Raw genomic sequence first — 72,089 nt, forward strand, 5'->3', positions numbered from 1 at the left:
GTTTGTGCCGGTTTTCCCCTGAGGCCCGCCCCCTGCGCACCCATTCGCTGCCCCGCTTCCGCCTCCCTGCTGCTCCTCCCTCCCACCTCTCTTTATATGGCATCCGGGGCACCGCCGCGCCAAAGGTGCGCCTAAGGCAAGCCCGTCTGCACCCGTCCGTGCCCGGACCGCCCCCAGCGCCAGAACCCCTGGTCCACGCGAACACCATTTTATTTTATTTATATATTTGAAAGGTTTTATATAGCGCTGGCTAGACCCGGAGGTATCAGAGCGCTTTATATGAGCATCAGATCATAGTTACAGGTTACATCGTTACAAAGGTTACACAGTTATTAGAGCATGGCAACATAGTTACTTGTCAGGTCAAGACAAACAATAAGCACAAATACGTAAGGGGAAAAGCAGGCAAGGGGAAAGATTCAGGGGAGGGGGAAGGAGCTGGGGAAGTAGACAGGTAATGAAGGCGGGAAAGAGGAGGGGAGGGTGAAGGGCATTGCATTGTAAGAGGAGGGGAAGGGTGATGGGGACACAAACCGGTAGACGAGTCAAAGCAACGTACAAAGTCCAGTTAGCTGTGATCCCAGGGTAAGTGGTTTCACTTCCCTATCTCTGTTGCGGGAGGATCCCTTTACGCAGTGGACTCCCTCAGAGGGGTCCCTGAGACTCCAAGGCCTTCATACTAGATCCTTCCCCAAAAAGGAGAGAGGGAGTGCTTTGGCAAGGGGTGCCATACCATACCTCAACTGTGAGTGGCTCCCTAGGTGCTGTGGACTCTCTCAGCGGGTACGCTGAGACTCCAGGTTATAAATATTGGATCTCTCCCCAGCAAGGGGAGAAGGAGTGCTTAGTCAAAGGGCACAAAGGACAGGGGGCTAGGCAGAATAGCAGGCAAGGTGAGAGATTCAGGGGAGGGTGGATAGGAGCTAGGAGCTAAGGAGGTAGACAAAGAGAGAAAGAGTAATAAATGGGAACACATTTAATTAATGAGTTATTATATGGTGCTGGCTAGACCCGATGGAATCAGAGCTCTTTATATGAGGGATAATAATGTTGCAAATAACATCAATTAAAAGTTACATATGTATCAAGAAAAGCATTTTAAGAACATAGGGGACAAGGTGAATGGAGTAGGAAGGGTAAGGGGATAGGATAAAGGGGTAGGAGGAAGACAGGATGTAGAGACGAGGGGACAATCTGCCAAAAGTCCGGCTGGGTAGGTGACGGCAGAAGGAGGGAGTCCACAACCCATCTCCTCTTTAGCTGTTTGATAGCTCCACCGGGCATCAGCGAAATCGCTAGGTCTCCACAGTCTAGGGTAAGTTCCGCAGGTTCCAAGTCCTGATGTGTAGGCAGTTTAGGGGATAGGTTCAAGGTCTGGTCAATGTCCAATTGTTGTCCCAGGGAAGTAAAACAAAGTGTAGGGGACCACTGTGAAAGCCATCTTGCAGATGAGGAGCTCGTGGACTTCTAGTAGCGGCGGATGTCGTGGAGAGCCACAGTGGGGGGCCGGTAGCAGTGAGGCTTCTTGACTCCGCCGGTGGCAAGCGCGCTCCTGAGGGCAGCCTTGACACCCGACGCCGCTACAATGCCAGCACCCGCCACGCACTCAATATCGGACGATCACACACCTGCTTCCTGGCCACCCCGAAAAGCAAACAAGGACCATTTTCCTGCTGCAACTGCAGCTTCAGCAGAATCCATCCCACTAATTTACCCACCAGGAAAGAAGCCAACTACCTCAGTTGCATTCTTCTCAACACCCGCTTCACCCGCAAACACGCCGTTGAACTCTGGGACCTACCCGACTCAACCTTCCCTGATGTCGCCTTTCTGACGTAGACCTGGCTGAACTTCTCCTCGGCTCCTGACATTGCCATAGAGACGGCTACAAGATCATCTGCAGGGATCGCCCCAACGGAACAATAGGAGGAATTGCCATCGTCCACAGGAACACCCTCAGAGTCTCGACCAACACCGACAACACCCTCAGCACAGTCGAACAACTGCACTTCCAGATCCACACCGATCCCAAAGCCACCCTCAGAGGAACCCTCGTCTACAGACCCCCTGGACCCTGGCCACAGTTCAGTGACTCCGTCGCCGACTTCATCAGCACATACGTCCTCGCCTGCACAGACTACATCCTTCTCAGGGACCTTAACTTCCACCTCAAGAACAACAACGACTACAACTCTACCAACCTGATCAACAACATCACCAACCTCGGACTCCCACAACTCGTCAAATCACCAACCCACTCCGCTGGCCACAAGCTTGACCCCATCTTCTCTGCAAGCGCCGATGTCTCCTTCAACCACACCACTGAACTCCACTGGACCGACCATCGCTGCATCCACTTCACCTTGCGGAAACCCACCACGCACCACCGCACCTAACAGATCCCCTGCCACTGCGGGAGCAAAGTCACCGAAGACCAGCTAACCACCACCCTCGCCCAGAACCTACCAGCCGACCCCACCAACCCCAACACCGCCGCCCGCAACCTCAGACAATGGATCGACGACTGCGCCAACACCCTTGCCCCGAACAAGATACAATCCAACAGACGCGCCAACAAAAAAGACAGCTGGTACACTGATGACCTCGAGGATTCAAAGCAAACCTACGGAAAGCTAGAGAAGAAATGGCACTGTGAGCAGACACCGGACAGCTACGCAGCCCACAAAAACACCACCCGCAGGCCCCACCACCTCATCAGAGCCGCCAAGAGGGCCTCCTTCAAGGTCTGCTTAGAAAACAACACACACAACAGCAAAGAGCTCTTTAACATCGTGAAGGAACTCTCCAACCCCAGCTCCAACACTAACGACATCTCACATTCGCAAGATCTGAGCGACTCCCTTGCCACTTTTTTCCACCGCAAGATCGCTGACATCCATGACAGCTTCAACATCACGACCACCCCGACAACCACCGAAACATCCTTCCCCGCAGCCACCTTCCGCACCAACCCCCTGCTCGCCTGGACCAATTGAAACGACGAAGACACCATCAAAGTCATGAACACCATCCACTCCGCATCTACGTCAGACCCATGCCCACACCACATCTTCAACAAAGCCTGCACCACCATCACACCCCATCTCCATAAATCCATCAACATCTCCTTCGAGACAGCGACCTTCCAGGAGAGCTGGAAGCATGCCGAGATTAACGCCTTACTCAAGAAACCCAAGGCTGACCCCAAGGACCTCAAGAACTTCCAACCCATGTCCCTGCTCCCGTTTCTGTCATCAAGAAGACCGTCAACAGGCAACTGACCCACTACCTTGAGGAGAACAGCATCCTGGACCCATCCCAGTCCGGGATCCCAGCAACCACAGCACCAAAACTGCCCTCATCGCCACCACCGATGACATCAGGGCCCTGCTGGACAATAGAGAAACTGTGGCCCTCATCCTCCTGGATCTGTCAGCTGCCTTCAACACCGTCTGCCACCACACCCTAAGCACAGGCCTCAATGACGCTGGAATCCAAGACAAGGCTCTGGACTGGACCACCTCCTTCCTCTCCTGCAGAACCCAGAGCGTTCACCTCCCCCCTCTCCGCTCCGACGCCACCAAGATCATCAGCGGCGTACCCCAGGTCTCATCCCTTAGCTCAACATTGTTCAACATCTACATGGCACTGCTAGCCCATGTCGCCCGACTGCATGACCTCAACATCATCTCCTTTGCCGACGACACCCAGCTGATCTTATCCCTCACCAAGGTCTCCCTCATCACCAAAACAAACCTCCACAAAGGAATGAAAGCCGCCGCTGAGTGGATGAAGAACAGCCGACTGAAACTAAATTCGGACAAGACGAAAGTCCTCATTCTCGGCTCCACCCCATCGGCCTGGGACAACTCCTGGTGGCCCACTGCACTGGGAACAGCTCCAACACCCACCAACCGCGCACGCAACCTAGGGTTCATCCTCGACTCTAGTATCTCCATCACAAAGCAGGTCAATGCCATCTCATCCTCCTGCATCAACACCCTCCGCATGCTCCGCAATATCTACAGGTGGATCCCCACCGAAACAAAAATAAACGGTCATCCAGGCCCTCGTCACTAGCAGTTTGGACTTCAGAAATGCCCTCTACGCAGGCGCCTCGGCCAAATGTCTAAAACGACTCCAGCACATTCAAAACGCCTCCGCTAGCCTGATCCTCGACAGACCTCACTGCAACCACATCACACCCCACCTGAGAGACCTGCTCTGGCTCACCATCAACAAGAGGATCACCTTCAAGCTGCACACAAGGCACTCCAAAACACCAGACCAGCATACCTCATCAGATGACTCAGCTTCTTCGCCCCCAACCGCCAGCTCCGCTCCACCGACCTCGCCCTCGCCACAGTCCCCCCATCGGAAGAGCGACCTCTGGCGGCAGATCATTCTCCCACCTCGCTGCCAAGACCTGGAACACCCTCCCCTGCTAACCTTCACAAAACTCCTAAAGACCTGGCTATTCCAGCAGTAGCAGCATCCCCCCCAGCGCCTTGAGACCCTCATGGGTAATTAGTGCACTTTACAAATGTCCTGATTGATTGATTGATTGATTGTGTTATTGTGAGTAAATTTCATTACAAGATAAGGAGGCTACATTATGCATTAATCATTTAATGCAACTCACAAACAGCCGCTTACATCATACAGATAAGAACTAGAATGTGGTGACAACATAGCAACAATATAAGGCATGACCATAGCAGAGCTGCCTCTTTTAAATGCGGCTCGCAAGAAGATAAATTGCTCTCCTTTCTCTTCCTACTTAATACTATTTAGATATAGATATCAACATTATGGATACTGATTGTTATTTGCTGTTACGTTACTTGCTACCACTGTGCTTTTTAACCAGATTGTTGCTTCATTCTGACTTCTCTCTGTCTGCTTGGTTCTCTTGGTTAACATTCCTGTAACCTTTCTCTTCCCTGACTTCCAATTTATGGTCGTCGTCCCCCACCCCCGCCCTCCCTTCCGTACCGATGTGTGGGCTTCTCCTTTCTTTCCGGACTCCCCCTGTCCTCGAGGCACTCCCTCCTCTTTTTCCTTAGGGTGACACTCCTAATTTTAAAATGGGGCCGCGCGAGGCTGCAAGTATCAACCGCGCTACATAAGAGAAAAACCCCCTTCTTAAAATTACCGGTGCGCTACTTCGGCACCGTTAACATGCTTGCTTTTCAATCGCGGGCGCTTTTCTACATGTGTAATGGACCTCAGCAGCGGCGGCGCTATGCCCCCTGCCTCCTAAGGGCCATTTCTCTAGTCTTCCGAGAGCGACTGCCTCGAACGCGTCAGTTGCGCTTGCCAGCCGCTCCCGGATTAACAATCAGCTGTTCTCACTTCTTTGGCGTCCTCACTTAAATTTTTTGCCCTATTAATCAAACTTGCTTGTTTTCTTTGCCACATACCTTTTCTCTTACCTGCCACAACTCATTAACTTGACGTTTTTAGGTACCTGGATCATTTCTAGACCCCATAATCTTATGCTTAGATAAAAAATAAGGGGGGAATTTGATTGGATTTATATATATATATATATATATATATATATATATATATATATATATATATATCGAACAAGTGCAACCTCCCAGGCTCCGACCGCAGCGACCCAGGAAATCACGCGGATCCAGTAGTTTACTTAAAGCACAGATTTTATTTAGAAGCTGAACCAAGCAATCTGACGCGTTTCGGGCATCCGCCCTTGCTCACAGACACTATATATATATATGTATATATTTTTTTTTTTAAAGTGATAATAATAATTGATAAATTCTCTTAATCTATCCTGAATATACTTTCCTGTCATGTCTGAAATGGAGTCAGATGACGCTGTCGCTAGCTCCCCTAACCATACCAATGATTCTTTTAAAATATTCCTACAGAAAGAGATGAGATCCTGCATGCTGGACACGCTGAAGGAGATCATGTCGCATAAGAGATCCTTCCTACAAGATGACGACACTCCTCGTGATCCTGAAGCTGTATGCTCAAAATCTTTCAAAAAAGTCAAACACTGTGAAGGCACTATAAGAGGTCGCTGTACCTCATTTGACCTGGGAGGGCCTAGCACCTCTCGCTCTATGGGAGGCCCCTGCACCTCAAAAGGTATATGTGCCCCTTGCGGCACAATTAGGATGAGTGACCCTAGCGGCACAAATTTGGCGGGTGTCCCCAGCAGCACAATTGTTGATAGTGCATGTGTTGACGCAGGCTCTGACTCCGATGAAGACGAAATCTTCAATGACCCTTACAACGAGTTTGTTATTGACCTGGATGAACAGGATTTGGACGACTTAGATTTTAATGTCCATTCCGAGGCTGACTCTTCCCCCTCTTCTAAGGACTCCATATTTGACCCTCTGGGTGGCGAAATGTTTTCCCCTAATAACATCTCCCACCCCAATAGGTCTAAATGGTTCCCACATGATCATGTTGCCAAATTTATTATCAGGTGGCTGAGAAATTCTCTAGAGAGAGAAACACGCAATACTCTGAGATCGGGAGGCCCGAGGCCATGCATCGAGGACAAGGTCTGCCAGACCTCCAACCTCGATCCTGACCTCATTACATTTTTGTTCAAGCTCAGTAAAGAACTCCCAACAACAACCCACCAAGTAAGTCCTCCTCTCTCCTCTCCCCCTTTCAGGGTTGGGGGAAGGCTCAAACACTTCTATCATGTCTGGAGATCCTTAACACAAGACCCGTGGATTCTCGAGACAATTGGGGGGTTCAGAATAGATTTTGTGGATATTCCATGTCAAACTATTGCACCCAATCCTTTGGTTCTTCCATTAGAATACCTAGAAATTGTCAAAGAGGAAATTTCCTCTATGCTCCAGAAAGGCGCTATTATTAAGGTTCCTTGGTCGCAAAGAAGAATTTATGAGCACGCTTTTCTTAGCCCAGAAGAAGGACAAAGGGTGGAGACTAGTTATAAATCTTCGGGAGGTAAACAAATACCTTGTGTACGGGCATTTCAAGATGGAGGGCATCCACCTCCTCAGAGACCTTCTTCTTCAGGGAGATTGGCTGGTCAAACTGGATCTAAAAGACGCATATTTTACCATTCCTATGGCAGAGGAACATCAGCCCTTTCTTCAATTTATATGGGACAATCACCTCTTTCAATTTCAAGCGCTTCCATTTGGGCTTTCATCCGCTCCTTGGTGTTTCACCAAGGTCATGAGGACAATTGTCTCTATCCTAAGAGCGAAAGGTATCTGCCTCATTATCTATCTATACGATATTCTCATCATGTCACAGACTCACTCTCAACTCTTGGAAGACCTCAAGATCGCCATGATTCTCATAGAGGATCTTGGCTTCATTATAAACCAGGAAAAGTCCATTCTTACCCCCTCAAATTCTCTAGAGTTCCTAGGTTTCACTCTGGAGACCTTGAAATGTCTCCTCCTGCTTCCCAACAAGAAGATCACCAAGATTCGGAAGGAAATCAGGTTTGCTCTAAGACAGCAATCCCTCACTCTTCGAGAACTGGCCAGACTCCTGGGGTTGCTTTCTTCTTCAATTCAGGCCATCTTTCCCGGACCCCTCAACTATCGTGCCCTTCAGAGAGTGAAAGCCAATGCTCTCAGATCCGGCCTGTGGTACGAGGACCTCGTATCCTTGGTTCAACAAGCGAGGTTGGAACTCTCTTGGTGGCTGGACAATTTGGATGCATGGAACGGAAGAGCTATCTTCGGTTCGACTCCGGACTTTGTCTTGGAGTTAGATGCCAGCCTTCATGGCTGGGGTGCACGCCTCCTCGACAAGGACACTGGTGGTATTTGGTCTCTGGCAGAGTCCTCCTACCATATAAACTTTTTAGAGTTGACTGCCGGTCTTTATGCCCTAATGAGTTTCAGACACTCTCTTCAGGGCAGATCCGTTGTTTTGAAGATGGACAACGTCTCCGCAGTCTCCTAGATCAACCGCCTTGGTGGGACAAGGGCAGCAGACCTCTCCGATTTGGCCAAGAAACTCTGGATGTTCTGTTTAGAACACAAAATTTCTCTGAGGGCAGAATATCTCCCCGGGAAATTAAATTTTTCTGCAGATTGGAACTTGAGATTCCTTCAAGATTTCAGCAATTGGAAACTCGACGTGAACGTGTTCAATTCTCTCTCACTTTTTTGGGGCCCTTTCGATGTGGACCTTTTTGCAAGCAAATTGACTTTCCAACTTCCCCAATATTTCAGCTGGATGCCAGACCCGGGCGCTCTTGCAGTGAACACCTTCCTCCAACCATGGTCCCTTCTTCGACCTTACGCCTTTCCTCCGTTCGCCATGGTTCAGAGGGTTCTTCAAAAAGTTAGACGGGATCAGTGTTCCCTAGTCCTGATAACTCCTTTCTGGCCCTCTCAGGCGTGGTTCGCCACAGCTCTAGAACTTTCATGCGACATTCCCTTCCTGATTCCTGCAATGAAAGGTCTGGTTCTAAACGCAAACGGAGAAGATCACCACCTAGTTCTTATAGAGAGTTTGAACCTTCTTGCCTGGAAAGTGTCAGGCAATCTAACGAATTGTCTGGACTTTCGCCATCTGCTCTCACTCTCCTTGGAGAATCCTGGGCACCAGGAACTCACTACAGATATAATAACATCTGGAAAAAATGGTTTCGTTGGTGCATGGAGAGGAACTTGGATCCCGTGGAGGCTCCTATCGTAAATATAATTAATTTTCTTGTTGAACTATTTGACAATGGCCTCTCCTATAGATCGATTAATTGTTATAGATCTGCTATTTCCGCCGGACATTCTCTTGTCAACGGTAAGACGGTAGGTAAGAATGTTAATATTTGTGGAGTTTTAAAGGGTATTAGACTAGAACGACCTCCTATGCCTAAATACCAATCTGTGTGGGACGTTAAACTTATGCTTGACCTTTTTTGCTCTTGGCCTGATAATTCTCTTCGTAACAGGAAATGTCTTTCCATTAAACTTGCTTCTCTTTTATGTTTAATTTCTTGTCGTAGAGTTTCCGATGTGAAAGCTCTAGGTATTTCTAATAGATACTATGACAAGTTTGGTGTTAAGTTTGAAATCCTTAGGAGAACTAAAACCATGTCAGATTCTATTTTTTACCCTCGCTTTGACTACTGCAAAAAACGTTGTGTTGTTGATTGTATGAAGGAGTACGATTCCAGAATAAAAGACCTTCACCCTCCTGATGCCAATCAATTTCTCATTTCTTTTGTCAAACATTTTAAACCTATCTCATCCTGTTCTATTGCCGGATGGGTTAAATTAGCTATGAATTTTGCTGGTATTGACCTTTCCAAATTTCAAGCTCATTCTCTCAGAGGTGCTATGGCTAGCAATTCCTTCTGGTCTGGTGGTAAGTTGGATGTTATCCTTAAAGCTGCTGATTGGTCCAATGCCAATACTTTTGCTCATCATTATTGTAAACCTATTGAACATTTGTCTGACGTTGTTCTTCTAGGCTACCAACATGCATAATGTAGCTTTGTTGTCTTGTAAAAAAATTGTGATTCTCCTATTAACATGACCAGAGAATCTGGATTTCATTAAAGACACGGAGGCTAATATTATCCCACCCATCCCTCCCTTGGACAGAGTATCTATTCTTATGCTTGTTTGACTATTTGCTCTTCATATGATGTTGTTATTTGGTCATGTTCATGTTTTCAATTTGATTTTTTCTTTGCTAGGTTTTTTCAACCTTTTAAGTTTTTTTACTCAGATAATTCGACATAACAGATCTTCATGGATTTGCCTTCACTTCCTTCCTTGGAATTCACCTTCTTCATCGCTTTCTGTTCCAAATTGCACCTTGATTTTGCTGACTTTCTCCTTGCTTCATTGCATTTAAAAGAGGCAGCTCTGCTCTTGTTCATGCTCTTGTTCATGCCTTATATTGTTGCTATGTTGTCACCACATTCTAGTTCTTATCTTTATGATGTAAGCGGCTGTTTGTGAGTTGCATTAAAGGATGAATGCATAATGTTAGCCTCCGTGTCTTTAATGAAATCCAGATTCTCTGGTCATGTTAATAGGAGAATCGCAATTCCCCTGAATATATTTCAGCAATATTGTTCAAAAACTCAAATATATGAAATGACAAACACCTCTGGGCTTGAAGATTTTCAATCATCATCTAGACCAAATCTCCTTCAGAGTAAAGATATAGTGAAACTGTTGTAAAAGTTATTCATGCTAGTATCAGTTTGAAATATACATTTTATAATAAGAGCCAAATATGGATTATAGTAGTGAACTGAGCTTTGGTTTACAAGATGACTCTTCTGTGTTTCTCTAAGTTCTTCCTTGCAATTTAAAGAAGAGTAACTATGAGAAAACCTGACAACTGGCAAAACAAAGAGTATTTCTAAACTTGAGATGCATGTCTCTTAGTGACTTGCAAAGAAGTGTGCCTTTGGAACTAGTTCAGTTTTAAGACATCTACATTTTTAAGCACACTCTCTTGCAAATTGTAGTCTTTTAGTTTACCTCAAATTGCTTCATTTAACACAATCCTAATTTTCATTCCTTTACTAACGTCAATTTTTAGAAACCTGTTATCATTTATCATTTTTGTGAGATTTGTGTAAAATCCACAATCTTGTCTTTTAAAAATACAGCCACTGTTGGGTAATCTTAAATTGAGGGATAATATTGTCCCACCATCTGGAGAACCAGTTCCTTCGATCACTCAGTAGCCAGGTTACTTTAATAGTTCATCTGATATTCACTTTTGTCCTATTCAATATCTTATTTGTCTAAGAACGTGTAAACTGTTTACAGCCATACAATCTGAGCCTAATTTGAACGGGTGGTTGCAGATATGCCCCACAGCACTAATATTCAGAACAGGTACTATATTGTTTTCTTATCGACTCTTACCAACTGAAAGAGAGAGAAAAACACTCTAGGGGGGAAAAGGAAGAAGAGAAAGACTAAAAAACCGTCTTAAAGGGAGCGAGCACGCATGAAAAGGAACCTGAAAGAGTGAGATAAAGTGGCAGGGCGTGCCTGCTGGGGGATTAAAAAGATTTGAGATGGAATCAAGACTATGCAACCTTTGATATTCACCACCGCCCCCTCTCCCCGATATTCGGGCTTCTGTGCAAAACCTTGGGCACAGGCACTTAATATTTTACAAATTAAGCAGTGCAAAAAATAATAAACTGGGGGGCATATTATCAAGAACGGCGTTAAAGATTATCGCCGGTTCAGCAGCAGAATACATTCGCTAAAGCGGCGATAATATGCCCTTGAGAATTCCAATAGACGTCCATGTTCTGGTCGAACATGGGCTTCTATTGGAATTCTCCAGGGCATATTCTCAAGCCCATTATCGCCGCTTTAGATGCAGTTTTCTGCTGCTAAACTGGCGATAATTTTAACGCCGTTCTTGATAATATGCCCCCCAGTGTTTTTTACAGGACAGCGAAACTAGTTTGTAATTATGAAATATACATGCCTGTCCTCAAATCGCCTTGTTTTACAATGTGATGGCGATTTGAAAGGATAAACTTTCCAACCCATCTCTTAATTGACATCTGATTGAATATTGCCCGATAGATGGATAAAACAGACTTTGTTGTAAAAAAATTCAAATGTTTAGCCTTCTCACTATCTGAATCATAAACTCTAACCTTGTTAGCATCTGGACTTATTTCCATAATAACAACCCCTTCAGAACCTACAAAGTGATGAATAATTGACAACAAATGAAATGTTTTGATAGTTGTCTGCACAAAGCATGTTTAATGTTTTGTGTTGCTTCCTAGCTAATTATGTAGATGCCACATTTGTCAGACCTTGACTGCCATTAGAAACGTGTTTCCAGAGGGGAGAAAAACAGGCTATTCATGGAGTAATTAACTAGAATGCTCAATGACCTGTGAGAGATTCAAATGGCTGCCAGTTCAGGCATTGTTTTGCTACAGAAGCAGAGGGGTAATTAAAATTCTGAATTACAGTGCTATGATGAAGCATTTGTTTGTTGACAGTGTACTCTTAGTTTAGTTTGTTAATTCTTTTTTCAAATTACTTCTAATCCATTTTTATAGCTTTAGGAGGTTTGCGTTCGAAATTCCTGACAAGTAATATTATGTCTAATTGTTCTGCAATGGAGACTGACATGGCTGGCAGTTTCACAGACACGCAAGGTGAGTGGGATGGAACATTTGCTGCAGCCTGACAACTATGAGTTCACATTTCACCCCTGCTAACTCGCCTTGTCTTGTAAAACAATATGCTCATAATTCAGTGTGAGAAAGTTAATGCATGTCATGGTTTTTGATCAAAACTGCCGCTGCGCCGGGAACACTAGTGGGAGCGACAATTAATTCCCTAGAGTATACTGCAAAACGTAAATAAATGCAAATTAATACATTTTAATTTGGCTTTTCAGGGTGTATTTTTTTTTAGAATCAATTAATTTATCTAGAAAACACCACGATATTTGTATGCCCACATTTCAAAGCAATACACACAAAATGAATTAACAGGAACGGAACATTGGTGTGCTCGTTTTGATAGCGGTGCTTGTGTTTTCGTGAGCATTATTGTATTTTACAAAACAAGAGCAAATCAATCGGTAGCATTAACGTGCATTGCAAAGCGGGGTGTCCTTTGTATTAAATTAAATAATGACAGGGCTGGCATAGTTCTCCATTCAGGTTAGAGGACGGCGGCATGGACTGAGCTCTGGTCGCCCTGAAGGCACTGTCGGTCGGGATTGATTTCCATGTTCTCCATTTACAACAGCTCCTGTAACACAGCTGACCCTAAACACGTTACCTTGTCTTTTCTCGGCATGGCTAAAGAAGAGACAAGCTGAAAATAACCGGCTCTGACCTTGAACCTGCAGAAAACGCGGGAAGGGGGCACGCACGGACTTGTAAATGGAAAGTTGAATTGGCTGTCCAGTTCCTGGAAAATTCACAAGAGGGCAGGGCAGCACCACACAACACAGGAAGGCAAAAGAAATGATGAAAGAAAAACAGTTGCAAATACATTTCAGAGTAGCAACCTTTTTCGTACTGTTGTGTCTATGTTTTTCGATTGAATCAGAGTTTATAATAAATATGGCATACTATACTAAACCCAATATCAATATATATCGGATAGTTCAAATATAATGTCACACATTCATATAGTTAGTACAATGCGACCAATGCGCATGCCCGCATATTTGTTGTAGCAAGTAGATTAAACCAACGGAAGCTATTTTGTGTGATTACGATACCTTATTTCGACATTTCTCTACAATACTTTAGAATCATTCATGCTCCAAAGCGGAGCATTGGTGTTAGAGTACTTAGAGCTGAGTGTATGATGGGGATGGGACTAAGATAATTCACCGCATTGGTGGGTTGAATTCAGGTCACAAGTCGGGGGGTACATGCGCGTGGACCGCGTCCACCCCGTATTTGCATAGGGAGTACCTCGCTTCCCCTGCCTGGAAGCTGGGCCCCAATCAAATATGCTGAAGTTGTTCAGGTTTGAATTTCCAACACCATGACACATTCAACTACACCTGCATGTTGTCTACTTTCCTACCAATTCAAAACCCAAGTAAATTACTGTATTCATGCCAACTCTCCCGCATCTTGCGGAGTTTAAAAACGAGAGCGATAATTATCGCTATTGCTTGGTTAGAGACAAAAATTTACCGCAGCGCTGCGGCGATATTTACCGCAAATAAACCATGGTATTACCAAGGTTTAACGCAAATGCGGTAAAAATCGCCGCAAAGCATGAATATAGCTGAAAAGTCAGCGATATTCCTGCATTAGCGAGCTAATGCTCTTAGCCATGTTATCCACCTCCCATTGGATAACATGGCTAAGAACTGCTCAGGGCAGGTGTTAGCTTTTGGAGATATTCCCGCTTAGCGCGAATATCTCCAAAAGTTGGTAATAGGAGATAGCGATGTTAGCGACTGTTTTCAGTCTCTAACATCTTGGCACACCCACTTTGCATCTCATTAGTGATAAATATCACTGACATGCAAAGTGGGGCCCAAGATGGTCGCTATCTCCTACTAGCTGTCGCTAACTGGTGTTAGCGGCAGCTAGGTAATAGGGAGATAATTTCATCTCTGCTTTCTTGGCTTTTAAAGCCAAAAAAGCGGAGATAAACCCCCTTGATAATATGCCCCGAGGTACTTTCACAACACAAGGCAAGATTACGCCAGACAGATTTCTGATGTTTTTGAGTGAAAATTAAGATCCACCATTGTGGGAACCAGGCCCTGAGACTAAAGCAGGGTACAAATACCAGACACAGTACAACTCAGTTGAGGGTGTAACTGTGCACTGTCCAGGACCGGTGCTGTCACCTTTTTATTATCTAGTGGAAGAGGTGTGGCGCAGCAGATGGGGTTCCTGTAGAGTTGCGCTATAGTCTTTGCTGTGTCGCGAGATGAGGCAACACGCAAAGACGCGCTATCGGGCGATGTGCGCAGGCGCGAGCTCAGCGCTCTTCTTGCGAGCAGATATTTATAATAAAGCGTCCTTTCCCCTAAAGCCAGCGGAGTCTGCTTCATTATTAAAATAGCGTGGGGGAGCAACCTCACAGTGGCGACGAGGAGTGGGATTTCTCACACGGAGGATACAACTATCCACAACAAGAAAAATAAAAAATAAAACACAAAAAAATGGAGGAGTAGCAGACAGACAAGGGGAACACTCCATTGCACAAGCCATCCTGAAGGGGGACGATGAAGAAAGGCGGCAGTAGATCGCAAGAAGATCGTGGCAGAAGCGCAAAGAGGCGAGCAGCATCCACCACGTGCACCAGAGCCGGAAGCTGTGGCAACCAAGGAGGAGAAGCACAGTAGGGGATTGGTAGTACCCCACAGAGGCCCTGGCAGAACGGGGAGACCGCAGAAAAGGGGGAGCAGGAGAACCCCGACCCAACCCGACGCAAGGCGGGAATGCAAGCGCGCCAGGCAGCCCTAGAAGCCAGGGAGTGGAACCGGAAGAGCAGGCCAGAATGAGCACCCAGGCGTCTTTGTTTACAGCACCGATCCCGTTCTTGCCCAAACCAGGAGAACCCCAGATGAAAAGGGAAGACTGGAGGGAATACTTCAAAAATTACCTCGAGGCCCTGGAGGATGAAAACGGAGAAGTCTTTCCCAGCGCAAGGACAAGAAGGATCCTCTTGCACAACTTAGGCCCAGAGGGGATAAGAGTGTTCACAAACCTAGTGCCCAAGCCCAGACCACAAGCGGACGTCGACGTCTTCAAACATGCCATAGAGGATCTGGACAATCACTACCGTCCAGCGGTGTGTGTCTCCATTGATCGTTTCAACTTCCAGCAGAGAAAGCAAGAAGCTGGCAAATCCATAGATGACTATGTCGCAGCTTTGAGAAGATTGGCAATAACTTGCAAGTATGGGGCCCTCCAGGATGAATTCATAAATGACCAAATTGTTATGCACACCACCAACAAGACAGTACAAGATTAATTGTGGGCACACGGAGAAGCGACACTGAAGGAGGTCATAGCGATGGTAAAGAAAGCAGAGTTATCGAAACAATGTTCCGAAGCAGCGAAGAGGGAGACCGCCCAGAGGACCATGGTGAACAGAGTGGAAGATTCAGAACCTTCAGGAAGGCACAGAACGGCGCCTGGAGAAAGTAAAGGAGCAACCAGAAGGGTGGGAAAACCCGGACAGACAGGAAAACAGGGAACGGAAAGCAAGACCGCGTGCTACAGGTGCGGAAATTCAGCACACTCAGCCCAAGATAGACACTGCCCGACATTCAGGGCGAAATGCATGTTCTGTGGCCTAATAGGTCACTATGAAAAGATGTGTCGCAGGAAAGTTAAGAGACCCGTGGTGAAGTATGTAGCACAAGATCAACCAGAAGGAGAAGAAGATGAGCTGGAAGAAGATGACCTTGTGTTGTGCATAGAGGAGCAAGTGTTAGCAATAGACAACAAGCGTTTCCGCAAACCACAATGCGACATGCTGATAGGAGAAGTGAAAATCTAGATTGTGATAGACTCAGGATCCCCATACACCATAGTCCAAAAATCAGTGTGGGAGGAAGAGTTCGAGCCCAGCCTAGGACCCAAATTGGAACCACCAGATATACGCCGGTGACATACCTCAGCACACCCATCCCCTTGGTAGGATACAGGACTCTAACGTTTGAATTCAGGGGAAGGTCAGCGGAGTGCAAATTGTACATGGCAGAGAAAGGTCCATCAGTCTTAGGTTGGATGGATCAAGGTGACCTAGGGATAAAACTGGACCCGGGTGGAGACATTCAAGTATTGATGACAGCCCCTGAGAGCTGGCCGGACCTGGAGAAAATGAGAAGGGACTTCCCAAAAGTGTTCGGAGGGAAGGTCGGCAAACTAGAAAAATTCACACACAAAATCATGCTCAAGGAGAACTCCAATCCAGTGTCCCACAAGGTGAGGAATGTCCCCCTAGCTGTAAGGGAATCGGTCCAACAGGAACTGCTTAGACTGGAAGAGCAGGGAATAATTGAACCCATAGACAGTGCGGAGTGGCTGGCGCCTTTGGTCGTGGCGAGAAAACCAAATGGCAAGGTGCGCTTGTGTGTGGACCTTCGAGAACTGAATAAGTGCCTGATCGTGGAGAAATTCACCCTGCCTCGGATAGAGGAAATGCTAGCCAGGGGTAAAGTGGTTCTCCACCATCGACCTCACATCCGCATATCACCAAATAGACCTGCACCCTATGAGCTGGAAGCTAACATCCTTCATAACGCCGTTTGGATGCTATCAATTCCGCAGGATGCCCTTTGGTCTCGCCTCGGCCGCAGCGGTGTTCCAAAAGTTAATGCACCGACTGTTAAAGGACATCGAGGGCATCCAGTACTTTTAGGATGACATTTTGGTGATGGGGATGGACCAGAAAGATCATGACAGGAAATTGAATAAGGTGCTGAGTGTACTACAAAAGAATGGTTTGACTGCAGAATGGGAGAAATGAGATAGGAGGACACAGGATCACACCGAAAAGAGAGAACGTGAAGGCGATTTGCGATGCCAGGGCTCCCAAAAGCAAAGATGACGTGAGATCCTTCCTGGGGATTGCCGAGTATTACAGTAAGTTTGTCAAGCACTTTGCCACCAAAACTCATCAACTGAGACAGCTAATAAGAGACAAGACAGCGTTCAAGTGGAATGAAGAAGCACAGAAGGAGTTTGACGAATTAAAAAAGGACATAAGTCAGGCGGTGCCACTCCAAGGGTATGATCCCCTAGGTCAGACCATACTGATGACAGACGCCAGTGAGAAAGGGCTGGGAGCAGTCTTTGCGCAAGAGAGAGCAGACGGAACCGTGGAGACCCTCAGCTTTCCATCCAGAGCCTTATCCCCGACGGAACAGAAATTCAGCGTGATTGAGAAGGAAATGCTGGCGTGGTATGGGCCATGGGGAAGTTCAGGCAGTTCCTGTGGGGCACAAGATTTCGACTGCAGACAGACCACAAACCGCTTGTCAAGGTTCTCACCTCGAGTGGACATGCAACCGCCACCCCACGCATAGCCAAAATGACGTTGAAACTGTTACAGATATGACGTGGAATACATACCAGGGACACACAACAAAGTAGCTGATTACCTCTGCCAAGCGTCAGCCATGGAAGAAGCTCCAAATGCCTCGGAGGATAATGAAGAGATGATAACGGTGATGGAGGACGCAGAAAGAGTGATCAGCAAGCAAGAGTGGACCCTGGCATATGATGAAGACGAGGGCATCTGTAAGGTCAAGGAATGCCTAATCAGTGGTTGGCCCGAGAAAAGGCGGTTGAAGGAGGTGCTCCAGAAGTTCTATGAAGTATGTGAGGAACTGTCGGAGCGACTCCAGAATCTTTTTGTACCGAGGAGACAAAGTGGTACCTCCCATGAAGTTGATCCTGCTCTTACTAAGCCAGCTTCATGAGGGAAACCTTGGCATTGTAAAGACTAAACTGAGGGTGAAGCAAATGTACTGGTGGCCTGGACTGGACATACAGGTGGAAAGGCACGTGAGAGACTGTGATCAGTGCCAAGGAGCAGACAAGATATTGAAGCCACTAAGACCAGCTTTAGGAAAATTTGATCAGCCTCACAACCCCTGGGAAGATGTCTCTGTTGACATTTTAGGACCTGTGTTGGACAACCAGGGAATGCCGAAATACATGTGTGTCTTGGTGGACAAATACTCAAAATTGCCGGAAGTTCACGTCCAAGAGGAAATGGACTCCGAAACAGTGATAAAGTTTCTCACCTCGGTTTTCCTGAGAGAAGGGATCCCGAGAACAATCCTGAGTGACAATGGCACGAAATTTACCTCTGAGAAGAGGTACAAGTATGCAGAAAGGAATGGGATCAGTACCTAACACACTTCTATATACCACCCTTCGAGCAACGGACAGGTGGAAAGATTCAATCGGGTCATCATGGGATCCATCCTAGCTGCGATCATGAAGGGCAAAGACTGGGAAAAGGAGGTCCAGAGTATGATATGGGCTTACCGGATCACCCCCACCTCCCCGGAGTACATCCCCTTTCAAATCCTGCGAGGCAGGCACCCCTTTACTAAAGACAATGTGGTCTGGAGAGAAAAGACCATCATCAGCAAATGGTCACCTGCAGTAGTACAGCATAACCTAGAGAAGGCTCAAAGAGTATATACTTAACATTATAATCGGAGGAGGAACGTGAAAGATGCAGCCCTTGAAAGAGGGGAGTGGGTGAGAGTCAAGCTGGCAGTGCTAAAAAGAAAAGGAGAGAGCAAGTACAGCCCACCTATGCAAGTGGAAGAAGTATATGACAGGACTGCGTTACTCAGTGACGGGAACGTGTGGTCCCAAGACCACATGGCAAAAATCAACAAGATCCTACAGTGGCCCGTGGAGGAAGAGAGAGACCGACAAGATAAAGGACCAAGAGGATGTGACGACAGTACAACTGCGAAAGGAGAACGCCCGGTGGAAGGAGAATTGTGCGAAGATGGGGATGATCAGGAAGTGTCCGGTGCGGAGGAAGTGCAGGCTGAGAAGAATATGACACCTAAAAGAGATGAGCAGAGTCATCATAGAGACAGGATGTGATCCCTGCAGAGAACGGTGCCCGGGGAGACTCCACGCCGGTAAGACGCACACGTGCGGCAAGAGTGGTGGTCAGACCCTCTCATTTCAGAGACTTTGAACTGGGGGGATGTTAAACCCTGTGGACTCAAAGGACTCTTTTGTGTGTGTATAAAAAGGGGAGATATGTAGAGTTGCGCTCTAGTCTTTGCCGTGTTCGGTGATGACGCAACACGCAAAGACGCACTAGCGGGCGATGTGCGCAGGTGCGAGCGACCGGAGTGTCCGACGATAAGATGCTCGGCACTCTTCTTGCGAGCAGATATTTATAATAAAGTACCCTTTCCCCTAAAGCCCTCAGAGTCTGCTTCATTATTAAAATAGTGTGGGGGAGCAACCTCACAGTTCCTGACTCCAGACCATGGGGTTCTCGGTTCGATCCCCAGTACCGGATGTAGGTTAGCTCAGCACCATGTGACTCTGGGCAATACCTCGCCTACTGCCCAATGGCCCCAAGTGCGTTGACATCCTTGGGCAAATGTATGCTTTACAAATACTGGATTTTATTGAATTTCATACCTCAGGTGTACCCGTCTATGCGCATGCGTGCCTACGCAAAGTTGTGTAGTAGCCAAGTGGCTCTCTACGTCCCTTCCAATTCTCAGAAGAAACACAACAAACAAAATGATAATAAAAGAAAATCAAATTGAGAGATACAGAGATAGAAATCGAGAGAGTGAGAGAGAGAAAGGGAGACACCATATAGAAATGAGAAAGATAGTCCTTTCTCATCTGATCTATATTGTGGCACCATGGATTCTGCTTCAATCGGGATGTTGTGGGGATCTCAGACTTTTCAGCAAATAAAGTCTCAAAGCCGCTTACTCGGTTGGGAATTGGACCTCAAAATAAATGGGCACCCACAGACTCTGACTTCTCCTGATGGTGGACCACACTGTTCCTGGTTTGAAACATCTCTATGGTTGGGCTGTAGCCACTCCTAACACTTCCATCAGGCTCCATGGGGGTGGTGTTGAGGGGTCTTTGGTTGGTTACACTTGCATTCAGGTTGCACAACGAGCTGTTTTCATCACTGTCCCACATCAGCTGAGGTTGAACTTTTTAGAACCAGAATATATTTCTGTGCACTTCAGTGTTGCCTCACCTGGCAGTCACCATAGTCCCTTTTATCTTCACAATCTTCCAAAGGTCTGTTTCAAAGGGGGTACACAATTTCCACCAAGGGTGGTGATCTTTAATCACTGCATGATCTCCAACCTTTAAGTTTGGTTCCTCCACTTTCAAGTCTTGGCTAGCTTTGCCATTGTTGGGTTTTCTCCTTCACTGTGTTGTTTGCTCATTGAGGACAGTCGACTGCCAGGAAGACCCAGCAGGGAACATGTCTGGAAATGACCTCATTATCAAGCCACTTGCAGCACACCCTGTAGTGTTTTGAGGCTTCTGCTTAAAGACCCTTAGGAACTGTTGTAGATTGTACATTCAGGGTCTTCTCCATCATCAACACCATCACAGAGGAGTGTATAGAGGGTCCACATTAACCTTTCCACATCCCCATTAGCTTAAGGCCACTGGGTCATGATGCAGCAATGCCTAATGTTTAACTGGCATAGGTATCCCTGGCCATGAAAGGGATGGTCGCTGTTTGTCTTGATCTCTTCCAGCAGCCCAAGCATTGCAAACACCTTTTCTAGCACAGGTTTTACACACTCAAATGCTGTAGATCTACCAGTTCAACTGCAGGGAATGTGGTGTAGCTGTCCATTGTGACCATCATCTGTCGGATATCAGGAAAGCTGTCAAAATCCATGCTCACCGATGACCACATTGGAGAACATGCAGTTTCAGTGATGACAGGAGCCACTGGCAGTTCAGAATCCATGATAATGCACTCAATCATCCACTAGACGATTCATGCCTGGAAACCACATCTTTCTTTTTAACCTTTTCACTGCCAGGCCTCCCCGCGCCACACTTTTTTGTTGTTGTTTGGGGTAGTTTGCGCTTATGCCCACATAACATTTTGTTCCACATAAGGTATCCACACCGAATTTGCGTCCTCTCTTTTTCATCATCCTGAGCATTGTAAAGGTACCCCAGGGATTGTGTATTCCCCAGAAGGGGATAAAAAAAACTTGCCAAAATGCAGTTACATTTTGTTTTTTGGGGGAAAAATGGGGAAAAGGTGCTGCGGACAAAAGCATCTGTTTTTTCCCCTGCACATGGTATCAATGAGGGGTTTGCTGTGCTAAAATCACCATGTTCCCAGCTTCAAGAACAAGCATACTTTTTTTCAGAAAACCAAGATTTTCTGCAGTGCTTTGGTAGTTTACTGGGACTTATCCTGCTTTTCCTATTTTTTGTGCTTTAACCTCCTTCCAGTTAGTGTTAGAAATGGGTATGAAATCATTAATGGTTCCTAGAGGGCTGTACATTTCTGAAAAGAAGACACAATTCGGAATGCAGCAAGGTGTCATTTGTGTAGATCCTTCTAGGTTTTTTCATAGAAAGTAACAGTTGAATTATAAAATATTAAAATTAGGTTGAAAAAACCCAGCCTTTGGTGGCTAAATTTTCACCTGTACCTTATTCTAACTATGATTCTTGACAGACAGCAACAGAAAGTGGCAATGCCCATCTAAAATAGTTGTTTTTCGGATGGTGGTCAGGTCGAAAACAGTACCTTGTGGTGCTCTCAAGATATGCTCCCTCCAGCCATTAGGAGGGTGTACACTCTTGAAAAAAAGACCTCTAGGTAGTCCATGTAGTGTATAGGTGTAGTCACCGTGAAAGTAATCAAAAACAGTCCAATTTCAAAATGTCCTTTCTTTTATTTTTCAATTCTTTTCTTATGAAATCGGTGTACACACGGGCAGCCAACCTGTCTTTCATCTTATGTACATTTTCAAGGCCTGGCAAATGAACAAATTGAAATGGCGCCTGACAAAAAGTGCACACGGTACTTAGCACCCTCTAAACTGCAATGTCACAAAGCTGATGTACAATCTTCTTTGCTAACAGCCTGTGTACTCGTAACAATCTTTATGGTTCTTCTGAAACTGCACTCCTTAGCAGAAAGTGTAATGGGTCGACTCAAACAAGTATAATTGGGCATGACCTGCACATGGTCTTTATAAGTCTGTGCTTCACCTCCTCACAGAGTCCCAACATACAAACCCGGAATTTGAAAATCAGTAAACTGTAATGTTCAGTGGCCCCTATGGTTGTGGGTATATATAGGTCTTTTAGGTTCACCATGAACCCAAGGTACCCAGAGCCAATTACTAAGCTGTACCTTACAATTGCTTTTCATTGTGTACCGGGTATACAGCAATTCATTTGGTAAAATATAAAGAGTGAAAATAGTTATCAAGAAAACGTATGTATTTCCGAGATAGAAACAAGATATGGAGTTTAAAAGCAGTGGTTGGTTGCACATCTCTGAATTTGTGGGTAACCATGCTAGCATGTGAATTAGAGGGCATTTTTTAAAATGTCTTCTGTTTTACAGACTGGGTTACTTTGCATTGCTGCCTTGGACGTAACCATTATGTCCAGGGCGTGGAAGGGATTGAACAGACCTTCGGTTTGACAGTGCCCTGATGTCCTCAGTGTGCCAGTTTGACTGTAAGCCTCCACAGTACTCGGGCAGGACTCTTTGGTGACTTCTCAGGACAAGTCCTTACTCTCTTTCGCTGAGTTCATCCCGGGACCAATGGCTTGTGATCAGTTACCACTCAAAAGCAGTGCTCGCAAAGGTAAAGGTGAAAATGCTCACATGCCCATCGAATGGCCAAAGCCTCTCTTTCGATCTGTGCATAGTGAATCTCCACTGCCATCAGTGCTTGGCTTGCATACAGGATGGGGCCCCACTCTCCCTCACTTTTGGCTTGCAAGAGCACAGGACTAAGCCCTATGGGGCTGTCATCCACACTGAGATTGGTTTTGCATAACTGATCAAAACACGCCATAGTGGCACCCTACAAAAGTGCTTTCTTGATGTCCTTTAATGCCAGTGCTGCCTTGCTGCCCAATTCCCAGTTAACATCCTTCAGAGTGACGACCCTCAAAGGCTTTACTGGAGTGGGTAGATTTGGAATAAATTGGCTGCAGTAGCTGGCCATTCCCATAAACTGTGAAGGATTGCAAGCAACTGCTGCTACCTTGATGTCTTCAATCTTCTTCAGATCAACTTGCAAACCCTCACTAGAGAATTTGTACCCAAATAAATCGATATTGTTGGTGTAGAATATGCATTTCTTCTGGTGAAGTGTCATCCCGAACTCGACCAATCACTGCAAGGTGACCCTCAACCTCACATGATGCTCTTCCAAAGTGAACAAGAAAATGAGTATGTCAGCACTCAAGTTGAGTAACTTCACTAGGCCAAGTACTGCTTGTTGCATTCTGCTGTAGATGACACACCAAAACTGAGGCTTTTGAAGCACCGTTACCCAACATGGGTAGAGATTGTTGTGATATATCTGCTTGATTCCTCCAAAGCTAGTCGGTAAGAATAAGATTTAAATACCAACTTGGAGAACCATTCCGCTCTGTTCATTGGTATGATGGGCCTCTTGCAGCTTATAGCCTTGTTTGACAATCTCATGTTAACGCACAACCTCATTGTGCCAGGCTGTCTTTATTCCGGAGCAATACCCAATGCCGAAACCCATGGCACTAGACCTTTCACTTTCTCTATCACTCCAGCTAGCTTGAGGCTGCTCCAGCTCTCATTCCACTTGTGGCAAAAGTGAAATGGCACCCTCCTGTGCCATAATGCCACAGAACGCAATGTGTCATCAATGTGAAGCTTAAGTTGAACTCCTCTCAGACATTCCAGTCCTTGAATAGTTCCGGGAATTCACTCAGTATGATGAGCTTAGCGCAGAACACTAACCTTAAATCTTTACCAGTGTGGCATCCCAACAAGGTTCCAATATTGTCCTTGGTCACATAAACCACTGTTCAAGTTTTGTCACCTTCACTTACCACCTCCACATCTATGATCTCTTGCATGTGAATAGGGACAGTGCCACCATAATTGTATATCCTAGCTTTTGCCAGAGTGAGCTGTGGTTGGAGTGCAGGGCATTCACCAACGTTCCTGTGTCATTAACCCCTTTGCTGCGGCGCGATTTTGCGGCAGTGGGGCACTTCCGCAAAATGGGTAGGGCCGTGTCGGCCGTTGGCCGCTGGCAGCACTACCTCGCTAGTGCTGCCGTCGGCCAACACCCGATAGCAGCATGCAAGGGGTTAAGGAAGGAAATCCTCACCCCTCCCACTTAGATCTGGCACATCGGCAGTAACATAAAATGTGTATTTGTAAAGCACACGTTCACTGTAGGCATCTTTGCACTGAATAACAGATGTTTAATGTTACCCATCTCAATATTATTAATTTTATTGACCTCAGATAGAGAAAAGGCTGAGTGGACCCATCAGGATTTGAACATGTGACAATGAGGATGAACACAGGTCCCTGCAGTAGACACATCCATCCACTGAGCCACCAGACCCTGCAGTGACCTCATCCTCTGCTAGGTCCCTCCTGTGAATGCTATGGTAAAACTTCTTCATCCTTGTTGTCCTATGAGTGGTGTCCTGCAGCCTCAGGTGTCCGTGTTTTTTTTTTCCTTTCCTTCTTCAGGGGTAAATTGTTCATTGTTCATCGTTTTATTTCCTCTTGTGCCAAATCTTGTTCCAGCGGTTACACTTCGGCACACTGTTTTCCTTGTGCTGGACACCCTCTGGATGGGTGTCAGGCCATCCCACATTTCCTGCAGGTCTTCTTGGGGCTCCTGAAAAGGGCAGCCCCCTTTGGTCTTGCTGGGCAAAGCTGAATGGTGGCTACCTTCTATTCTTTTATCTTCACCCCGCTCACCACCGGAGTAACCGTTGTGCTGCATGCAGCAGCTAATTATAAGGGTCTTGCCCTGGTGTATGTGAGCTCATAGGATCAGGAAAGTATCAGAAATTTGTCTAGAGTGATGAAAGGCTGCTGCAGTATCAGTTTCTGAAGTTGGATGACCGGCAGCTCAAAGCAATTGTGCATGGATCTCGTCCTGCTTGTCTATGCCAGTTCATGTGCTCACCAGCTTGCATAATTTTGGGAAGAATGCATCAACTGACTCTCCTTCCAATTGATGTGCTTGGCAGATCAATGCTGCAACGTCCGCAATGAAATCTTCCTCCACCCCAGTGTTTGCGTGAAAGAAATTTTGCAATCTCCCTATCCTTTGGCTCCATCTTAGCGTGGCAGTTGCCAGGTAACTCAGCTAGCTGAAAGGTGGCAAAACAGCTACTGGGACTTGCACAACTGGTCACTGAGCACAGTTGTGATGGGCACAGCATCCTGTGGTGGTGTAAACATCATGAGTGCATTTCTTCTCTTGACCTTATACTGATTATGGTTTACAATTTCTCTTCCTTTCCTTCCCTTTGTTACTTTTCCTTTTCACTATTACTTTTTTTTCTTTTTCACCGGTCCTTCAATAATGCTCGCCCTCCTGGCCAGCAGGTATTTTTTCATGGATCGCTCTCATTGCACACAGTCACAACTGTGCTTGATGCCTCATTTTGAGGCCCATTGAGATATTTTCCTCACTCCCAGAAAAAAGAAAATGATAACATGCTTAAGAACTCATGTATTACAACAGGCAGAGAAGACTCTTCTTTAAAAGCTTAGAAGCCTTGTACGATATTGAGCAACATAACACTGTCTCGGAAATGGGAGCGACTGACCTCTGGTGGGCGGTCCTGACTGCCTCATCATGATGCTTGTTCAGTCGCATTCTCCCATTTCTCTATGGAAGCTCATGTTACGGCTGTAAACCAGCCATAACACAAGCTCCAAAAGAGGAATGTGAGTCTGGCTACTAGTACACCACTCACTCACTAATACAGCCACTGATATATCCACTCACATACCCATATAGCCACTCACTAACTGTCAGTTACTCATAGAGCTACTCACACACCTACACACTCACATATAAAGTGAATCACAAAGCTATTTACTCACCTAACAAGTTATACACACACTCAATAATGTATTCATACAGGTACTAACATATACTCACTCACCTATACAGTGACTCACACAATCAAACACTCACCCATACAGCCACTATCATAATCCCTCACTCACACATAGTCATTTATAGAATCCAATACTCACCTATACTGCCTTTCAGATATCCAGCGATCAACCATATACCACTGACAGATCCATTCACTCACTGACACAGCCACACACACACTCAGTCATCTATACAGCTCTTCACTTATGCACTCAATAATCCATACAGCCACTGACTCACTCATCCATGCAGGCAGTCACATACCCTCACCCACCTACATAGACACTCATACACCCATATTAGACACTCATACACCCTTATAGGCACTAAGACAATCAATCAATCACCCATACAGCCACTCACATACCCGCTCACCAACCCATACTGCCACTTAGACACCATCTGACAGACTGATAAATACATTTAAACTACCAAGTAAGTCACCCATACTTTCACTGAGACACCAATTCACTCAATTAAACAGTCAGTCACGCATCCACTGAATATTTCATACTGCCACCCATACACCCACTGATTCATCAATACACCTTGTTATATATATTTAAAACTCATAAACATTTTAAAAACACTCATAGGCACTGGATGATTTCATCTGGGATGTCATGAGTAATGTAATATTTGAGGTCATAAGTAGTGGATTGCGGGGGCATGAGTTATAGTTAGCTCAGCTTAATATAACTGCTGAATTTGTCCTGGTTTTGACAAACCTGAGCCTAACTATAATATCTCTGTAACCTTTATTTTTTTCAGTGAATTTCTAAGTTTTTTAAATTCTGTTTCCTAACGATAACATCCTTGTACCATCTGGCTTTTTCAGTGAATTTCTAAGGATTTTTTAAATGCTAATTTCTAACTATAATATCCCTATAACCTTTGGTTTTTTCAGTGAATGTCTATAGTTTTTAATTTCGATTTCCTAACTGTAACATCCCTGTAAGCTTTGATTTTTTTCAGTGAATTTCTAAGGTTTTCAAATTCTATTTCACAATGATAACATCCATGTAACCTACAGTTTTTTTGTGAATTTCTAAGGTTTTTAAATTGCATTTTCTATCTAAAATGGCTCCATTACATGTATTTTAATAACCGTGAATTTTATTCAATGGATCAATAAATGTCATTTTTTTCTTTAAATTGTTTCTATTTGCAATGATGTCACCATACCCACGGTGATGTCGTGAAAGACACATGTTTTTGAGTAACTCTTAAACATATATATACAGATTTAACTTAATAGCTGACACTAGTTGTTTAGTAATAAATAGTTTATGCTTGAGTTTCTGTGATGGTTTTGTGAAAGAACCTCTTCAATGTGGTGATTTATATATTTGTGGTGACCCTATGGGCTGCGGTAGCGTTAGTAGTCATGAAGAGCACCTGTATTTTTGAAACTTGGGGACACATACTTACACATATTTTAATTAATATATGACTCAAGATATTTATTGATAAAATTTTCAAACCTATCTTATGGAAGAATTTCTTCAATTAGAAGCCTTTTACTTGGTGTTTTGCCTGATCGCAGTGATGCCCAAAGTCGCAATGACCTCCATAGGGTGAATGCGTGTTTTGGTAAAGTGTATAACACATATTTATATATATTACATTGTTTATTCACATTTGGCGTTTAATATCAGTTGTGGGAATCAAAGAGAGGGGCTCGTTGTAACCCGAAGGTAAGTAAAGAAAAAGGTTTTCCCAGCGGGAGATACAATAATCTTAAAACCAAACGGAATTAAAGACCTGTCTCACTTAGTTCTCAGTCACTCATTCAACTGTCAACCTTGAGCTCGGGGAACACTCACCAGAAAGGAACTAAACAATATCTATATAAAAAACTACATTTTATTATAAATAATAAGTATATATGAATATTCTATACAATACTAATTAAAAACACATTCAATATGCAATTAAAAACCACCTAATGTGGACATGGAGAAATCATGGGAAAAGACATTTATATTTGTCTTAATCTTTGTCAATTCGGACCCCTGTTTGACAACACTGGCAAGGATTTTTTCCTCATGACCAATAGGATTGTTGACAACACCGAATTTAACACTTAAAGTTGCGTTGACGAGTTTCGGAAGCCTTGTCTGATTATAGCCTCCTTCCTCAGGACAATATCTATAGTTTTCTCCAAAGTCAGTATCTGTTTATCACCTAATACACAAAGTAAAAATAAACAATATGTAAAATATAACTTTTGGCCTACAGTCAACATATTCTAAGTTTGCATAACAATGTCATCAATAAAATTCATAGGCGTGGATCCACACATTAAAGCCTAACACGTTATTTACATGGCTTCCTACATTTTTATCGCCACTTTTCTTATGTACACAAGTATTGTCAGGTTTTCATGTCATAGCTAACACCTTAACATTGTAATTAGGTTTTTGTCATAGCTAACCCCATGACATGTAGCTATTCTATTCAAACTGTTCTTTTGTGTTCTTTTTTGGAGTAAGCGCTCTCAGATGGTTTTTGCACCAAACACAATATAAACTGTCCACCTTTATTTTAACAAATCTACATCGTATGGTCCCCCAAGTTTGTAAAGATAAACAAATTGCCACTGTCAATAAGGCATAAACAAACAAAGACCTGTTTTTATATATATATTCAGCTTTCCTCTTTTTACAGGTCAGTGCTGCCCCAGCTTCCTTAGCAATCATTCCATCTTTCAAAGGCACATATATTCACATTCACTCACTATTCAACCACGCATGAGATCACATTGCTTCACTACTCACCCATGCAATCGCATCTGTGGTGAGATGTGTCAATTATTTGTCTGTCTGGGGATCGTTATTTATAATTTCACGATTTCACGATGTCCTATTAATTATAGGAAAGTGCAAGAAACCATTAATCAATCCTGGTTCTGTTAATGAAAACAAAGTGACTATATATTAAAAAAAGTTTTTTGTATTTACCTCAATGTTTAAATACGATGGTCGAAAACAATCGAGGTTTTCAATAGATGGTGTAGTTCACGTTTATACACTCGCATTTTATTTGGGAACCTATTTAAAAAAAAATTTGAAAATTGTTTATTTGGGTTTCCTACTTTTTGTATCCAATGTCCCTTTTCATTACATGCTACGCTATTACCTCGAGATGTTCTTGTGAGGTGACCATTTTGTGTGTAGAAACGGGAATCCTTACTGCATCTGGTTCTGTAAGGGATGAATATATATTTTTCAGTAATCAGCATTTTGTGCCCCTATTTTTTTTTTAAAAAAATGTTTTCTAAATTAAGAAGTTTCTCAAGGGTGCTCACCTGTTCTCTATAGTCGGTATAAGTTTCTTGATCGTCTCTGTGCACCCGGGTAGTAAATACTCGTAGCTACATGAGAAAACGAGTGTTTGTTTAAAAGCACGGCCTCATGTTTGTATGCACCACATTTGTAACCGCAGTTGTATTTAATCTAAGTTAGTATGTTTAAACAAACCCCCATGGGTCGAATGGTGCCATTAGACATTACTCCTTATTTTACCCCATAGACCAGTACAGTGTTAAAATTTAATTCTATGGTAATGAGCCCAAATCGTCTATCCCCCTCACTCTATTTTCAGATAACCCCGTTTCCCGCTTACCTTATTTTTATATACGGCATGTATTCCCGGGTGCTTCTTAGGCGTCAGTCCGATCACCTTAAAAAATCGAGCAAGGGTTTCTTCTAGCGCTAACCTTTGCTTTTAAGTCGCGTAATTCATGCACATGATCTCTAGGTTCGTAGGGTCGTCACGTGACCACGAATATTGTGTATGTGGACTTTTTTTTAACTTCCTGAGTTGTTAAACGCATATCAAACTTTATTGTTCTCTAAACATTTCGCTCCTTTCTTTCTTAATGTTCGATCTGTTTTTGGGCTACGCTTATAAATATTCCACAGAATTGCTTAATATTATTAAATTAAAAAAATATTTGGACATTTAAATGACCGAATATTTCTTATATAAACAAGTTTCTCATGCTGTGTATATAATATGATGGAGACAACTCTTATGTGTTTCCGTTACCACTTGGGCAACAAAGTGATATAACAGCTCATAATTTACTACAAATAAAAATATGGGTCACAATGCGTGATGTCACCTCGTTCACTTGAGATGTTTATGAAATTATCATCCGGAACCCTACATGGCGATCTTGGCTATTCTGTACAAATAAGGTGACATTAAGGGACGTGTTATATGGGAAGCAATGACTTATCAAATCTTTATCTGTTTAAGACTCGGGGAAACTGATATTAGGGCGGATTTTGCGGTTCTTGGGAGAAATGATATTATTTTCCTGGCCCAATCTACGTTAAAATTCTCTCCATGTCCACATTAGGTGGTTTTTAATTGCATATTGAATGTGTTTTCAATTAGTATTGTATAGAATATTCATATATACTTTTTATTTATAATAAAATGTACTTTTTTATATAGATATTGTTTAGTTCCTTTCTGGTGAGTGTTCCCCGAGCTCAAGGTTGACAGTTGAATGAGTGACTGAGAACTGAGTGAGACAGGTCTTTACTTCCGTTTGGTTTTAAGATTATTGTATCTCCCGCTGGGAAAACCTTTTTCTTTACTTACTGGTATATTGGTGCTCGATTTCCCTTCGGGTTACAACGAGCCCTTCTCTTTGATTCCCACTACAGAGTACGGCCTTTGGCCGGAGAGTATTCTCTACAAATACAAGTGACCACTTTTTAGTGACAGACAATATAAGTTCTTTATACATTATGGACCCGTTTAAATGTTTTGGGTTCACGGAAGACCAATTTAATAAAATAGTTGGGTCTTCCACCAATAACATAACAAGATTGTGGTGGTCACAGGCAACAATGATAAATGGGGAAATGTCCTTAATTTAAATTAAAAAAAAAAAAAAAAAATCAGTGAGGACTGAACTCCATGCTGAGTTTTTGGTACAATACGCAAGATCCGGTGTAATACCAATGGGCCTTCAGGTTCGTAACGAACCAGGGTTGTTTACAGACATCAAATTTTTTTTAGAAATTTGGACACACATTGCAAATAGATGCAGCAGGGATTGGATCCTTCTTATCATCGAAACTACTCAAGAGAGAGTAATCTTAGAATGGAAAGAAATAGAGAAATTAGAACTTGCACTCCAAGAAATGTCAGCAGTAGATGATGCTAAAAAACGCTAGAGGAGTTAAACTTGGAAATTGATGGATATAGAGACTATCTGATAAATAAAAAAAACATAAAACTCAAAAAGGATGTCAATAAATATAGCTTAGAATTAGTTTATCCTTATATAAACAAAGACTATTTCCAACAACCTAGGGAAGAGAGAAATCCTGACAATTGACCAATTTATAACAGGGGCACTAAAAAAGGTGTTACATTCTCTGAGACATCCGGCTCGAGTAGCGAGGATGAAGGTTCCAACTTAGGCAAATGAACAGTAATGAACCGAATGGTGGGAATGCTTTTTTAGAGAACCGCCAAAGGAGGGGTGGAAGACCATATCAGTACAGAGGTCAATATCAGAGGAAACAATACCAGACACAAAGAGGGGGGAACAGAACGAATTACCAGCACAACCAGGCCCCTCAGGAATATCCCAACACGCGGAGTCAGCGATATCGCCATTAGAACAAAATGAAATACAGAATTTCCCGATCATCAATCTCTCATGTCATATCCTTAGCAAAATAGAATTAGAAGTTTTAGAGAAAGGATTCACTTTTTCACAAGCAATAGCAATAATTATCGCTATTGCTTGGTTAGAGACAAAAATTTGCTGCTGAGCTGCAGCGATTTTTATCGCAAAGAAACCTTGGTATTACCAAGATTAATTGCAAATGCGATAAAAATCGGCCGCAATGCATGAATATCGCTGAAAAGTCAGCGATATTCATGCATTACTGAGCTAATGTTCTTAGCCATGTTATCCACCTACCATTGGATAACATGGCTAAGAACTGCTCAGGGGCAGGTGTTAGCTTTTGGAGATATTCGCGCTTAGCACGAATATCTCCAAAAGTTGGTAATAGGAGATAGCGATGTTAGCGACTGTTTCCAGTCAGTAACATCTTGGTACGCCCACTTTGCATGTCATTAGTGATAAATATCACTGACATGCAAAGCGGGCCCCAAGATGGTTGCTATCTCCTACTAGCTGTCGCTAACTGGTGTTAGCGACAGCTAGGTAATAGGGAGATAATTTTATCTCCGCTTTCTTGGCTTTTAAAGCCAAAAAAGCGGAGATAAACCCCCTTGATAATATGCCCCTTAGTTTAGAGAAAGATCTAAAAGCATTCTTTCGTAAAATTAGATTAAAGGAATTTTTTGAGGATAGAGATTATAACCCCACTACTAATATTTCAGGCCTTAAACAAAAATCTGTTTTTACACCGGCCATTTCCCTAGTAGGAAAAAATGTTGAAATCTTTGAGAAAGTAGTTGAATCCAAAGTAAGAAAGATCTTAGAACACACTTACCCTGACACCAACAACATGTCCAAGGAGCACAGAAAGGCAATGATAGAATTAAAAAATAACTTGCAACTCACTATCAAACCCGCCGACAAAGGCGGAGGCGTGGTGGTTTTTAATACAGAGGATTATAATACAAAAATGTTGGATCTATTGGAAGTTAGAGAACACTATCAAAAAGTTTCATTCTCTAGATTAGGGCCTAGATGTAGGTAATAGCAATTTACCGAATGGTAAATACCGAATTTTACAGATTCGGTATTCACTATTCGGTAATTGCTATGTAGGTAAAATAATCGGTAAAAATACCGAATCTGTATGATTCGGTAATTACCGATTCTGTAATTACAGATTCGGTATTTGCCATTGATTCCTATGGGCCTTGAAGCCCATAGGAATCAATGGCAAATACCGATTCTGTCATTACAGAATCGGTAAAATTACCGATTTTGCAAGGGTGATAGGGTGTCACTTTGACACCCTGTTGCACCCCTGTTTCTGGCTTGTGTGCCATTTGACACACAGACATGCCCTAGGGCATGTCTGTGTGCCACATGGCACAGGTGTACATGCACAGATGTGCATGTACACTGGAATTCGTTATTTACCATGGAATAGTATTCCATGGTAAATAACGATTCGGTAAGGGCCTGTGGCACTGATTACAGTGCCACCTACATCTTGATTCACAGAATCGGTAAATTTACAGATTCAGTATTTTACCGATTCTGTATATTCACCGAATCGGTAAATATACCGATTCTGTAAATAAAATGCCCCCTACATCTCAAAAGCCAAATACCGGTCGGAAACGGCCGAAATCGGCCGTTTCCGACCGGTATTAAGGCTCCTACATCTGGCCCTAGATGCCTTAAATAAAGAGGTTTTAGAAAAAGTTAAAAGTGCATTAGAAAAAGGTTGGATTTGTAAAGCTGAACATGATTTTCTATACAATAAAGAAGCTAAGATACCAGCTATATATGGCCTCCAAAAAATACACAAGAATGTACACAACCCACCCATGAGACCCATAGTTAGCTGCATTGGCTCTCGTCTTGAACCACTATGACAATACGCGGATACCTTTCTGAAACCCCTTGTTCTACAACAGAAATCATATGTGCGAGATTCGGCGCACATGATCTCTATGATAGAAGGTATGGCATTTAATCCTAACAATCAAATTATGGTGACCCTCGACATAGAGGCACTATACATCAATATACTGCAAAACAACACCATAGAGGTTATTGATGAGATACTTGTAAATGTAGATCTTGGAGGTGCCAGTAAAGACTTCATCATGCAGTGTATCAGCCTGGTACTGAAAAACAACATGTTCCTATTTAAGGATGAGCTGTTTCTTCAGTGCAAAGGCACAAGCATGGGTGCTACCTGTGCGCCGAGCTTGGCATGTTTATATGTAGCCAACTTTGAGGAGAAGCATGTGTTCAATGAAGCGGCGCCTTTTTCTGAGAACATCTTGTTATGGCGTCGCTTCATTGATGACATTTTCTTCATTTGGGAAGGTCAGATAGATACCCTTGAAGAATTTCTAGAGTGGCCGAATTTAGGGGACATGAACCTCAAATTCACAGCAATGTATGATAGAAACTCAGTACGTTTTCTGGACCTAACCATTAAGAACATAGAGGGCAGACTAGAGGTGGAATTGTATACAAAACCCACTGATAAAAACACACTACTACACTATAGTAGTTATCATCCACGGTCCCAACGTGATAATGTACCATTTGGGCAATTCCTCCGACTCAGGAGGAATTGTTCCAATATGGGAGACTACCTTAAACATGCAGAAATACTGACCAACAAATTAAAAGACAGAGGATATCCAAAGAAACTCATTAAGAATTCGTGCAAAAGAGCACAATTCTATAATAGGGAGAGCATGATACACCCTGAACCCAACCAAAAAAAACAGTCTGTAACAGACTCAAAATTGGTTTTTGTTAGTCAATTCTCAAACATTAGCAATAAACTCAAAAACATTATCCATTCAAGCTGGAACATCTTAAATGATGGAAAAGAGGAGAACTCCCCAAACCTATCTTTGCCTTTAGGCGGAATGAAAACATTCGCCAAAATTTGGTACACACATACAGAGAGAGTAATCAAACCAACCAAATGACTATAAATGGCAATAAGGCAGTAGGTAATTACAAATGCAGCAATTGTTCTATATGCGAAAATTGTATTGTGGCTAAAGCCTTAACCTATAATAACTATACCTTAACATCAAAAACATTAAATAATTGCAGAAGCTGTAATCTAGTCTATATATTACTGTGCCCCTGCAAATTGGCGTATGTGGGCGAAACAGGGAGAGAAATCAGATTACGCCTGTTAGAACATAGATCAGCTCTGAAAACATGCAAAGAAAATGCCCCCATGGTGGAACATTTCACCAAACTGAAACATAAACATACAGAATTCTCTTGGTTTGTAATAGAGAAAATCACTATGTCTAAAAGAGGTGGCAATATAGATACTAAAAGGAAAAATAGAGAACGATGGTATATCTCCACTTTAGACACGGTGAACCGAGGTCTGAACACGAAGGAAGACTGGATGAGAATTATAACTTAGATTGTACCGGAAAAATAATATCATTTCTCCCAAGAACCACAAAATTTGCCCTAATATCAGTTTCCCCGAGTCTTAAACAGATAAAGATTTGATAAGTCATTGCTTCCCATATAACACGTCCCTTAATGTCACCTTTTTTGTCACAGAATAGCCAAGATCGCCATGTAGGGTTCCGGATGATAATTTCATAAACATCTCAAGTGAACGAGGTGACATCACGCATTGTGACCCATATTTTTATTTGTAGTAAATTATGAGCTGTTATATCACTTTGTTGCCCAAGTGGTAACGGAAACACATAAGAGTTGTCTCCATCATAGTATATACACAGCATGAGAAACTTGTTTATATAAGAAATATTCGGTCATTTAAATGTCCAAATATTTTTTTAATTGAATAATATTAAGCAATTCTGTGGAATATTTATAAGCGTAGCCCAAGAACAGATCGGACATTAAGAAAGAAAGGAGCGAAATGTTTAGAGAACAATAAAGTTCAATATGCGTTTAACAACTCAGGAAGTTAAAAAAAAGTCCACATACACGATATTCGTGGTCACGTGACGACCCTACGAACCTTGGGATCACGTGCACGAATTACGCGACTTAAAAGCGACGGTTAGCGCTAGAAGAAACCCTTGCTCGATTTTTTAAGGTGATTGGACTGACGCCTAAGAAGCACCCGGGAATACGTGCCGTATATAAAAATAAGGTAAGCGGGAAACGGGGTTATCTAAAAATAGAGTGAGTGGGATAGACGATTTGGGCTCATTACCATAGAATTACATTTTAACACCGTACCGGTCTATGGGGTAAAATAAGGAGTAATGTCTAATGGCACCATTCGACCCATGGGGGTTTGTTTAAACATACTGACTTAGATTAAATACAACTGCGGTTACAAATGTGGTGCATACAAACATGAGGCCGCGCTTTTAAACAAACACTCATTTTCTCATGTAGCTACGAGTATTTACTACCCGGGTGCACAGAGACGATCAAGAAACTTCTACCGATTATAGGGAACAGGTGAGCACCCTTGAGAAACTTCTTAATTTAGATTTTTTTTTGTTTTTTTAAATAGGGGCACAAAATGCTGATTACTGAAAAATATATATACATCCCTTACAGAACCAGATGCAGTAAGGATTCCCGTTTCTACACATAAAATGGTCACCTCACAAGAACATCTTGAGGTAATAGCGTAGCATGTAATGAAAAGGGACATTGGATACAAAAAGTAGGAAACCCAAATAAACTATTTTCAAATTATTTTTTTAAATAGGTTCCCAAATAAACAAAGATGGTGTGGGAGCACCCCGCTGACCTCTCAGCCCGGGTTCGCCTCTGGCTTGCTGGGAAGTGTAGTTTTTCTTCAAGTGTTCAAGTTTTTCGCTAGAGTTAGCGCAGGAAGTACTGATCTCTACACACAGCGCGTGTTTCTGGTTTCTTTACCGTCTTCAGTAGAGAATACAGCCAATATTAAAGGTTTGCTGAGGGCTGCCAAAAAGTATTCATCAGGTACAGTGCCGCTCATGGCATGCGGGTGCTTCAGCCACAAGCTCGTCAGCCCAAGCAATCGCGGGAGCACTTTTAAATAGTCAAAGATGGTGTGGGAGCACCCCGCTGACCTCTCAGCCCGGGTTCGCCTCTGGCTTGCTGGGAAGTGTAGTTTTTCTTCAAGTGTTCAAGTTTTTCGCTAGAGTTAGCGCAGGAAGTACTGATCTCTAGACACAGCGCGTGTTTCTGGTTTCTTTACCGTCTTCAGTAGAGAATACAGCCAATATTAAAGGTTTGCTGAGGGCTGCCAAAAAGTATTCATCAGGTACAGTGCCTCTCATGGCATACGGGTGCTTCAGCCACGAGCTCGTCAGCCCAAGCACTCGCGGGAGCGCTTTTAAATAGTCAAAGATGGTGTGGGAGCACCCCGCTGACCTCTCAGCCCGGGTTCGCCTCTGGCTTGCTGGGAAGTGTAGTTTTTCTTCAAGTGTTCAAGTTTTTCGCTAGAGTTAGCGCACGAAGTTCTGATCTCTAGACACAGCGCGTGTTTCTGGTTTCTTTACCGTCTTCAGTAGAGAATACAGCCAATATTAAAGGTTTGCTGAGGGCTGCCAAAAAGTATTCATCAGGTACAGTGCCTCTCATGGCACGCGGGTGCTTCAGCCACGAGCTCGTCAGCCCAAGCACTTGCGGGAGCACTTTTAAATAGTCAAAGATGGTGTGGGAGCACCCCGCTGACCTCTCAGCCCGGGTTCGCCTCTGGCTTGCTGGGAAGTGTAGTTTTTCTTCAAGTGTTCAAGTTTTTCACTAGAGTTAGCGCAGGAAGTACTGATCTCTAGACACAGCGCGTGTTTCTGGTTTCTTTACCGTCTTGAGTAGAGAATACAGCCAATATTAAAGGTTTGCTGAGGGCTGCCAAAAAGTATTCATCAGGTACAGTGCCTCTCATGGCATGCCTTTGCTTCAGCCACGAGCTCGTCAGCCCAAGCACTCGCGGGAGCGCTTTTAAATAGTCAAAGATGGTGTGGGAGCACCTCGCTGACCTCTCAGCCCGGGTTCGCCTCTGGCTTGCTGGGAAGTGTAGTTTTTCTTCAAGTGTTCAAGTTTTTCGCTAGAGTTAGCGCAGGAAGTACTTATCTCTAGACACAGCGCGTGTTTCTGGTTTCTTTACCGTCTTCAGTAGAGAATACAGCCAATATTAAAGGTTTGCTGAGGGCTGCCAAAAAGTATTCATCAGGTACAGTGCCTCTCATGGCATGCGGGTGCTTCAGCCACGAGCTCGTCAGCCCAAGCACTCGCGGGAGCACTTTTAAATAGTCAAAGATGGTGTGGGAGCACCCCGCTGACCTCTCAGCCCGGGTTCGTCTCTGGCTTGCTGGGAAGTGTAGTTTTTCTTCAAGTGTTCAAGTTTTTCTCTAGAGTTAGCGCAGGAAGTACTGATCTCTAGACACAGCGCGTGTTTCTGGTTTCTTTACTGTCTTCAGTAGAGAATACAGCCAATATTAAAGGTTTGCTGAGGGCTGCCAAAAAGTATTCATCAGGTACAGTGCCTCTCATGGCATGCGGGTGCTTCAGCCACGAGCTCGTCAGCCCAAGCACTCGTGGGAGCGCTTTTAAATAGTCAAAGATGGTGTGGGAGCACCCCGCTGACCTCTCAGCCCGGGTTCACCTCTGGCTTGCTGGGAAGTGTAGTTTTTCTTCAAGTGTTCAAGTTTTTCGCTAGAGTTAGCGCAGGAAGTACTGATCTCTAGACACAACGCGTGTTTCTGGTTTCTTTACCGTCTTCAGTAGAGAATACAGCCAATATTAAAGGTTTGCTGAGGGCTGCCAAAAAGTATTCATCAGGTACAGTGCCTCTCATGGCATGCGGGTGCTTCAGCCACAAGCTCGTCAGCCCAAGCAATCGCGGGAGCACTTTTAAATAGTCAAAGATGGTGTGGGAGCACCCCGCTGACCTCTCAGCCCGGGTTCGCCTCTGGCTTGCTGGGAAGTGTAGTTTTTCTTCAAGTGTTCAAGTTTTTCGCTAGAGTTAGCGCAGGAAGTACTGATCTCTAGACACAGCGCGTGTTTCTGGTTTCTTTACCGTCTTTAGTAGAGAATACAGCCAATATTAAAGGTTTGCTGAGGGCTGCCAAAAAGTATTCATCAGGTACAGTGCCTCTCATGGCATGCGGGTGCTTCAGCCACGAGCTCGTCAGCCCAAGCCCTCGCGGGAGCGCTTTTAAATAGTCAAAGATGGTGTGGGAGCACCCCGCTGACCTCTCAGCCCCGGTTCGCCTCTGGCTTGCTGGGAAGTGTAGTTTTTCTTCAAGTGTTCAAGTTTTTTGCTAGAGTTAGCGCAGGAAGTACTGATCTCTAGACACAGCGCGTGTTTCTGGTTTCTTTACCGTCTTCAGTAGAGAATACAGCCAATATTAAAGGTTTGCTGAGGGCTGCCAAAAAGTATTCATCAGGTACAGTGCCTCTCATGGCATACGGGTGCTTCAGCCACGAGCTCGTCAGCCCAAGCACTCGCGGGAGCGCTTTTAAATAGTCAAAGATGGTGTGGGAGCACCCCGCTGACCTCTCAGCCCGGGTTCGCCTCTGGCTTGCTGGGAAGTGTAGTTTTTCTTCAAGTGTTCAAGTTTTTCGCTAGAGTTAGCGCACGAAGTTCTGATCTCTAGACACAGCGCGTGTTTCTGGTTTCTTTACCGTCTTCAGTAGAGAATACAGCCAATATTAAAGGTTTGCTGAGGGCTGCCAAAAAGTATTCATCAGGTACAGTGCCTCTCATGGCACGCGGGTGCTTCAGCCACGAGCTCGTCAGCCCAAGCACTTGCGGGAGCACTTTTAAATAGTCAAAGATGGTGTGGGAGCACCCCGCTGACCTCTCAGCCCGGGTTCGCCTCTGGCTTGCTGGGAAGTGTAGTTTTTCTTCAAGTGTTCAAGTTTTTCACTAGAGTTAGCGCAGGAAGTACTGATCTCTAGACACAGCGCGTGTTTCTGGTTTCTTTACCGTCTTGAGTAGAGAATACAGCCAATATTAAAGGTTTGCTGAGGGCTGCCAAAAAGTATTCATCAGGTACAGTGCCTCTCATGGCATGCCTTTGCTTCAGCCACGAGCTCGTCAGCCCAAGCACTCGCGGGAGCGCTTTTAAATAGTCAAAGATGGTGTGGGAGCACCTCGCTGACCTCTCAGCCCGGGTTCGCCTCTGGCTTGCTGGGAAGTGTAGTTTTTCTTCAAGTGTTCAAGTTTTTCGCTAGAGTTAGCGCAGGAAGTACTTATCTCTAGACACAGCGCGTGTTTCTGGTTTCTTTACCGTCTTCAGTAGAGAATACAGCCAATATTAAAGGTTTGCTGAGGGCTGCCAAAAAGTATTCATCAGGTACAGTGCCTCTCATGGCATGCGGGTGCTTCAGCCACGAGCTCGTCAGCCCAAGCACTCGCGGGAGCACTTTTAAATAGTCAAAGATGGTGTGGGAGCACCCCGCTGACCTCTCAGCCCGGGTTCGCCTCTGGCTTGCTGGGAAGTGTAGTTTTTCTTCAAGTGTTCAAGTTTTTCGCTAGAGTTAGCGCAGGAAGTACTGATCTCTAGACACAGCGCGTGTTTCTGGTTTCTTTACTGTCTTCAGTAGAGAATACAGCCAATATTAAAGGTTTGCTGAGGGCTGCCAAAAAGTATTCATCAGGTACAGTGCCTCTCATGGCATGCGGGTGCTTCAGCCACGAGCTCGTCAGCCCAAGCACTCGTGGGAGCGCTTTTAAATAGTCAAAGATGGTGTGGGAGCACCCCGCTGACCTCTCAGCCCGGGTTCACCTCTGGCTTGCTGGGAAGTGTAGTTTTTCTTCAAGTGTTCAAGTTTTTCGCTAGAGTTAGCGCAGGAAGTACTGATCTCTAGACACAACGCGTGTTTCTGGTTTCTTTACCGTCTTCAGTAGAGAATACAGCCAATATTAAAGGTTTGCTGAGGGCTGCCAAAAAGTAGTCATCAGGTACATTGCCTCTCATGGCATGCGGGTGCTTCAGCCACAAGCTCGTCAGCCCAAGTACTCGCGGGAGCGCTTTTAAATAGTCAAAGATGGTGTGGGAGCACCCCGCTGACCTCTCAGCCCGGGTTCGCCTCTGGCTTGCTGGGAAGTGTAGTTTTTCTTCAAGTATTCAAGTTTTTCGCTAGAGTTAGCGCAGGAAGTACTGATCTCTAGACACAGCGCGTGTTTCTGGTTTCTTTACCGTCTTCAGTAGAGAATACAGCCAATATTAAAGGTTTGCTGAGGGCTGCCAAAAAGTATTCATCAGGTACAGTGCCTCTCATGGCATGTGGGTGCTTCAGCCACGAGCTTGTCAGCCCAAGCACTCGCGGGAGCGCTTTTAAATAGTCAAAGATGGTGTGGGAGCACCCCGCTGACCTCTCAGCCCGGATTCGCCTCTGGCTTGCTGGGAAGTGTAGTTTTTCTTCAAGTGTTCAAGTTTTTCGCTAGAGTTAGCGCAGGAAGTACTGATATCTAGACACAGCGCGTGTTTCTGGTTCCTTTACCGTCTTCAGTAGAGAATACAGCCAATATTAAAGGTTTGCTGAGGGCTGACAAAAAGTATTCATCAGGTACAGTGCCTCTCATGGCATGCCGGTGCTTTAGCCACGAGCTCGTCAGCCCAAGCACTCGCGGGAGCGCTTTTAAATAGTCAAAGATGGTGTGGGAGCACCCCGCTGACCTCTCAGCCTGGGTTCGCCTCTGGCTTGCTGGGAAGTGTAGTTTTTCTTCAAGTGTTCAAGTTTTTCGCTAGAGTTAGCGCAGGAAGTACTGATCTTTAGACACAGCGCGTGTTTCTGGTTTCTTTACCGTCTTCAGTAGAGAATACAGCCAATATTAAAGGTTTGCTGAGGGCTGCCAAAAAGTATTCATCAGGTACAGTGCCTCTCATGGCATGCGGGTGCTTCAGCCACGAGCTCGTCAGCCCAAGCACTTGCGGGAGCGCTTTTAAATAGTCAAAGATGGTGTGGGAGCACCCCGCTGACCTCTCAGCCCGGGTTAGATTTGTTAAAATAAAGGGGGACAGTTTATATTGTGTTTGGTGCAAAAACCATCTGAGAGCGCTTACTCCTAAAAAGAACACAAAAGAACAGTTTGAAAAGAATAGCTACATGTCATGGGGTTAGCTATGACAAAAACCTAATAACAATGTTAAGGGGTTAGCTATGACAAGAAAACCTGACAATACTTGTGTACATAAGAAAAGTGGCGATAAAAATGTAGGAAGCCATGTAAATAACGTGTTAGGCTTTAACGTGTGGATCCACGCCTATGAATTTTATTGATGACATTGCTATGCAAACTTAGAATATGTTGACTGTAGGCCAAAAGTTATATTTTACATATTGTTTATTTTTACTTTGTGTATTAGGTGATAAACAGATACTGACTTTGGAGAAAACTATAGATATTGTCCTGAGGAAGGAGGCTATAATCAGACAAGGCTTCCGAAACGCATCGACGCAACTTTAAGTGTTAAATTCGGTGTTGTCAACAATCCTATTGGTCATAAGGAAAAAATCCTTCCCAGTGTTGTCAAACACGGGTCCGAATTGACAAAGATTAAGACAAATATAAATGTCTTTTCCCATGATTTCTCCAAGTCCACATTAGGTGGTTTTTAATTGCATACTTGAATGTGTTTTTAATTAGTATTGTATTGAATATTCATAAATGACTTTTTATTTATAATAAAATGTACTTTTTTAATATAGATATTGTTTAGTTCCTTTCTGGTGAGTGTTCCCCGAGCTCAAGGTTGACAGTTGAATGAGTGACTGAGAACTAAGTGAGACAGGTCTTTATTTCCGTTTGGTTTTAAGATTATTGTATCTCCCCTTGGGAAAACCTACTTCTTTACTTACTGGTTTAATATCAATTCACACTTATGTTTGAGTATCCAATTTTAAAATAAAGTATTATTTTAAACAATTTTCGGTCATCGCGAAGACTCTGATCGTCTTGAAGAACTTGTGACCATGAATAAAGGAATATTATCGGATGATACACCTTTCAGCTATAAGAATAGGAAAAATACGTCCATTTATCTGGTTTGAACATTCTTTAAAAGGAGTTCATTGTGAGCAGCTCACTAGCATTTATTGGAGTGTTTTTTTGTTTATTTTTTCAAAAATTGCAACTCAGCCAGAAGAGAGAGATCAGATGGAAGAGCAGGTGGATCAAGTCAGTCCAAAAGGTGGATTCTGGTGACTCTGGAGATGACAGGCCTCCCCAAAAGAAATCAAGCATTGGCTAGGTTCTTCAGGATTCCGTCAGGAGACTCAAAAACAGTCACCAAATTTGTGCGAGGCACAAAATGCACAATATGTGACAAGACATTGTCAAGGGGCACAAATAAAAAATATTTTTGCAGGACTACATCCACGCTTTACCATCTATAAACCTACCATTAAGTATGGGCGAAATTTGCAAATTTGCGCTCTGAGAGATGCATCACGTTGTAAAGCCCTGCGCCATCAGGAAGCGTTCAGAAATCGCAATCCGCAAAATCCGCGAATTCGTCCGAATTTGCGGATTTTTGTTTTATGCATGTTCGCTGGGTTTTTTTCTTGTTTGCGGGGTTTTTTGCCGTTCGCAGGGCTTTTTGCGTGTTCGCGGGCCGCTTGCATGGCGAAGTTACCCATGCGGTCGTGTATAGCACAGCACCCCCTTGTTCACCACTGCCATCCTCTGGTTAATCACTGCCACCCTCTGGTTCACCACTGCCACCCTCTGGTTCACCCCTGCCACCCTCTGGTTCACCGCTGCCACCCTCTGGTTCACCGCTGCCACCCTCTGGCTCAGCACTGCCACTCTCTGGTTCACCCCTTCCACCATCTGGCTCAGCACTGTCACCCTCTGGTTTACCACTGCCACCCTCTGGTTTACAACAGCCATCCTCTGGTTCATCACAGCACCTCTGGTTCACCACTGCCACCCTCTGGTTAACCACTGTCACCCTCTGGTTTAGCACTGCCACTCTCTGGTTCACCACTGCCACCCTCTGGTTCACCCTTGCCACCCTCTGGTTCACCACTGCCACCCTCTGGTTCATCACAGCTCCCTCTGGTTCACCCCTGCCACCCTCTGGTTCAGCACTGTCACCCTCTGGTTCACCACTGCCGCTCTCTGGTTCACGACTGCCTCCCTCTGGTTCATCACAGCACCTCTGGTTCACCACTGCCACCCTCTGGTTAACCACTGTCACCCTCTGGTTCAGCACTGCCACTCTCTGGTTCACCACTGCCACTCTCTGGTTCACCACTGCCACCCTCTAGTTCACCCATGCCACCCTCTGGTTCACCACTGCCACCCTCTGGTTCACCCCTGCCACCATCTGGTTCATCACTGCCACCCTCTGGTTCAACCCTGCCACCGTCTGGTTCACCCCTGCCACCCTCTGGTTCAGCACTGCCGCCCTCTGGTTCAGCACTGTCACCCTCTGGTTCACCCTTGCCACCCTCTGGTTCATCACTGTCACCCTCTGGCTCATCACTGTCACCCTCTGGTTCACCACTGCCACCCTCTACCGAGACCTTTTGTGACGCAGCGGCAGCACAAAAGATGCGCCATGGTGCTGGGTATTAACAACGTGACGATTCTGAGAGATGCGTCACGTTGTAAAGCCCTGCGCCATCAGGAAGCGTTGATGCAGCATTGGGGAGATAGGGCCCCCCAGAGCATTGCTAGAGCTGGGTCGCAAGCGCGATGCAGCTCCAGCAATGCACTGCTTTTACGGCACAGATGCGTGACGCATCTGTGCCGTTTTTGCCACATGGTGCCCCGCAATGTAAATGCGGCGCACCATGGGTGGCAGAGCTGCGGCGCACAATAACTGGTGCATCCCTGGGGATGCACCAGTTAATTGTAAATCTGCCCCAATACATTTAGCCAACGAGGGAGCACTTACTGATTAGACAGTAGAAAGTACTCCAGTTGAGTAGAGGTATTGCACAAAAAGGTGGCATCTTTGTGGACGAACACGCAGGGCGGGATTCATTCTGCTCCCTGTTAGACTCATTTTTTGTGCCCTTCTGTCCTCTGTTAGACTCGTTTTTCCCTTGTTTTTCTGCCCTTCTGCCCCCTGTTACACTCATTTTTTGTGCCCTTCTGCCCTCTGTTAGACTCGTTTTTGTGCCTTTCTGCCCCGTTAGACTCGTTTTTTGTGCCCTTCTGCCCTCTGTTAGACTCGTTTTTCCCTTGTTTTTCTGCCCTTCTGTCCTCTAATAGACTTTTTTTGTGCCCTTCTGCCCTCTGTTAGATTCTTTTTTCCCTTGTTTTTCTGCCCTTCTGCCCTTTGTTAGACTGCTTTTTGTGCCTTTCTGCCCTCTGCATCACCACATCACTCAGCGCTACCCCAGCATCACTCAGCACCACCATATTATCACTCAGCACCACCACATTATCACTCAGCACCACCACAGCACCACTCAGCACCACCACAGCATCACTCAAGACCACCACAGCATCACTCAGCACCACCACAGCACCACTCAGCACCACCACAGCACCACTCAGTGCCACCACAGCATCACTCAGCACTGCCACATTATCACTCAGAACCACCACAGTATCACTCAGCACTACCACAAAACCAATCAGCACCACTAAGTGCCACCACAGCATCACTCAGCACCACCACAGCATCACTGAGCACCACCACATTATCACTCAGCACCACCACAGCACCACTCACCACCACCACAGCATCCCTCAGCACCACCACACCATCACTCAGCACCACCACAGCACCATTCAGCTCCACCCCAGCATCACTCAGCACCATCCCAGTATCACTCAGCACAACTACAGCACCACTCAGCATCACCACAGCACCACTCAGCCCCACCACAGCACCACTCAGCACCACTAAAGCATCAATCTGCACAACCATTCAACAACAACTGGTTCAAATATGTTCTCTCAATGTTTCAAACGTTATTACTAATGTCACAAAAAGATGGTAATATTTCACTTCTGTTCTTGGATTTTCGTCACAATAAAATACACTGAACATAATCTTCACAAAAGTTATTTACAAAAGTTTAAGCTATTGCCATTATAAATTAAAATCACTTTTATTTAAGTATTAATTATTTAAAAAATTAAAAGCCATTGTAATTTGTAATATCAATACAGCTAAGTCACTTAAATACAAAACATGTTGCATTACAAATGCTATAGGTGTCACATTTGCGAAAGTTATAACTATTGGCATTGTAAATGACAACGCTATTAATTTAGCTATTTTCAAAACCAACACATAAATAAAAAAAATTGTCATTTACAAGACCAATAGCTCAAACTTTACTAATGCGAGTCCTATTGCATTGCAAATGCTTGTTTTTATATCTGTCAGTGCTTCCTGTTGAGGTTTAATTTTCGTGACAGGTGCCTCATTGCCTACTTGTAACTATTCTCTGACCCTGCTTCAAGGGTCAGAGCAGGGTCAGAGAATAGTTGCAAGTAGGCAACGAGGCGCCAGGAAGCACTTACAGGCTTACAGCAGCAGGTGCCCAAGTTGAAGTTAATTTCTTTGTAACCCTTTTGTAAAAGGTTACAAAAAATTATCTTCAACTTTTGCATCTGCTGCTGTAACCCTGTAAATGCTTGGCTGAAAATTCGTCCCCGCTGATTCGCGGATTTTACCGCGATTTTGCGAGATTCGCGGATCGCGAAATAGAGGAAAATCCGCAAATTCCACGAGTGGAACGAATTTTCAGCCCATGCTTACATACCATGGCAATCATCTAAAACCAGCAAGAAGGCAATGCGAGGCTGAAGGACCCTCAAGTTCAAGAGCACCCGCAACAACACTGGGAAAGAGAGTCCCTTTAGAGGTCCAATTTCAACTTCAAGATTTGGCTCCAGAGTATTTCTGCATTTCATCATACTGCATGGATTGTGGAGTTGTAATGAGTGCAGGAGAGAAGTCCATAACAGCCCTTCGCAATGCTGCAAAGAATCACAAATTGTGACATCTGTTTTTTGGGCCCCTAATACATTTTTTTACATTTTTGAGTGTGCGTTGAAGTTTTTGCACTCCCAGTTGTCATTTTTGTTTCCACCAAGAAAATAAATAAAAACTTTAAAATTCACAAACCCCCCCACAAATATATATTCAGTGAAAAAAAGATAAGCTGAATCAATCAGTTTATGAAGATATATATGGTGACTGAATGTGTGCATAAGTAGTACATTGATGATTTGAAGAGTGTATGAGTGGTGCATGGTTCACTGAATTAGTTTATTTTATTTTGAAGGTTTTATATAGCGTTAGCTCCACCCAAGGGTATCAGAGCTCTTTACATAACAGGGTTAAAACACAAGAAAGCAGCAAAAACAAGTTCCATATTTGGTTAGATACAAGTTAGAGGAACCATTTAAAGTAGATAGTGTGAGGAGTACAGATCATATACACAGAACGACAATCACAAGAAACAAAATGTCAAAATATATAGCAGGGGGCTACATTACCCAATATTTAGTGAGGAAGTGTAATTTAAGGTTTCTTTTAAAGTTGGCATAGGAGGGGTTGCAGCGAAGGTCTTTGGGGAGGTTATTCCAGTTGGTTGAGGCATTGCCAGAGAAGGAGCGGGATTGAGAGGAGCTTTTTTTGAGGAGAGGGGGAATGAGGAGGAGAGAATTGGTACTTCTCAGGGTTCGGGAGCTGCCAGTTTTTTTAAGTTTAGTTGATAGGTAGTGTGGAGTCTTCTGATAGAGGGCTTTGTGTGTGATACAGGCAATTTTGTAGGAGGATCTACCCTCAATAGGGAGCCATTTAAGGGCCTTTTGGGCGGGTGAGATGTGTTTCAAACGCTTACAGTTGGTGGTGAGTCTGGCTGCGAGGTTAAGGACGGATTTGATGGGGGCAAGATGGATTTGGGGGATGCCAGAGAGAAGGGCATTTCCGTAGTCGATTTTGGAAAGGACCAGAGATTGGGTAATGATATTGAGGTCTTCTGCCGGAATAAAGTGTTTGATTTTTTTGAGATGCCGGATTGTGAAAAGTGCACTTTTTGCTGTGTTTTTAATGTGGGAATTAAGAGTAAGATTATTGTTGATGGTGATGCCAAGAGATTTGACAGATTCAGCGAGGGAGAGAGGGCAATTAAGGGCATTGAGGTCCGCTGTCCATGATTGAATGGGGAGAGGATTGTTCTTGGGCGATAAGAGGATAATCTCAGTTTTGTTAGGGTCAAGTTTAAGATGGTTGCTGTGGAAACAGGTTTGGATCTTGGTAAGTGCTGAGTTTAGGTGTAGGATGTCAAAATGGGTTTTTACTTTATAGTACAGTTGAGTGTAATCAGCGTACAGATGGTAATTGATTTTGGCTAGTTTGAGTACCAGGGTGAGGGGTTCCATTAAGAGGTTGAACAGAGCAGGAGAGAGGATAGATCATTGCGGTACACCAAGGGAGACAGGAGTTGAGCAAGATCGGGAGTTAAGAATTTTAATTTGTTGTGTTCTGTGTTGGAAGACGGAGGCGAACCAGTTTTAGGACAGTGCCATTCAGGCCAAAGCGATCCCTGAGTGTATTGAGTAAGGTCGGGTGGTAAACCGTGTCAAAAGCAGCGGTTAGGTCTAAAAGGATGAGTAGGTAAGTCTCACCCTTGTCCAGGGCCAGGTGTATGTCATCGACTATGTTGAGCAGCGCAGTTTCCGTGCTACAACCTTTGCGGAAGCCTGATTGAAGGGGGTCAAGAAGGTTGAATGTGTTAATGTGCTCGTCCAGTTGAAGAAGGGCACACTTTTCGAGAGCTTTGGAGAGGAGGGGAAGGTTGGAGATGGGGCAGAGGTTGTTGGAGTCATTAGGATCAGCTTTAGGATTTTTAGGAATAGGAGTGATTTGTCCGAGTTGAAGGGAGGGGGGACCATTCCCTGTTTAGAGGGAGGCATTAATGATGGTGGTCCAGTAGGGGACAATGATGTGTTTGAGATCTTGGACAAGTGAGGAGGTGAGAGGGTCTTTAGTGTGTGCGGATGGTTTGAGATGTGATAGGGTGTTATAGACTTCCCGTTCAGAAACAGAGCGGAAAGTAAGCCAGGAGGCGTTTTTTTTAAGCAGAGTGATAGTAGGGTGGGGTTCCAGGGGAGCAAGAGAGGGGAGGATGGGTGAGGGTGTTGTGGGAGATTTCAAGGGCGGGGAATTATGAGTAGTATTCTGGGGAGGTTGAGGGATGGGCGGGGGTTGGGTATTAAGGAAAGTGCGGTCGATTTTGGCAATTTCTTCTGCGGAGAAGCAGGCAATTTCTTCACACTTGTTAATAGAGGCCACTGGGTTGGGTGGAGCAGGGGAGGTTTGGTTTCTAATAATATTGAACAGTTCTCTGGGTCTGTTTTTGGCATGTGAGAGTTGGAGGCGGAAGTAAGAGGCTTTTTCAGAGAAGATGTGTTTTTTATAAGAGGATCTGGCATTTCTAAGGAGAGCAAGGTGGGTAGGTGTAGGGTGTTGTCTCCATGTTCTTTCCACTAATCAGAGTGAGCGTCTCTCTCTATTAAGGTCGAGGGTAAACCATGATTTGGAGGGGTTGTTTTTAAGCGTTTTGCTTTTCAGCGGCGCAAGCTCGTCTAAGACCTCTGCGACCGTTTTGTTGAAGTGTTCCATAAGTTCAATTGGATTTGAAGAGGGGGGGTGAGGATGAGATGGGATTGGAGTTTCAGTTCAAGGGTGCCAGGAGGGATTTGCTTAAGATTTCTGCTCAAGATAATGGTTTTGTTGTTTTAGATAGGAACAGGTGGGGTTGGAGGGGATATTTTGATCAGAATGAGATGGTGGTCAGACCAGTCGATAGGGATGATGTTGGATAAGGATGTCAGGTCAGGGTTGGAGATGATGGTATCAAGAATGGCTCCTTTGGCGTGGGTAGGGGAGTGGCTGAGTTGCTTGAGGTCACTAATCTCAAGAAGGTTGTTGAGGAGGTTGATTGAGGGGTCATCCGGTTTATTCCAGTGCAGGTTAAGGTCTCTTAGGAAGATATCTTTGGAGTTGGAGAGTAGAGATTTAGTTAGAAGGTCCGAGAGTTCTTCGGCAAAAGGAAGGTGTTCACCAGGAGGGTGATAGATATTATGAAGCCGTAATGGGGGGGAGCTTTTCATTTTAAGTTTGGCTCCTAAGTATTCAAAGGTTGAATAGTCATCATTGGAGATTGGGGAAAGTTGAAGTTCTTGTTTAAAAATTATTGTTAGTCCTCCACCTATTTTTACAGGTCTGTCTTTTCTGAGAATAAAGTAGCCAGGGGGGCGAGAAGGTCAAGGATGGGTGTGGAGTGGTCTTTGAACCAGGTTTCGGTGAGGAATGCGATGTCGGTATCTTCATTAAGAATGGTTTCAGCAATTTGGTTGCATGTCGGACGGCCGAGCGGCAATTCACAAGCTTGCAGTTGAGGGGTTTAGGATTGTTGTTAGTGACAGGGAGCAGTTGAACGGAGGTGAGTTGCTGAGGGGTTCTGGGGGAGTTGGGATAGTCAGGGGTTCTGTTCATCCCCAAGATAACAGGGATCTTGGAGTCAAGGGGAGGCAGATCTTTAGGCGAGGGTTTGTTAGTGTAAGTGTTGCAGAGTACGGAGAGATCGTGGGTGGAGTAGGTATTCAAGGTTCGAGGGGGTCTGTGGGAGCAGGGTAGGAGAGGCGTTGTTGACCAATGTTTGAGGTATGGACGTTTTCGAGGGTTGGCGCAGGGAGCAGGTGGCCAGGTGGGGCTGGCTGTGAATTCGTCGGATTTGAAGCGATAAAAGTCTTTCCTGACTAAGGTAAGTTCATCCACTAATGTAGAGAGATTGAAGTCAATGTTACGAAGTGCTTGGTTGAGGATGGATAGGAGGGAGTTGGGTGTGATTGGAATGGAGGGGGAGAAGGAGACAGATTGGTTAGGGTGGGATAGATTACCGCTAGAGGATAGTGGTACACTAGGGGGGTTTGACGACAGGGGTGCAGTGTTAGTATGAGGAGTAGGGAAGGCCAGGGGAGGGGGGTGTGGTGTGGACCTGAATTTGGAGGATGGGATGGGCAAGATGGCAGGTGGACTAGTGTGGAGAGGGGAGGAAAGGGGGAGATGAGCGGGGAAGTGTGGGGGGTGAGGGGGATGTGGTAGTGGCGTACTGATAGGGGGTAGTAAAGTTTGGGGAGGAAAGGGCAGGGGAAAGAGGGGCTATGGACGTTATGGGGCAGTTAGGAGGGGGAGGAGGGGTGCTAGGGAGGAGGAAGGGAATTGGAGGTGGGCTGTCATTAGGGATCAGGGGAATTTGGAGGCGTGTCGTAGGGGATAGGAGGGGGGCTAGGTTCAAGGAGGGGGGTAGGATAGGGGAATAGGGGATTGAAGTGCCCTTATTGATGGGAAAGTCCAGGGGGATTAGGGTTTGACCCAAAGAGGAGGGGGGGAGCAGGTAGGGGTCATGAGTGGGAGCAGGAGTGGGGCTGGGGTAGCGGATTGAGACAGGGAAGGGCTCACGAGGGGGGAGGTCATTAGGGAGGAGGTTGTGAGTTGGGGCGGCTATGTCCAGGGGGTGAGGAGTCTGTCTAAGAGAGGGGTTGGAGGGCTGGTAGGTGGCATGCAAGGGTGTGGGGAGGGGGGAGCCAATTACGACATGGGAGGGTTCAAGGGGGGGATGTTGTTAGTGAGGGGGTTCGGCATTGTGGTGGCGGTGGGGAACAGGGAGGTGTTGGGGGATTGGGAGGGTGATGGGGAGGAGTGGGTAGTGATAGCTGGACAGAGAGAGTGCTGAAGAGAAGTTCAAAGTATGTGAGGTGCTGTTCAGAGGCTTGGATCAGGATGATTCCAGTTTTGTAGATGGAAATGGATATTTCACCAGGGTGGGGAGAGGAGGGTGAGGTGGTGAGTTTGTAGCCATGGGGGATTTTAATTACGCTAGAGATTGGGAGGTGCCGTAAGAAGGTGCTCTTCTATTTGGAGGGGCGTTTGGTTTAGAAGATATAGTTAGTTTTAATGGGGGACATGGGGCTGTGGTGGTTGTCTTCGATTAGGGTTTCGGGATGACGGATTAGGAGTTTGTGTTTAAGATTCTTTTTGGCATTTTTGGAGAGGTTGAGAGGGTAAGGGATGGACCAGGAGTTGGGTCCATGTTTGGTGAGGGAGGGAAGTTTGTCTGTAGGGGCAGGAGGAGGGCAAGTAGCAAGGGCAGAATTAAGGTGCGACTTGATGAAGGGGTTTAGCAGGGGAAGAATGGGCAGGTAAGCTAAAAGAAGGGGGATGTTTAGAGGAGGGAGGGTAGTTTTGGGGGTCCCTTAAGCCGCACCACACGGGGCAAAGAGGTAGAGGATTATGCCCAGCGTGGTATAATGTGTTAGTCAGGTAGGGTGGGCGGGATTTGAGGCAAATTAAGGTGGTCACAGTAGCCGCGCCGCACAGGGGAAAGAGGAAGAGGTTTACGCCCAGGGTGATCAAATGTGTAATCAGGTAGGGGGAGGGATTTGTAGCAAGGGAAAAGAGGAGGAAAGCAGGAGGGATAAGGATATGGAGAATCAGAGTTCAAGTATGCAGGAAGTGCAGTATAACAGCGTAGGTAATAAACATAGTATCAATACAGACATTTTGATGATGTATACAAAGTCGAAGAACCATATCATAATCATAACATAATCATGCCTGGATGATGGACTGAGTGCATCTGTGTGGTATGAATGATTAAATGAGTGCATGTGTGATTGGGTAACTGCATGTTGAGTGCCTGGGTGATTAGATCCGTGCATGTGTAGTGCCTGGATGAGTAGATCAGTGCATGAGTAGTGTGTATGTGATTGGATGAGTGCAAATGTAGGGCATGGGTGATTGGATGGCTACATGGTTAGTGCATGTTTGCCTGGGTCATTCAATGAGTGCATGAAGAGTGCCTAGGTGATTGGAAGAAAGTTTGGGGAGCGGGGTAGTTCCTGAGTAATTCCATGGGTTCATAGGTACTGCATTAGTGATTGTATGAGTACAAGTGCAATAGCTGTATGATTGAATGAGTGCAAGTACAGTGCCCGGATCATTAGATAAGTGTAAGTAAAGTGCCTGGGTCAATGGATAAGCGCAAGTGTAGTGCATGGATGACTGGATGAGTCCAAATGTAATGCATGAGTGCAAATAAAGTACCTGGTGAATCAATGAGTACGAGTGCAGTGCCTAGGTGATTGCATGACTACATGGGTAGTGCCTGCATATATGGACGACTCCATGGCTACTGCCTGGATGACTGATAAGTGCCTGAATAGTGTCCGGGAGATTGGATGAGTGCAAGTGTGGGGCCTGGATAATTGGATAAATACAAGTGCAGTGCCTGGGTGAATGGATAAGTGCATGTGTGATATCTCGGTGAATGCATGACTGCAACTATAGTGCCTGGGTGAATGGCTGACTACAACTGTAGTGCCTGGGTGAATGGTTGAGTGCATGGGTAGTGCCTGTATGATTGTATGTGTACAAGTACAGTGCCTGGATGATTCCATGACAGCATGGGTAGTGCCTGAGTGATTAGATGAGTAATGCCTGGGTGAATGGATAAGTGCAAGTAGTTCCTGGGTAAATGAGTGAGTGCAAGTGCAGTGCCTGGGTGAATGAATGAGTGCAAGTGCAGAGCCTTGGTCAATGAATGAGTACAAAGGCAGCCATGAGTAAATGCATTAGTGCAATTGTAGTGCCTGGGGAAATAAATGATTGCAAGTGCAGTGCTTGGGTGATTGCATGGCTGCATTGATAGTGCCCAAGTAAACGAATGACTCCATGGACACTGCCTGGCTGATTGGATGACTGCAAGTGTAGTGCCTAGATGAATGGATGAGTGCATGGGCAGTGCCTGGATGAATGAAAAAGTGCAAGTGTTGTGCCTAGGCCATAACTGCATAAGTAGTGCCAGAATGAAAGCATGACTCAATGGGTAACACCTGGGTGATTGGATAAGTGCCTAGGTAGTGGCTGGGTGATTGGATGATTGGAACTGTAATGCCTGGGAGCTGGGGTGCATATATGAGTAGTGACTCGATGAATACATCCCTAGATTAGTGATTTGACACACGTAATTTATCACGATCTACAACTACTATGAAAAAATATAAATAGTATAAATTTATTAGGATCTCATTTTGAACATTAGGCAACCAAAACACATCCACTATTTTATCTCCAAAACTTTAACTCAACAAAGACAAAGGTTTTACTGTTTTTTCGTCTTTTCAACGTTCATACTTCTTTACTTTAAACCGTGGTCTGTATGAGGCATCATCATCAAACAGTGGGGAAAAATCAATCAATGGATTGAAAAACAAATGTGCACAGTACATCATTATAATGATGGCATACTGTGCATTCCACTCACAACAAGTTTGTTTAATATTGGCTTGCTGATAGGTTACTAACCTAATAAAAGCAACTATATGTTAAAACTAACCCTGGGCAAAGCACTACGCTACGCTCGCGTAGTTTGTGAAGTTTGAGCATCTTCGCACTACGCACTGCACGTAGCACAGCGCAAACATGCGTAGCGTAGTGCAGCGGTCATTTTTTGCTCACTCGACATCAAGTTGGCGACGGCGAGCAAGCAAAAAGACATCCTCGCAAGACTTTTTCCCTGTTCGTGATCAGCAACATCAAGTTGCCGATCGCGAGCATGGAAAATAAACCTCCCGGCGAGATTCTCAACGTGGGGAGGTCAGGTTTCTCATTGCGAGTGGTCGCGCATGCTCGCGACCCCTCGTGATGAGAAACTACCAGTCCGCATTGAGAAAGCTGCAGCTCAAGTAAAAATCTACTCGAGCAGCAGAAAAGTGCAGTTCAAACTGTTCAAGATGCCGTTTTCAATGATGGCACAGTGCCGGATGCTTGTCCGCACTGTGCAATCATTGAAAATGACATCTTTCACAGTGCTACACACATGCTTCTATGCAGTTTGCGTAGTGCTACTATGTAACTCGAGTAGTGCGAAGTGCACTTGCGTAGCTACGCGTAGCGCTACTTCGTGAACTACGCCCACCTTTAGTTAAAACGGTTTCTGAAAATGTTTTATCTGGTACAAAATGTCTAACAATTATGAAGCAGTCTTCATTTTAAGATATCATTTTGTAAACATCACCCCTGTTAGACCAAATTATGTCTAAAATGTTCTTGGGCCATGTTCGAAAAACATAACACACAGTACTACATAAAAGTTGCTGTTGAAGAAACCAAAGGGGAATTCTTTTTAGTGGTAAAGAGACTTCTTAGATGCAACTTAAGGCTGCTGGTATTTTTATACCTCTATTTAATTTTTATCTGTAGTAACAGAATGTAGTCCTGTTTTATACATTTGTTTCCTGCAGTTAAAGAGAGTCTTTCATTTCTAATAACCCTGGGCGTAGTGGGCGTAGTGGGGCTTCGCGGAGCTACGTGAAGTGGGTGAGAAACTACGCCCACCTCCACACTCCGCGTAGCCCCACTACGCACTGCAGGCCTCCCTCCCTCCCGCCCTCCCTAAATACTTTAATTTAAATGTTACAAACAATTAAAAGGCATTTACCTTGCCCGCCGCTGGCCGCTGCCCGCCGCGTCTCCGGGGCTCCCTCTCTTCATTGCCGCCGTCTTAGGTACTAATGCGCATGCGCGGGCGGCCGCGCATGCGCATTTCTCGTGAGAAATGCACCTGCGCGGCCGCCCGCACATGCGCATTAGTACCCAAGACGGCAGCGATGAAGAGAGGGTGCCCCGGGGACGAGGCGGGCAGCGGCGGGCAAGGTAAGTGCCTTTTAATTCTTTGTAACATTTAAATTAAAGTATTTAGGGAGGGGGGAGGGAGGCGGGTGGCGGCCAGCTACGCACCGTCTGCGGAGCGTGCGTAGTGCCGAATTCTACGCCTGCTACGCAAAATGCGTAGAAGCCACACTACGCACACTTCGTGCATGGAGCGTAGCTGCCAGCCCACCCTTAATTTCTAACAATTTGTTGTAGACAATACCCCTAATAGGCTGAATAATGTCTCAGGAACACATAATCCATATATATGTCAACTAGGGGTGGGCGGACATCTCCGTTTCGCCCACAGAATGTGCAGAGATTTGCCCTTCCGCCCTTGCGCAAAGAAGGTGGAAATCTGTGGCAATTCTTCACACATTCGGGGGCGGAACGGAAGTTGGCAAGGACTGCGCATGCGCAGGCTCTCGCACATGCGCAGTTTCCAGATGAAGCCACGATGGGCAAGGATGTGGCCGCAGTAAGGTAAGTTTTAATTAAGTTTAATTTTAGGCTTTTACATATAATTTAATAAGGAGGGCGGGAGCCGGGCGGGAGGCAGGCGGCGGGCGAGCGTACTGCAATGGAAATATCACGGAGAGGCATGGAGATTGGTTCAATCTCCGTGCCTCTCAGCGATAGTCCCTTACGCGACTTCTGCCCACCCCTAATGTCAACACAGTACCACTTTTTTTATCTTAAATATCTCCTTAGTATCTCAGTTCTAGATATAGCAGATATGAGTTTGGTAACTGTATAGGTAGTTTTGATTTGAATGTCATTTTTATGTCATTGTACATCCTGTTTGACATCTTAAATGTATTGTGTAGTTTCCAGAGGTTACATTAACACCTTCATGAAATATGATTGCTATAGTTGGGAGAGTACCTTTATAAATGGAAATTTGTCCAGCTACACAGTTTAAATATCAGTTCCCAATTTAGTACCATCCACTCTGCATCGTTGTAGCATGACTATGACATATTTTCCATACCTTTGTAGAAATAACGCTGACATAAGTTCTGATCTGCTGTTTGAACAGGTCATATCTCGATGGGTGATTTTAGTTACATTTTCAAAGGGCACAGCTTTACAATCTGGTAATGTCCAGTAGAGGAATTGTCCTGAATTGATTTCAGTGCGGAACGAAAAAATTCACAATCTTCATAGTTGAGGTTCAAATTATAAGTTAAACCAAATAATTCATTGATATTCACATATTCTTCCTCTAATAGTCCAAGCATTACCATTAAAAATTATTCTGCATCCTGCTGAAGATTTTGACAAAACACTACTAACACAGTCATCTGTAAGTTTTCTTATTCCAGAAGCATAATTTATAATACTGCGGTCACTTCCTAATTCTTTAATTAAACTACATAGCTGTGAAGACATGGGGGCATATTACCAAGCAAAAGCGATAATTATTGCTATTGCTTCGTTAGAGACAAAGATTTACCGCAGTGCTGCGGCGATTTTTACGGCAAATAAACCTTGGTATTACCAAAGTTTAACGCAAATGCGGTAAAAATCGCCGCAAAGCATGAATATCGCTGAAAAGTCAGCGATATTCATGCATTAGCGAGCTAATGCTCTTAGCCATGTTATCCACCTCCCATTGGATAACATGGCTAAGAACTGCTCAGGGCAGGTGTTAGCTTTTGGAGATATTCCCGCTTAGCGCGAATATCTCCAAAAGTTGGTTACAGGAGATAGCGATGTTAGCGACTGTTTTCAGTCGCTAACATCTTGGCACGCCCACTTTGCATCTCATTAGTGATGAATATCACTGACATGCAAAGTGGGGCCCAAGATGGTCGCTATCTCCTACTAGCTGTTGCTAACTGGTGTTAGCGGCAGCTAGGTAATAGGGAGATAATTTTATCTCCGCTTTCTTGGCTTTTAAAGCCAAAAAAGCGGAGATAAACCCCCTTGATAATATGCCCCATTGTTTTATCTACCTTTTCTTTAACATAATTTGTAAACTGAGGCAAATGTTATACTCCATTTAACACTACATTTGCATAACAGGACACTCCTTATTTATTATCAAATTCATACGCTTCTATTTCCTCATTGTGCTGTAGTTTTCCTTCCTAAGGTACTTATTTTTTTCCCTTTTGTTCATCATTTTGTTCAGCTTTGATAGACTGCTTCGATAGTTTCTGCTTTGGACACATTAACGGTTTTTCAAACAACTACTGGCTTAAATGCGGAGCATAGTGAGCTCCTAATCAATTATAATCTCTTATACAGCTTACATCAGCAATTACTTTTGTCTCATCAAAATTCAATCCAAAATAAACTAGACAATGTTCTAATTCACGCGAAAGCTGCATATAATATTTCTTTGCTGAATACACTACTACCGATATTAACAGCAACTAAATCTACACTGAAACCATGAGATTTGTGGATAGTTACTGCATACAGTAAAAGCACAGTGAACTGCTTTTGCTGCATATGCAAATCTTTCATGAGTAGGAAACGTACAAAAAATCTACCAATCTGCTTAACTTCACCAACATCGTCAAATTTTATGGCTAAGTATGCCACATCATTTTTGTTTGGATAATTAATAAATGTTATAACTTTACCCATTGCTATCGCTTCTTCAACATATAAATTACGACGTAAGATTACGCAATCAATTTTACAGATACAGAACTAAGGGTGGGTGGACAACTTCATTCTGCCCACGGAATGTGTGGAATTTTGCCTGTTCCGCATTCCGCAAAGTAGGCAGAGCAGACAAATCTCTAAAAACTTGCGGCGGGGCGGAGTTGGCCTCCCACCCGCCTCCCACCCAAGCTAATAAAACATTTTGAGAATATATTTAAAAGAGCCAGAAAACTCCTTACCTTATTGGTGGCGTCCCCGGGCTGCCCTCTTCCGCTACCGCAAATTCTTCATGAAAACTGCACATTCCTGGGCGCCCGCACATGCGTATTTCTGAAGGAATGCGCATGCTCTGGCACCCGAGAAAAGTCCAGCCCGAACTGTCAAGCCAGGTCCTTCCTGGACCGGAAACAAGCATCCTAGGATTGGTGGCACAGTGAGCCCAGACGTGGGTCCTGGGATTACTGTGCCACTGGAATCAAGCTATCTTGGATGAAGAGGGGTGAAATCCAGAAACCGGTCCTAGGATGCTTGTTTCCGGTCCAGGAAGGACCTGGCTTGGCAGTTCAAGTTGGACTATTCCCATGAGGCACAGGGTCAAGACTGACTTGCATATGGCCAGGTCTAAACTGGGGTGACATGGTGAGCAAAAGAATGATGGATTTAACCCAGATATCTTGACTGGGAGTGAATGTTTTGATTTGTTCTGAATTCCGTCCATCAATTGTGTGTCTTTTCCTTTCTCACCCTGAGTGCGCCAGGTATGCCCGGACATGGGTCTTGGGCTCACTGTGCCACTGGAATCAAGCTGTTCCTGGCTGAAGAGGGGTAAAAGCCCAAAACTTTTCCTAGGATGTTTTTTTCTGGTCCAGGGAGGACTTGGCTTCACAGTTCGGGCTGAACTGTTCCCATGAGGCACTGGGTCAAGACTGATTTGCATATGGCCAGGTCTAAACTGGGGTGGCATGGTGAGCAAAACAATGATGGTTTTAATTCAGATCTCTTGACTGGGGTGAATGTTTTTATTTGTTCTGCATTCGGTCCATCAATTGTGTGTCTTTTGCTTTCTTGCCCTAATTGCGCCAGGTATGCCCAGACGTGGGTCCTAGGCTCACTGTGCCACTGGAACCAAGCTATCCTGGCTGAAGAGGGGTGAAACCCCAAAACTTTTTCTAGGATGCTTGTTTCCGGTCCAGGGAGGACCTGGCTTGGCAGTTCTGGCTGGACTGTTCCCATGAGGCACAGGGTCAAGACTGATTTTTCATCGCATCTCATCTCATAGATTCATCAACTGCATGCATTAATGTGTTATTTTGGAAATAGCCTTCTTCATTAAAGAAAGGCTCAGTACTTGAAGTATGTATCATTTCACCACTAAAAACGTTGCAAAAGTTACTTGAACACCACAGAGACAGCATACACAAAGACAGCGGGTCCACCTAAAAAGCACCTGCAGCCCACAGTCATGCCACTCATGACACTGCCAATGGGCACGCAGTACATCTACATCCAACATGACACACAACATGCCAACCGACCGGACATGACAACACGCCTCTACAGTGAATCCTGCCTTGCCATGCCCACAACTCAGCCACAGCATGGCACCACAGAGACTAAAGCTGTATGTGATTAGGGGCATTGAGCAGGCATGTGCGAGAGCGGCGAGTGACAAAGGAATGTGAACCTACCCAATGCCAGGTGTGCCGAACAGACCGCAGAGTACAAACCACAGAAATGGCCATGTGCAGATCAACTGCTGGTGCATGGATTGTAGTGGCCAGTGGACGCTACTATGTCCTCACACGCTGTGGGGCAGAACACAGAACTGTTGCAAGTTACGTCCCCCCCTGCATGCGCGTGTGTAGTGGGTTGGACCTGCGCATGCCAGGCCTGCGTAGTGGTGTGACCAAAAAGCCCATCGCCCTGGACTTGGTTCTCATTCAGAACGGATGATGCGTCAGCCAGAATGGCACCTTTCAGCCAGCCAGGAGTACTGCGCTGAGCGCGGCAGGGCTTGTGGCCCTGAGCGCCTGCTGCACCCAGGGCCACAGGTCCCCAGACCCGCCATGCCTACTCCAGCGCACCAAGGAGGCTCAACTCACCTGCCTATACCGGCGTGGGGCAAACAGGGTCCACCACATGCCGGTACAAGCTCCAAGCACCAGTCTTGCGACCCCTGCTGCGGGCCAGTAGGTCCCACATGTGGAACTGTGTCCATGAGTCCTAAATGGCAGTGACCCCAAATCAGTGGCAGCGACCACAGCACCAGAACCCCTTTGATCAGTGAGGCATAATTCCATATGGCAGGCTGGCCACACAAGGTGCCAGTGTCACTAACCCTGTTCAATGTCAGCCAGCCACACGAGGTGCCACTAACCCTGTTCAACGCCAGCCAGCCACACGTGGCTGAGGGCCCAGGCCTACCCTGCAGACCAGTCAGTCCCACATCCAGTACTAGTCGCAACTCATATATGGTGGAGTCCTCACCAGTGAATGAACAGAGAGGATTAAGAGGAAGATATGGCTCAGTCTGGACGAACGCCAGATCAGATTCACAGAGGTGTTCGAACACTTACAAAGACTGACCTGGTGTCATCAGCCCTGTTCATCGCAAGTCACCATCCCATGGCGGTGTGCCTGTTTCGGACGAAGTGCATCCGGGGCCACTGACTCTGTGCTGTTCACGTCCGGGACCCATCTGCAGATATATTGGATGACCTCTGTGACGGTGGTCTTGGGCTTATCAACACCATGTGTCTGTGGCCTAAGGCCTGCACTGCGGTCCAGTAGGTCACCCATGTTGAACTGTGTTTTGGGTAAGATGTGGAGTAGTCCACACCATTGGACATGCTTCATCCCAGCTGGCATCCTCAACAGCATTGGTGCTACTATCTCTGTGCACAATGAGTCATGAGCACTTTCTGGTAATACATTGGTGCCCTCTAGGTCAATGGCCTGGTGGTTTCCTGCATCTTCCACATGCTGGACCGGACTTGGTGTCCGACATTTGTCTGTTCTATACGTCTCCACCATTGGGACTGTTGCAGCGTGGTCCTGGACTCTGCATCATGCCCTGGGGGGTACTCCTTCCACTGTCCACCGAGACACTCTGTGGCAGGCTAATTTCACATCTACAAGAACCTGCTCTGCACTCGTGACCCTGCCCCAGTGTCCTGCAAGTTAGCGTCCCATTGCCATAGGCCCATGCAGGACACTGTGCATCCGGGGCCACTAACTCTGTGCAGTAGAAGTCATTGGACTTTATGGTTGAATGGTTGTGTCCTTTGCGATGTACACTGTTGTGGATTTGTGACTGCACTAGGCAGCCCTTGCCTGCTGGTGTGCACCCACCCCAAACACATAAAACACAGGTGTCACTCAGTATGTGTGCCTGCTAATAATTGTGACCATGTGCACATGCACATAGCCATTCACTCCATCTGAGCAAGTGTGTCCGTGTGGTCAGTGTGTCAGCATGATGGGCATGGGCCCTGCAACATCACAGTGTGCTGTTTTCAGTGGACGTTACCATGTCACTTTAGCGTTGGCAGTGACCCTGGGCATGTGGCTTCACACGTAACCCCCCTGCATGTACAAGCAGCATTTGCTGGATCAGCATATATCAGGTCAGGGCAGAGGTGTGCAGAATCTGCAGGAGGAGCAGGGCGAGGCTCAGACCTGGTCTTGAGCAGGAAGTGCGGTAAGTGCGTCTCTGTGTTGGGGTGTAGTCGCCACCAGGGTCACAGTAGTCGATGTTACAATGTAGCATGCACCGGATGGCGGGTCTGCACATATGGGGACATGTCGGAGTGCTAAATCGCACAGGGTCTTGGCACATGCATGCCAAGTGTCTGGGGTATCATCCCTGTGGATGCATGAAGCATTTGCCTGGGGCCAATTGCAGTGCGATCCCAGCCAGCCATGGGCTGTACACCTGTGTCCACAATGTCCGGTCTATTTACCAATGCTCACGTGGCCCCTCACCTTGAAAGGCCAGCATCACGGTGTTCCCATGGTTGCTAACATCCCACCACACCAACACCAGGCCCTGTGCATATTCTGTATGCATGCAGATGGTGAAGTAACTGTACGGATGAAAGGTCCTTTGTGTGAACTATCAGGTGGTAGCACATCCGCAGCTCCGAACAGGAACGGGCCTGTGGCCAGCACCCCCTGCCAGATACAATGACATTTGCTTGCAACTCCCACACTACGCACTGCCCGAAATGAGACTAACATGTACACATCCCACACAAAGTAATCCTTGGTCGTAGTTGGCGTGCATGATATGTCCTTCACAAGTATTCCCACCCCACCCCAGGCCTGCACCCGTGGCACACAGACACTGATCATTGCACCGGGCTGTGCCATTTCCTCCACAGGACTGGCGCAGGGCAAGCCGGTGCCGCTTCTAGCAGAGCCACCAACACCATGGCAGACCATCCCTAACACATGCCCGGATCCAATCACATGGACCTGTACCGTGCACGTCTGCTGCATGTAATGGGAGCACTCCCATTGGCCATGTTGCGGATCAGCCTGCGCTTCCGCCTAGCAGATGTCACATGCATTCAGCTTGTGTTGCATAGTCACTCATGCATATTTGAGTGGTCCATGGATGCCTGCCTCTCTAACATAATGGTGGATGACCTTGATTATGACGTGTGTGTGCCCCCTGTTGTTCCATGACCAGGAGTGTCACTGTGATGCCCGTTTGTGGCATACATGGATCTTATATAACAAAGAACAACAAAGGCACCTAACGAGTCAGCATAGGACCTCGGGGAACATATTTTTTAAGCAACAGTGGTCCCGTGCATTAATAAGTGTAGGAAAAACAATAAATATGGACACAGTGGAACTATATTAAGTATTGTGATTTGTCCAGCCGGACAGGGATCACTAATTTTTACTTGTAAAAGGTTTAAACAAGGAATTTTTAACAGAATTTTGAGAGAGACCCCTTAAAACCAGGGGAATACGGTACTGTTCCACAGTATAATCAACGATTTCCCTTGGCTGAGTTAAATGAGAACTGAAGCCCAAATACTAGTCTTGGAAACAAGCAAATAGAAGTACAAACATAAACATAAACAACTTTCTTGTATAAAACTATATAGTATTTTATTTAAAACAATTATTAATTCAGGGCTACATACACAGAATTTAAAAATAGAGTTTTGAAATAACTCTTCACATAACTCATAAAAACATCACCACATAATTGTACTAAAATTCATGCACAAAACATATGTAAACAGCATTAATAAAACAATTTTTCATTAAAGGAAGACCTACTCAAATTAATAAAGAAATGAGAAATGGGGGAGAGAGAAGAAACAAACACAGACATTCACAATTTGTCATTCAATATTGCACATTAACCCCTTCCCTGCTGGCCCGTTTCCGCCGCTGTGCGGTAAACACATGAACAGGGGCGGGCCATGACGAACCCCAGCCGTCATCAGCACACGAGCACCGTAGTGCATGACGGCTGGGGTTCGTCATCAGCATGGAAGGGGTTAATTCCCACATTTTAACTCAAACCCAGACTCAACTTGTTTTTGTTGTTCTTGGGGCGAGTTCGGTTATTTAATTGTGCACAAGTATGCGTCGACGCGTTTCGATGGACATGTTAGATGTGTGCCATCTTTGTCAAGACCTCTATATATTGTCTTCTCCTATGTTGGCACTGGATGGTTGCCTTTGTACAGAAATCCTGTTGGCAAATATATTCGAATGAATGTATGGCATGAAATTACATATTGTCTTCATTTAACACACTTTGTTCGTCATGCTACTCATTTTTCTTGCTATTCTTGTAGGCATATACCGTTATAGTACATATTTACAGCTAAACGGTTTGAAACATTTGTCCGCCCAACCTCATATTCTAACAGCATTACATGATCTGTGCACATGATTCGGTTTAGATGTTCATTTTAGTCACACATGTCCAGTCCTACCAATATGTGGGCTTCTGTTGTTAAATTTCCCTTGTTTTTCCACATAAATACCGCCATAATTATGCAAGGAGGGGGGGGAAAGGACCCCACCCTGGTAGTATCCCACCCTTTTATCCCACCTACTAAAGCGTTAAGGGGAGTGGTAAATTACCTTAGAACATGATTATTTTATAGTTCACTGCGTTGGCCATCTTGATTTGAGAAGTTTTGCTCATATTCTTCACTCAGTCTTTTGCCTGGTCTAGAATAAATGTTATAAGAGGGGTGTGAGCCATAATATTCTCCTATTTTCCCATAGCTAATTTTGAACTAGTTGGGTTCTGTTATTACCTGTCAATTGTATCTCCCCCGATGTTGGTCGACAAGCATGTAGTCTTTATGTTGGGTCAGGAGATATAAATAAGTTAAGGCGGGTGTCTCTCACCTACGAAATAGATAGAAGTAACATTCACGTAGGTTATATTAGGTTATGGACCTACTTTGAAAGCTCCTTTAAAATTATAGGTCGTTTGGACAAGATACCTCAATTGTTGTTGTCCTGTGCGTAGTTTTCGCGTTACACTCTGCTAACTCCTCGCTGTATAATGGAGTTCCAGCTCCCACATTGTGGTCTGGAATATAGGTTGATTATTAGTATATTTTGTTTAAAGTTCTCTGTTTTGTTAAACTATTCAACCGGGACTAGCAATTCATTATCCCTTACCTAGTGGTAGCTGTTAGCGGATCTTGGGATGGGGTGGTTTAAAACAGGCGCCGTGTTCCTTCACCGAATTCAACTGCCGTTCCTTTAGAGGATAAAGTATGAAGGAGCCATTAGTTCACTCTCCCCCACTTAGGCTGGTCTCTAAACCCTCCTGGGGTTGTATCTCCTTACCTAGAGCTCGGCTGTTCCTTTAGTTCCACCCGTCCGTGTTACATCTGTCCTTCTCGCAGTCTTCTGAAAAAGTGTTCGTTTTAGTGGGCGGTTGCAGGTCTTTTTAAACTATGCTTGTGGCATATTATTGGCCAGTATCTGAGTTGTTTCAGCTGTGTCCCTTTCTATCTGAACGGGATCGTTGTTGTGCCTACAGGAACGCGTTCTTGGTTGCTTCCGCATCCGCGCCTCGTTTTGGGTTTGTGCACGCCTCGTTCCGGGCTCATTTCCGCGTGCATCAAGCCTCGGTCTGGGAAGATATTCGTATCTACATTGTTAGACATTTCAGCTATCGGCCCTAATTACAGCGAGGTCGTATTATAGCGCGTGGAGCCCTTATGTGGTACTATTTTTGATAAATACTTAATTTCTGATGTACCCCATATATAATTTTTAGATGTCGTTATTGGGGTTATATCCTACAGTGTATTTTAAAGATTCTTGTTAATCTTACAGATTTGATATTATTTTTGTCCATTGTGAATGTCTGTGTTTGTTTCTCCTCTCTCCCCCATTTCTCATTTCTTTATTAATTTGAGTCGGTCTTCCTTTAATGAAAAATTGTTTTATTAATGCTGTTTACATATGTTTTGTGCATGAATTTTAGTATTTTAGAATTTTAGTACAATTATGTGGTGATGTTTTTATGAGTTATGTGAAGAGTTCTTTCAAAACTCTATTTTTAAATTCTGTGTATGTGGCCCTGAATCAATAATTGTTTTAAATAAAATACTATATATGTTTTATACAAGAAAGTTGTTTATGTTTATGTTTGTACTTCTATTTGCTTGTGTCCAAGACTAGTATTTGGGCTTCAGTTCTCCTTTAACTCAGCCAAGTGAAAACGTTGATTATACTGTGGAACAGTACCCTATTCCCCTGGTTTTAGGGGTCTCTCTCAAAATTCTGTTCAAAATTCCTTGTTGAAACCTTTTACAAGTAAAAATTAGTGATCCGGCTGGACAAATCACAATACTTAATATAATATAATATAACAAGGAATTGCCTTTCATTCAAGAGAGTGGGACACAAGCCTAAAAACTCTCTCCCTTCTGCCTTTCCTATTTCCTTCACCTTGCCAATTTGGAAACGTTTGGGCACAGGCTTGTGTCCCACTCTCTTGAATGTAAGGCAATTCCTTGTTGAAACCTTTTACAAGTAAAAATTAGTGATCCCTGTCTGGCTGGACAAATCACAATACTTAATATAGTTCCACTGTGCCTATATTTATTGTTTTTCCTATACTTATTAATGCATGGGACCACTGTTGCTTAAAAAATACATGGATGTTTGGCATGCAGGCTGGACACTGGACCTGGGAGATTGCACGAATCCTCATGTGCAGTGAACACATTGAGCCACTACCCAATTGGGCTTTGGTGCACATTGGGTCCAGTTGTTGGAGTCAGCACATCTGTCTGGGTCAACTGATGGATTACGTTGTTGACATGTCAGATGTGGTGGACGACGAGCACTCACTGGAGATGTTGGCTTACGCAGCTGCAGTCAAGTTCATGGACGAGTGACTAGGTACCCCTCAGCCACAACTGAATGTGACCCATTGCACATGTCCAGAAGCATGGTTGCATGTTGGAAATCTGGTCACATATCCCAAAACGACAGTGGATATGACTGCTTTTGCCTGGACTCATTATCCATGCACGGACAACCGACATGGGTTGGCACAAACTTGCATTTGTGATGGACTCCCCTGAGGTGGACATGGGCACTGTCCTACGTTCCTGCATTGTTCCGCATATCGTGGCACTTCTCTTGGCTGTACTGGCATGCACTTGTTGTTAAAGTTTCCGCACTTTAACTTGTCTTCAACTGTGTTGTGTCTTGATTTTTATGCCAATGTGTTTGTCACTGACTCTCTGGCTCCCTGCCATATGTGCATTGCTACCCCATCAGGACTGTGAGTTTGTACTTGTGCATTGTTATGTCCATGTGTCATGCTTAGCCAGATGCATGTGGCCGTTTACAGGCACCAAGGCGGGTGCATTTGTGTCCTGTGTTCGGTTGTGCAAATGTTGGTGTTTGTGCCACATTGTGTTCAAGGTTGTGGTGCTCTGCTTCCTATGTCTGTGTGCTGCATTGTGTGTGAGATGTACCCTTCAGGCAGTGTGGTTTCCACTTTTCTGCTTGTTCTGTTGTGTGATATTGCCGGGTTGTGTGACTTGTGCTTTTTGTTGGTGTTGTCCCTGTTGGGCATGGTCTGTCTGCAGTGGTGCTGAGCTTAATTGTGCATGTGTGCCATTGTGCCCATCTCCCCCAGGTCCCTGCTGGTTCCTCTCCCTGTTGCTGCTGTGTCTGTTTATGTCAGTTTCTGGTCCCCAGTCCTGCCACCATGTCCAGACTGATGTGGTCGACACCATGTCAACCAGCTCCTGGTATGGCGCTGGCCTCCCTCCACCGGTGTGCATTGCTGCCTACTTGTTTTTGGCGTGTTTCTAATTGTTTGTGCATTTCACATCATTCTGGAGGTTTTGGTTTTCTTCCATTGTCCACCTCCGCTCTCAGGCTGCATACACCTTGTCTGAGATAGCATGCCATGTACAATGCTTTGTTGCCAATGGGCTTGTGAGGTTGTATGCTGGCTCGGGTTGACTCCATTGTGGTTGGCTGTTATTTTCTGTTTGGCTGGTCACTTTTTAAGGCTTTTGTTGTGCTTATTTCCACATGCTCTCTGTGTTGCAGGCCTGGCAGTGCTTATCCCTGCTTTCCTCATCGCGAATGGGCTCTTTGCATGTTTTTTAGTGTTTTTATCTCCATCTCCGCCTTGTTGTGATTTCCTCATTGACACAGGGTTATTTTCCTGTGATATGCTGAGATGTGTAAAGGCGCGTTAGCATTTTTTGGTGATGTTTAGCACACGTTCTTGTGAATATACCCCTTGGTCTTCATACCAGCTAGCCTTTTGCCCTTCACCATCTTCTGCATTTTGTCTCTTTTGTTTCTTAGTTCTGAGGAGATGCTCTATTTGCTGTTACTTCTTTCTTCTCTGAGTTTTTGTTGGGGGAGAAATATCTTGCAAACACGCATTTGAGAATGCGAACAAGCAAAAAATTTCGCAAAGTCGCGAAACATAGAATTTTGGGCAATTTTGCGTTCTCCGCGGAAGGCGAAATTACCCAAATTCTGCAAATTATGGAAACGGAACAGAATTTACCTCCCAGGCCTAGTAATTTTGTGTAGATAACTAGATATTGATGTCTGAAAATGAAGATCGAATACTATATTCATCACTTGTTTATATTGTACCACATTACAAATTTCAACTATTTAAATATTTAGTTTATATGATGATATACAGCTTAGGCAGTCGATGTATTCACTTTTCAGTACAAAGTTCCCATCCTATTACCTACAGACAGCCTACGTTATTGCTCAGTGATATGTATGAGTAAGTAAGAGGTTGCTCAAACAGCTACTCACACACACACTCACCCACAGAGTTACTCACACATCCTCTCACTCACCCATGAACCTACTTACACAGACATTAACTTAAAGGAGCATACCCTATTTATTACCTCCAGCCTACTTCAGGGGATAGTCATATGTTGTGGAAGAGTAGCTTAAAACTTGAGAAGGGCTCTACATGTTACACTTGAATGTCTCAGTTTTTTCACATGTATGTCAATAAATGTGTGAGTCCCTATCAGGAGCTGATATTCTACGAGTATGTAAGTTTGTTTATAAATGGCTGTATATCCTTGTGATATCTAAGGTAATCTATATGTGTCTGTAAAACATTGGGCTATTTAAGCGTGTGAAACTGTCTTTATTAGCACAAGATACATATAAGCTGTACCTGTTTGCCTGAATGAATCTGTGCATGCTTCTTTAACTAACCCACTGGGTGTTTTAGTGTCTGCCTGCTTTTTTACTGAGGTATGTCAGATTTAACTCTGGATGAAGGCTGGATGTTTAATGTGCACATAAGTTTAAAGGAGTGAATATAGTCTTTGAAACATGAATGTACATCTCTTACTTTTTAAGCAAATAACTTCATGTGCTATGGCGTAGCTACAGCCTACCTTAGTGTTTACTCAGAATCAGAATCTGATCATATTTCGATTGAGTTACAGCAATCATAAAAAGCACATATAAGATACATAGGTAATACAAGAGGATTTCATAATGAAGTTAAAAAAACACATTATCCATATAAAAGATGTTACATAAAAAGATATCATATATTTAAAAACTAATTGCAGTTAATAAAGAGTGTACGTGAAGAGGGCCGTAACCTTAATCCTAAAAAGCAATACTCTTTCTCTAATGGAGAATTTTTTTTAAAAACATGGTTAACCTCCAGGCAACATGGTCATTTTCTAGGAACTGGAGCTTCATAAAAGCAGGACGGCATTGTCTCAGTCCCCTTTTCTGTAAAATTGGTAGGGTCCAGATCTTTCTTGCCTCCAGATAGAATTGACAAAATAAAACAATGTGTAAAGACGATTGTGGCGACAAGTTATCACATGGACATGGTTGTAACTAGCTTGCCCAGTCGTTCAGAATGGGGAAAGAGTCGAGTCTATGTATTGTCCCCAATCTGAATCATAGTAATAAATACCGGTCATAGACACCCGGAACAAAAGCTAGGTATGGCTGCAAACTAAAACTTGTAATAACAAGCTGGTGCTGCAAAACGCTAGGCTTAGTGATTTCCCCCAATAGTCTTATGCATTCCAGAGATGAAAGGGCCTTTTTCTGTGATTTTTCCTGGAGATCTTGGTGATGGACTTTGGGTTAGTGAAGTATTCTGGGTTGCCCATATCTTTTGTGAAATCTTGGATAAACTTAACCCAGGGTATCCTTAGTACTACATCTAACCTGAGACTATCCTGTAGTAGGTCCCTGTTAAGTGCAGTCTTGTTACATGACCAAATCCTATGCCACGGAAGGATTGGCTCTACTTTCGGACACGCATGGAAGACCCAATTCAACATGAGTGACATAGGTAGAGGAGCTAGAAGATGCTGACAGAATATATTTTAAAAATGGGAGGCGCTCGGGGGGCGCACGGCGGAATGGCTGGGTGACTGCACAGCTCCGCCGGACGACTTGTAAAACATGGCCTGAGCGGTCTGTCCTGGCCCCCACGGACGCCAGAAATCACAGATTCGGGGTTATGAATGCCTCTAGCCCCGAATGAGACGAGTGCGGGTGTCTGCATAGCGTTCTCTTGCTATAAATCAGCGGCAAACACTAGAGAGACCGGCGCGAGGTGTCAAGATGGCGGCCGACGCCGCGATCATCTGCGGAACAGCGAGACACGGGGATACCTTTGGCCCCTGCACCTAATCCTGAGGTGATTTGCGAGTGCCAACCGCATGAACACAGGCTTTATGGGCGTAAAATTGCTGTGTGTACGGTAGATGCTAAGAGGCAACCACGAAGGGCCGCTTTAAGAACTTTTGGCCGATGATACGCAAGATGGCGGCGCCCATGGACACAACGAGGATTGTGGCTGTTTAGCCCGGCGGTGAGCAAACATTAAGGCTGGAGTTGACCGGACATACCATTGAAAACTAATGCACATGTCGCCGATGACGACACTTTTGAACAGGAGAAGCGGCGCACAGGAGGAAGATTAAGACAATAACATAATGCACCCTCATCCCCTGGATAGCGGAATGCTTTGTACGCTGAATTGAAGGCACCACTGGCTTCCGCCCCAGACCGAGGGCTGTGCAGGCTCCTGAGCACGGTTGATTGCGGAATATGATCCTGAGGTACGGGCTTCAGCGCTTGGGGTTGGCTAGTGCATGCAGGCAGCTGCAGCGCCTTCACCTTGCGACGCAACGATCCGTGTAGGGGCCCTAGTACACACGGCGAGCCATGGTGATAACGGGATAACGAAGGACGGCAGCTGCAGCTCGTCAGTTCCCGTATGGTGCAATTTCCCCACAATACAGGCGCGGCTTCAGCGCAGCATAACGGGACATGAGCCTCGTCGTGGAAGGATACACACAACACACGGCGGTCCAAGTGCGAGGAACACTCCACAGTCCTACGGGCATTAAGCGTTCACAAGCTTCTAACCGCAAAGACACTGCATGACAGGCCCGAGCGTCAGAGAGAACTGTATGATGGCGACCAGGTGAACGAGGGGCGAAGACACTGCGAGGTGGATAGCACCGGAACAACAGAACTGACCTACACAGGCACCCAACGTTGGAGAGTGATTCTCGCACGCAACCGGACGTGCTCCCCTGTGGCACTTGCTAGATAAGGAGCAAGGAAAAACAGCGAAGGAAGCTGGGGGACCGCCGCACTGTGGTGCCCCCCGGGATCGCGACTAGAAGTGCGACTACGGCGGCGGCGGTCAAGGCCACCAGAACAACGCAACAAATAACGGTTAGTGGGCCTCCTGGACTATCCATGATGGGGAAGCCGGATAAGCAGCAACAAAAAATCTTCTTTGAGAACAAGAAGGCGCCAAAAGTCACAGAACATGTACCAGGGGGGGAAGGGGCGCCGAATATGGAACCTACATCCAATATGGAAAGGATATTGCTGTCCATACAAGCTAATGTACAAGATATCAACGGGAAACTAGATAACCTGACGTGTCGGATGGACGGGATGTCAGACAAACTTGAGAAACAGGGCGAAAGGCTAGACAACGCCGAATCCAGAATTTTGCGTTCTCCGCGGAAGGCGAAATTACCCAAATTCTTCAAATTACGGAAACGGAACGGAATTTACCTCCCAGGCCTAGTAATTTTGTGTAGATAACTAGATATTGATGTCTGAAAATGAAGATCGAATACTATATTCATCACTTGTTTATATTGTACGACAATACAAATTTCAACTATTTAAATATTTAGTTTATATGATGATATACAGCTTAGGCAGTCAATGTATTCACTTTTCAGTACAAAGTTCCCATCCTATTACCTACAGACAGCCTACGTTATTGCTCAGTGATATGTATGAGTAAGTAAGAGGTTGCTCAAACAGCTACTCACACACACACTCACCCACAGAGTTACTCACACATCCTCTCACTCACCCATGAACCTACTTACACAGACATTAACTTAAGGGAGCATACCCTATTTAATATACTCCAGCCTACTTCAGGGGATAGTCATATGTTGTGGAAGAGTAGCTTAAAA

This window comes from Lissotriton vulgaris, chromosome 2_1 (assembly GCF_964263255.1).
Source record: "Lissotriton vulgaris chromosome 2_1, aLisVul1.2, whole genome shotgun sequence".
Classification (NCBI taxonomy): Eukaryota; Metazoa; Chordata; class Amphibia; order Caudata; family Salamandridae; genus Lissotriton; species Lissotriton vulgaris.